The sequence below is a fragment of the Lepus europaeus genome, chromosome X, assembly GCF_033115175.1.
Source record: "Lepus europaeus isolate LE1 chromosome X, mLepTim1.pri, whole genome shotgun sequence".
Lineage (NCBI taxonomy): Eukaryota > Metazoa > Chordata > Mammalia > Lagomorpha > Leporidae > Lepus > Lepus europaeus.
Window position 1 is genome coordinate 125,601,772 of NC_084850.1, and position 72,089 is coordinate 125,673,860.

Genomic DNA, 72,089 nt, shown 5'->3' on the forward strand with positions numbered 1-72,089 from the left:
TAGTTCTAGAAATTCCCCCATTAGTCCATTCTTTGTTTTTAAAAATCCTCTCTCTTAGCCTTCCTAATGCAAAAGCCAACTTGGGAGCTTAGTAGTCAGTACCTTTTTTCCTTTCTTTCTTTCTTTCTTTTTTTTTTTAAGATTTACTCATTTGAAAGAGAGAGAAAGATGTCTTCCATCTGCTGGTTCAATCCCCAATTGGCTGCAAAGGCCAGATCTGCACCCATCAGGAGCCAGGAGCCAGGAGCTTCTTCTGGGTCTCCCACATGGGTGCAGGGGCCCAAGGACTTGGGCCATCTTCTACTGCTTTCCCAGGCCATAGTAGAGAGCTGGATCAGAAGACGAGCTGCCGGGACTAGAACCAGCGCCCATAAGGGATGCTGGCATTATAGGCAGCAGCTTTACCTGCTGTGTAACAGTGCCAGCCCCCAGTACCTTTCTAACACATTAGTATGACTGAGTTTTCTTCCTTCAGAGAGGGCAGAGTCACCCTGAGAGCGGTAGAGGAGAGTCCAAATTGTGACTTAAATATTGATTTAGCTGGAATTTGGATTTTTTCTTTAATCATTTTAATGCTGTTTGTTTGAGGCAACAAGACCTATAGTTGGTTGTGAGTCAGGTTTCTTGAATTTAAGTTTGGTCCCTTCTACTTTGTAGCTAAGCAGCAGCTACTCAAATTCTTTTCCTCTCATGTGTGAGATGGGAATAAAAATGTTTGCCTTATGTCTTTATGCTATGATCATGTGGGATAAAATAAGCTAATATGTTTTGAATACATTGAAATGTTCTATAAAGTTTATCATTGTTAGGAAATGTAAGTTTTATGAGTCCTGATTCAGAATTTCAAATGCTTTACCAAAATTAAATATTAAATATGTACACTGGTAGAGTTTTACTGACTTACCACATGTAGAGATGTGTGCATTCTATTATGTTAAGTACTTATGTATACGATAATAATTGTAATTCTTGCTCATTTTTCTGTTGCTTTCTGTCTTCCTGCAAGAACCTAGAATCTTCACTGTCAGTGCAATCAGTCATGCATCCATCAACTCAAAGGGTTTCCTGCTCGTGAGACTTTAGTATTCCTTGGACATGCTTGATAGTGAAAGCTAATAAAACGAAGGTCTCTGATTATAAGCCATCACTGACACTTCAGACATTTTGGTAATAGACGTGAAAATCCTCCACTGCATCTGTCCGCATTTGCTGCTCTTAAGAACTAAGATGACAGTTCAGTTGGTGATGTTATTATTCCCTGAATTAGGCTAATTCATCATTGGCTTCAAGTCTTAGCTTTTTCCACAAATGCTGAGCTGTCATTTATTTGATCTTAGCCTGTCATAGAATCACTCTCCATTTTTAATTAAAACAAAATTTAGAAGGAAGTAAAATGACAGCATTGTTTCCCCTGGCAATAATAAAATACTGTCGACTGTATATAAAGATATTGCTCTTGAAGCCCCATCAGTTTGACATGCAGTTGATTTATACAAAGTGATAGTATTATCAAAATTATAGAAATGAGAGGATAATCATCCATAATGCACCCAACATTGTAGCTTACATTTTCATATTTTTAGATGTCTTTTCACTTTTTATCTGAATAAATACTTTTAAAATAATTATAGACAGTGTATATCTTCTATTGTATTTTTAATTACCATGATTAATAAGCATTTTGCTGTGGGTATAGTCTTTTAATTATCTTTTAATTTATTGCTTACATAAAATTACTACCTTATATGTAAATAGTCTATTTTTTCATTTGCTTCCATGTTTCCATTTTATAAATTGTACTGTATTGGTACTTTTGAGCACTTCCCTAGCCAAGCAGGGATGATTTGGGTTTATATCATTCAAACAGTCCTATCTAGTTTTTTTTTTTTTTTATAATCAATGATCTGTAACTTCAAGTTGGTTAACTCAATGTAGGGTATAGTTTTGAAGCAGAATTAAATTGATCCTCATTTCATTGATTGATTCCATGACTTTGGCTACAACAGCATTGGTTGAAACTAATTACTCATATTTTTTAAAGTAAAAGATTATTACTTTTGTTGGGGACCAAGAGAGTTAAGGAAATGCCCTTTTAGTTTCATGAAGAATCTTGGCTTTTGTTCTTAAACAAATCCCTTTATCCAAATATTTGCCTTCCTCTTATTTATATATTCTCAGTTAGGAAGAGCCACGTGTTGTTCATCAAAATTGTCACTCCCTGCTTCTTCAAATGATTTATGTTGTCTACATTTTTTGTCACTGCCCTTTCTTCTCCAGTTGCTCATATAACTAAAGGTAAAAAGAATTTCTATCTCTAAGCAAGTCCTGTAAGCTCAGCTTTGTAGTATTTTCATTCTGTAATACCTTCATGAAAACATAATGTCAGGATATTGAGAAATAAACATTATTAAAATCCATGGTATTCCATATTGTGAAATACAGGCTGTTGGTCCTATTATGTATGAATAATATGGTCTTGGTTACATTTCAGTATCTCATTTTTTAAAAAAAGATTTATTTATTTTACTTGAAAGTTAGAGTTATACAGAGAGAGAAGAGGCAGAGAGAGGGAGAGAGGTCTTCCATCTGATGGCTCACTCCCCAATTGGCCACAATGGCCAGAACTGTGCCGATCTGAAGCCAGGAACCAGGAGCTTCTTTCCGGTCTCCCTCGTGGGTGCAGGGGCCCAAGGACTTGGGCCATCTTCCACCACTATCCCAGGCCATAGCAGAGAGCTGGACTGGAAGAGGAGCAGCCAGGTCTTGAACTGGGGTCCATATGGGATGCTGGCGCTTTAGGCCAAGGCATTAATCCACTGTGCCACAGCGCCAACCCCTCATTTTTTGATAGTTCAGGACTTCCCGAGCAACCAAGAGACGAATAATCTTTCCCCACATATGACAATAACTTAAAATAAAACTGATGTCAGTTCTTCACTTTGCATCTCTAAAGTGTGGTACGGATTCTAATTGTTGATCCAAAGAAGTAGAGAACTGTAACATATCTGTGGCCAATATAGGGAGTAGGGAGTTCAGCATGCAGGAGGATCAAGTTTTTCTGAATCAATCAATCAACACTGACGAGATTATTGTTACTAATGTTAGGAGAAAATGACTGCCAAGAGATTATTGTTACCTCAGTTCTTTGTCTCACATGGAAGAATTTCCAAGCGGATGGCAAAGAGATTCAAAAGTACTTACTAGAATCAAGGACCTCCAGCCAGGGTGGCATGAAAGGGGTGCTTCCAAGAGACAAAAAAGCCTGAAAGGGCTGGTGGTAGTGGGAATTTTAAGTACCATTATGAGGCAAATGCTCATCAAAAATTATGAGCTTTTGAACAAGGTATGGAAAAAGATCAAGAATATATTAGCAAATAATAAAATAAAACATTCTCTGTCTACTAAGTATTTTGAAAAAAAGTAAACACACATATGTATACACAGTTTTCCTTCAGTATATGTGAAGAGATTGGTTCTAGAATGCTCCATGGATACTACAATGTGTGGTGGATGCTCAAGTCTCTTATGTAAAATGATGTAGTATTGGTTTATAACATAGGTGTGTTTTCCCATATACTTGAAATCACCTGTGTATTACTTGTAATACCCAATATTGTGTAAACACCAATGCAGTCTGTTGTTAAACTATATTGTTTGGAAAGTGGTGTCAAGAAAAATGTTTAATACAGATGCAGTTTTTTCCTATTTCTGCCCACCATTGGTTGAATCCGTTGTTGCAAAATGCACAGATATGGGCAGCTGATTTTACATATAAACATACACACATATAATCAGACACACACATATATATACACACATATAATCACACACATATAATGTGTTTATATGATGAACATATAATGTGTGTGTTTATATGTGTGTGTATATATGTGTGTGTCTGATTATATATATGTGTATAGCATACAAAATGAATGAGTGACACGTGGCACATAGGCCTTTGACCAGTACTGAGGAGAAAATGATAAGCAGATCACACCTGCTCTGCATGTCCTTCTCTGATATAGAACATGTAGCATGTATGCCTCCTCATGCCAAACAGCTAACAGCGTGTACTTCACACATACAGGGCTCAGAATGTTGATTCAGTGAGTGAGTAAATGAAGAGGGGCTTGAGAGAAGAGTGGATATTTTCCAGGCAGAGAAATGGGGCAAAGGTATTTGAGGAAAAAGTGCCAGCATAAATGAGGTATAGAGACATGAACCAACATGGACTGATGCATGGACCATGTCAGTACTGATGTGGTTAAAGAAAAAAATTTCTGTGACATGGAATGTGTCCTGAAGATTTTCGGGAACCATCGAAGGGAATGAAGTGAGGTGATGAAAGATCCTAAAGCTTGATTTTAATCCCATGGGTCAGAGGGAAGCTAATGTTATACTCTGTGTTTTCGAAACAGTGCTATGATAATAAAATGAGGACATGTTAAAGGTACCTGTTGCCTCTGTCATAACTTTGCTTAAGACCAGTTTTGATTACTGAGCTGAACTGGCCTGTGGTGAAAGGAAATGTGAAACAAAGTCTTTGTTCCCTCTTCACCCACTTTGCTTACAACATTTTGGCATTGATTCCAGTGGTGTTTAGGCTTGTACATCATTGGAGCAAAGAAGTAACTTGGACAAAAATCTGTCCTTCTTAGCCAAATCTTTCTTCCAAAGTATAGAACCTTTTATCCAACTTGCTATTATATATCTGTACTAGGTTGTTTAATAAGCAGTTTAGATGCAACCTGTCCCAAACTGAATTCAGGACCTTCCTTGCCCAAGGTGATTTCTCTTAAGAATCTTTAGATTCTGTTAGTAAATCCTGCCCACACCATCAAGCTGATTGATCCCTAAATCTGAACGTCAGTGTTGAATTCTTTTGATACCTCCTCTCCCTACTTCTAGGACTAGTAAATCCTGAACACTCCTAAACACCTATGGAATGCCATGTGTTTCACTATAGCTCTTTGTATGACTCAATTGTTTGCTGAAGTATTAGTGATCACTTAATGTCTGCTTGGGTATGTGATAAGTTCTATGAAGAAAGGGGCCGCTTCTGTTTATTAACCATGGTATCTCTAGTACCTGGTATTCTGAATGGCACGTAGTAGAATTTACAAAAATAATTATCAGATAATGACCTGCTTTTCTCTAGACTTAATTTTATCTCTTGAATGTGACTTCTGAGGCAAGACAGCTGTCCAAGAAGCTCCAGAGCTCGCATGGGTCATTAAGGTTCTGGTGAAGGATGCCTTGGGTTATTTTATTTTAGTGGAAGTGAGCACTGAGATGTCTCTGACTTCCGGGTTCCTGGATAGATCCTAAACTTTGTCCATGTCAGGATGAGTGGTTTTGGATGTAGCTTTTACAGCCAGTCTGGTAACTGAAGTCTCCATTGCAGACTCAGACATATCTAGTGACTGACTTGTGGACAATATGGCTGCTGGTGGTACACAACATTCTTTTGCCTTTTTTTCTATGCTTAATTTGGTACTTTCCAGTTTGAATTACACAAATGTAATTTCCTTCTTTCCATTTCTTCGTTTTCTTTTCCTGATGCAGGGATTTAAAGCCTCACTTGTTTGAGAGGAAAGATAATGAAGACTATGCTTCTTGCATCTCACACTGCCATAGTCCAAATAAAACATCACAGATTTTCCACCAATAAAATTAAGTACTCATATTTTGGATTTAGTACAAGTGTAGTTAAATGAAAATTTACCCAAAATATGGGCCATATGGACTTCATTCATTCTTTGATCCTATTAGTGCTTCTCTTGAGTCCTTTATCCTCTCTCCTCATCCAACTTGGATTCCGTGGCACACTATTTCTGTAATTGTGTTCCATTGCTATCTGGTACTACCTTGTCCCCTTTATTCTTCTTGCACATACCTGGAAAAAGCCATCTCTGGATAGTCTTTTGTTTGATACTTGTTTATCAATTATTGACAGTTGGTTTTAATAGGGTTCTCCACAGTGCTTGATACCATGCTCAGTTTTTTCTAATCAGCTCCATACCTCACTATCCACAAAAATGATTCCAGCAATTGACCACTCTCAACAATCTTTTGCCCACCATACAATCTTCCTACCTATTTTCAATCTATACCTTGCCTTTGACTGTAGTGGAAAAATGTACATCTAATTCCTTCCCTCATTTTACTATATTTAAACCTTTCTATAAATTTACATTGCTGTTAGCATAAAGGAAAAGTTACCTTAGCATGGTTGTATCAGTTTAGGATTTGTGGGTTATGAGCAACAGAACTTGATTTAGGCTGACTTAAGAAATTGGAAATATATTAGATGAATATTGGATGCCCTCAGAATTGATGGACTGGTTAGATGACATGGGAGCAGAAAGAAAAGAAAGCCATTTGTTTGTATATATGGATAGCAATAAAGTACTGTAGAATTGATTGAAACACTGCAGCTTTTTTCATATTAGGAGCATTCTGCTCTGGATATCACTTTTAATTCGGCAATGAATGTTTTGTACAATTCAGGACACTTTTGAAAATGATGGGGAATGAGAATCCTAAGTGTGCCAGGAAAAGGAATGTAGCCAGGGTTATATCAAGTAAAGTAGAATTTCTGGTCCACCTAATAAATGACTGCAGCCCTAGCAGACATAGTGACCCCAGTCACATGAGAGACCCTGAGTCAGTCATCCAGCTAAGCCATTCTGGAATTCGCGACCTTCAGAAACTTGGCAGTAAGTGCTGCTTTTTGTTGTAAGCCACTAGGGTTCGAGGTAATTTATTATGTAGCAACACGTATCTAATAATTAAAGAAAATCATGAGATTGATGCAAATTTTATTCCCCAGTCAGTTGCTACCTCAGCAAGGGCACAGACTGTGTTCCTTTTAAAAGTTCACCATTTTATCTCCAGAATTTTTGTGAATGAATGAAGTACTGTGATTCGATTGCATCTTAAAAACTAGGCTGTTAAAATTACTAACAGATTCTGTTAGATTACCTACACACAGCTTTCCAGAGATTCGTGAGCCTGAGGCTGTTTGGAAAACAAAATTCGATAACTGTAAAAAGAAAAATCCTAGGTTTCCACCTGCTTAATTATCTCGTTAGAGCCAAACTGTATTGTAAAGAGGGGTATTGTATTTTCAATGACTGAATAAATGAATAAATCATACAGAAGCTGTCATTTGAAAACTATAAAGCATTTGGAAAGCAAAGCGCTGTTACAAACAGGCAGTGTGCTGCGAATAATGCAATTTAAAATAATCTCAGGCGAGGAGTTGGGCCCAGTTAAACCAGACAGTAACCTTCCACTTGCAAAGTCGTTTTCTATGAATGACTTCTACAGCTATGGCTCCTTGATCTTCATGCAAAATTAACTTAACTGTCATCAAAATTTCATGGGCTATAAACTCAACCACTTCAGCTTTGTGTCACCCATATGACACATTGAAGTGTGACCAGAGATGAGAGAATAAACCGTGACAGAAATGAGAAAATGGTGGTGGCAGAACTACGACATAAATGATAAACAAACAGTGTGCATAAAGATAAAAACGAGGCATTTGCAAATTGGCATTTCTAGTGTGGGAGTAGTGGTGAGTGGGAGTAAGGAGAAAAAGAAAAGAGCTTATGAGGTCACTTGCTCAAGACAGGTAAATCTATTAACGAATTGAATCACCATGTTGGTTAGATTCCAGCTGTATTACTTAGGAAAATGCAACATCAAAGTAATTCTTAACAAAGAATAAACACAAATCTCTGAGTTAGACAGAACAACTGAATTCATTAAGGAGATTTTGTCTGGTTTATTTCCATTTGTTACTCAGATGAAACCAAATTTCAAAATGCAAATAACCCTTGGATGACATGTTATAATTGAATGAAATGTTAAATGTTAAAAGGCTTGATTTCATACACCACTGTGCTATCGTATATGATGCTGACTTTGAGTGACTATTCCCTAAAGGGAAACCTAACTATCTGTGCCATTGTATATCTTGCAGAAAATTTCAGTGTTAAACCCCTCAAAAGGCCTTTTTAAACTTTATAACCTATGCTATTGGTGTTGCATGGCCTTAGTTTATGAACAGACATTTATATTAGTCAGAGCCGTACTTAAAAAAACAAAAACAAATTAACTTCTCTCTCCGTTTAAATATCAAAGGGCATTGAGTGCTACAATGAACTTAGAATTTGAAAACCTGGTAGTTTTTTTTTTTTTTTTTCATGCTCATATCTGCAAACTGAAACGACCATCTCTTAATTGTCAAAACTCATGGGTTTCAAAACAAATTGGCAATCTATAATTATGGCATTTCAGAAATAAAACAGTATTTTTTTATTTTTTAAAATAAGTTAATGACTTATTTATTTTTTAGGATTTATTTATTTATTTGAAAGAGTTACAGAGAGAAGGAAAGGCAGAGAGAGAGGTCTTCCATCCACTGGTTCACTCTCCAACTGGACACAACGGCCAGAGTTGCACCCTATCTAAAGCCAGGAGCCAGGAGCTTCCTCTGAGTCTCTCACGCGGGTGCAGGGACCCAAGGATTTGGACCATCTTCTACTGCTCTCCCAGGCCATAGCAGAGAGCTGGATTGGAAATGGACTTGCTGGAACTCCAACTGGCGGCCATATGGGATGCTGGCACTACAGGTGGCGGCTTTACCTGCTATGCCACAGCACAGACTCCAAAAACATTTTATTATTTTAAAATTTATATTTTTATTTATTTGAGAATCAGAGAGATGGAGATAGACAGAGACAGACAAGCCGAGCGCCCATATGCTGGTTCATTCCCCAAATACCCAAAATGGCTAGACCTGGGCCAGGGTGAACCCAGGAGCCTGGGACTCAATCAAAGTCTCAAGTGAGTTGCATAAAGCTAACAACTTGAGGTATAACTTCTGTTTCACAGGATCTGTACAGGAAGCTAGACTCAGTAGCTGCATTTGGGTATTGAACCCAAGAACTTGGATATGGGTTGCAGGCATTTTAACCAGTGTCATAACTATTAGACCAAGTGCCAACCTCTCAAAACAACATTTTAAATGTCATCAAGTTCATATACAAAATGATAGCCTGTCTTTGATGTTGTTATACCTTTAGTTAATAAAAGCAGCAATGAGTAATTTTTAATTTTTTTCTTTAGGAAAAAATCATAAAAACAAAACAATATTTCTCAATATGAAGATTGTAAGCTACTTGACTTACTTGAATATTCATCATGGAATTCTTTGATAGATTCTGGCTGGTATAATCATTGTCTTCATCAGTACCCAACACTTTGCTATAGGTTGTAGAAACATACCTATGTGAGATACTTCAATGTCCTGCTTATTATCTTATGTGTTCATATGAATTCGTTCTAGTGTCAGGTGTTTTTTTTTTCCTACATACCCATGCATCCAGAGATAATTTTTAGGGTCCCCTATGACTATGTTTTGCCTTATAGCTGACCAGTTATTGTACTTTGGGTAGCTTAAGCTTTGAATTTGAACTTCATTTTTTTTTTTCTGATTTTAGAAGAGAGCATTGTAGGTGATTTTTAACTAAAAAAGAGGATGAGAATATGCAGCTGACAAATATTATTGACTTAAACTGAAATTCTAATCTGAAATGGAAAACAGGAGGAGCAGTTGGGTCTGCCTGGAAAGAGCAGGTGGCTACAGGGAAAACATAACAAAATGAGATTGGACATGAGGACAAAGAAGGGCAGGGGAGGAGACTCTTAAGTGAGTACAGGTCACATCAAATGAATTGACTTAATGAGCAAAACACTTTGGGTTTCCAGAGCATTTTGGATTTTGGAATTGTGTACTAGGGATTGTGGATGTCACATGTTTATAGATAGGAAAGTTAAATATTGGGGATCTGAAGTAACTTTCTGGAGAGTAGATAATCCAGCTTCTTTGAAGAGGGGTACATGGTTCATTCAGAGTGGTTATGAAAGGCAAGTTGAACTGTTGACCAATACCATGTAAAGCAACATACTTATCCAATTGCTGTAGTCTCTCCTTTGGTAATTTTTAAAAATGGCATACTAATGAATTCTGATTAAGTGTACAGTTTCTGGAGCTGGTGTGCTTAGGTTTGAATCCCAGTTCTACAATTTAGTTAGCTCTGTGGCCTTCAATAAGTTACTTTATACCTGTTTCCCAGGTTCTGTGAAATGGGGATAAGATTGACAGCAACCTCATAGGATTGTTGTAAGGGTTGAGTGAGTTAATATGAAGTACTTAAAAATTGTCTAGCACATACATACTCACTGTAGTTAATACAGTGTGGACGTTTGGTGCAGTAGTGAAGCCCCAGCTTGGAACATCTTTATCCCAGGTTGGGGTGCTGGGTTTTGAGCCCCGGTTCTGCTTTCTATTCTAGCTTCCTGCTGATGTACACCCTTGACAACAGTTGTGATGGTTCAGGTAATTGATTCCCTGCCATCCACGTGGGAGACCTAGAATTAGTTCCCAGCTTCAGCCTGGGTCTTGTTTTGGCCATTCTTGTCATATGAGGAATGACTTCGCAGATGGGAGATACTCATTCATTCTTTCTGTCTCTGTGCCTGTCTCTGTCTCTCTACTAAGTTAATAAATAAAAATTAAATTAAAGCCCAAGGGGTTGTTAATATGTCATTTCTAGAATTTCATTAAAATGTTTAATTTAGATCTGTGTTTTTAAAAAATCCTTCTCCAGAGTCCTTGGAAGTGAATACACAGTAAACAGATTTACTGCAGGTGACCTTGAAAAATGGATTGAATGTAAACTATTGAATTTTTCTTAGGTTCCAAGTGAGAAAAAGGGAGCATTGCAGGGCACTTTGCCAGTCTCATTAGGGTGTGTTCTGGGGGCTGGAAATTGAAGTACTCTTTTATTAATTTTATAAAGGATCCTGGCATGGAAACCTATGGCTGTGGTTGACTTTGATATTTCTTTCACTCTGAAGACCTGATATTCTCATAGCATTGTAGTTTACCTTCAGCCCTCTCTACCTCTTGTGATGGAATCTCAAGTCTTACAACTGCGACTACATTATTAAATGAGAATGCCAAGTAAAGGAAGGCACACATCAGTCAGGCAACACTGAACTCCCTTGTCAGTTCCATCAAGGAAATGAAACGAAGCCTTTGGCTGTCTCCCAGTGTTCTGCCATTGATTTGTGGTGGTTTCATTATTGTTTTAAATCAGATTCAATCTCTGAGACATCATAAAGATTAAAATATATTAATAGGAATAATCAAGTGGTTAATGTAACTCTTGTGGGAAAATATTTCTGTTGCTTGCTTTTGAATCTAAATGCAGCTTGGAATCTAAATGAATTATTTTTTGTCTTTCAACCTCATACTTCCTTCTCATTGCCCCATAGGCAGACATTTAAAAGCCCTTTATGGTAAAATGTGTATTGTTGTTTTGCAAGTGTGTATTGTAATTTACATTAACATTTACCTATAAAATCTCATTCATTGCTTTTTGCCCAAGCAGCACAAATTTAGGAACCATTATGTTGTTAAAATATATTCTTTAAAGTACTCATGTTCTAGTCTTAATTGAAGTGACACCTGTTTGATGTAAAGATGTCTGAGAGAGATTTTCTGCCTAAAAATGTTCTTTATATATCCCAAATTATTGACTGCATTTCAAAATATACTTTGAAAGATTAATAAACTTAGTTTAGTAAAGTTTATAACTTGGCCAAAGTTTTCCTCTGAATTTCTAGGTTTTTTATTACGATTCTTCCTAGTACAACTGGTATTATTATGCCTTTAAAGATTACGTCTTGACTATTGTGTCAAATGTTTGAGTCTTTCTCTCTCCGTTTGTTTAATCACTTTTTTTTCCTTCTCATCCCCCAGCCTTACTCTAAAACCTTCTCCCCTGCCCATAGGCAAATATTTGATTGGCTTAGGTGTGCCTTTTATTTCTATGTGCAAAAAAATACTGTTTGTGCACACATTTTTTTAAAAAGATTTATTTAGGGACCGGCGCCGTGGCGCACTAGGTTAATCCTCCACCTGCAGTGTCGGCATCCCATATGGGCGCCAGTTCTAGTCCTAGTTGCTCCTCTTCCAGTCCAGCTCTCTGCTGTGGCCTGGGATAGCAGTGGAGGATGGCCCAAGTGCTTGGGCCCCTGCACCCACATGGGAGACCAGGAGGAGGCTCCTGGCTCCTGGCTTCAGATCAGCGCAGCTCTGGCCATTGCGGCCGTTTAGAGAGTGAACCAATGTCTGTGAATCACTGTCTGTAACTCTACCTGTCAAATAAATAAATAAAAAATCTAAAAAAATTATTTATTTTACTATAAAGTCAGAGTTGCACAGAGAGAGAAGGAGAGGTGGAGAGAGAGAGAGAGAGAGAGAGAGAGAGAGAGAGAGAGAGAGAGAGAATGTGTGAGTGAGTCTTCCATCTGCTGGTTCACATCCCTGTTGGCCTTAATGGCTATGCCTATCTGAAGCCAGGAGCCAGTAGCTTCTTCTGGGTCTCCCACATGGATGCAGGGGCCCAAGGACTTGGGCCATCTTCTACTGCTTTCCCAGGCCATAGCAGAGAGCTGGATTGGAAGTAGAACAGCCAGGACTCAAACTGGCACCCATATGGGATGCCAGCACTGCATGAGGCGGCTTTACCTGCTACTGCACCATGCCAACCCCACACAGATTTTCAATAAAAATATTTATAGTATTGTGCTGTGGATCTTACTGTGTTTTCCAGCCTTGTAATTTTTATATTCTATTCATGTTTCTACCTGTATACCTATCCTGTTGTTTCAAATTGCTGCATAATAACCCATAGTATATATCCATCACATTTTTCTTCCTGTTCCTCTGGTGATAAAACATATTATCTCCATCTCCCCACTACCTGAGAGAATATTGTGATAAACATCCTTGTACTTGTCCCCTTACAGATTGTAAGAAAGAATTTCAAAGATATTTATCCAGGAATGAAAGTGTTGAATCAAATGGGGTAGACACAATTTGTTTGAGCACTTTCAGATTGCCTTACAGAATATCTGCACCCGTCTCTGTGATATTTTAACCACATGCCCCCCAGTGCTTAGCATTATCTGACTGTGGCAGATTGCATTTTCCAAAGATGGCTACAATCTCCCATTCTACGTGCTCTTCTAGAATCTTACCAGTCAGCATCAAGAAGGGGAGTGAAAGTATTTCTCTTGAATGTGGATAGTCTTTTGTAACTGATTAGCCAAAGGAACACGGCAAGAGTAACTGTTTAACTTTGGAGGCCATATCGTAACAGGTGATTCAGCTTCCATCTTGCTTGTCGGAATGGTTGCCCTGAATCCCCGAGCCACCATGTAAGTGGTCTCATGGCTGTGAGGCCACTATACTGTGAGTAATCTACAACTAGCTCATATGAATGGGCTACCAAGGATATGGCTACATGAGGAGACAGAGATGCCTCGTGTACCTCAGCTTCTCTGGCTTCAAATATCTTCTAAACTTTACAGCCAAGCCCTTTCTCAGTCTCTCCTCCATGTGGAACATGAGAAATAACAAGATGGTTCCTGCTGTTTTAAGCAACTTTGATTTGTGGAAAGTTGTTGTATAACAATAGTTAACAGGAATACTAGCTTTCTAATTTTTGCTAATCTGTTACAAGTGTGACATTAAGGTGATACATTTCTCTGGTTACTAATAAGTTTGAGCATCTCTCTCAATATGCTAGACTTTGTTGTTGAGTTAATTGCCTGTTGGTTTCCCTTACCTGTTTTGGGGCACTCCTTGTCATGTTGCTATTCTTTTCATATTCCTGATATTAATTCCCTGCAATTTGAGATGTTACAGATGACTTTTCCTCTTCTGTCTTCTGTCTGTTGATTTTACCATGGAGTAAAATTCTTAATTTTGATTTAACACTCTTGAGTGCTTTATAGATTATGCTTTTTGGAATTCATTTAAATCCTTGCCCATCCCAAGGTTAGGAGGCTATTTGCTTCCAGTGTCTTTTCTTAGCTCCTAGTTGATTTATCCTGTTTAGTTTTTTGATCTACTTGGAGTTCATCTTTGGCAAGATGTTATATAGGAATTAATTTTTTTTCAAAAGGATTTTTCACCACTGTATACTCAATGGTTTGTCCTTTGATTTGTGTGTGGCACCAGCTTTCTTGTATCTTAGGGACATAGGTCAGTTATGACTCACTCTCCGGCTCCACCAATTTCTTTATTCACTCTCGAACCAGGACCATTTTGTTTTCTTTCATTATGACTTTGAAAATGTCTTATATCTGGTAGAGTAACTCTTTATGCTTTGATCATCTTTTGCAAATTGATTTAGCTATCTGTAGACCTTTAGGCTGCTGGGCACATTTTAGAAGAGATTTATCAAGTTAACTAAAATTAATCCAGCTACAGTCTTTATTGGTATTGCTTTGAATTTGTGGATCAATTTGGGGAAAATTGAAATATTTTTTCAGAGTCTGTTATATCCTAGAATTAACATTTTCTATAGTAGTCCCTTGTATTTTTAATAGTTAATTTCCAGAAATTTCATAAAATTTGGCACTCTGATTAATTGTATCTTCTGTGTGAATATATCTTCTAGTTGCTTGTTCTTTATATAGAATAATGTTACTGGTTTTTAAAGTTGACAAATTGAGTAACCTTGCTAAACTCTTACTGATTTTGAATTTGTGATGTGGGTAGATTTTTTTATGGGGTGATCATATCATATAATGATAGCTCTAACTATTCCATTTATAAGAGGATATCACATTAATTTCATTTTTACATTCTATGTGTCTGAAATACATTTGAAGAAGAATCATAGTGCTACAATGCTTAATGATGTTCAGACTAGAGTTTTCCTGAATTAAAAATACCACATGATGGAAATGCTTCCCACCTATTTTTCAGGAATATAAGAAAAATTCGATATTTTGAGATTTTCTCAATTGTGGCTTGTGAAAATTTAAAATAGAATTGGAAACTTTCCCAACATGATATTTAATTTCAGCAAATGCTGCTAGAGGACATAAAAAGATAGAAACTCTCCACATTTAATTTTCTAGAAGTGAGTGAAGGGTTGAAGTATGCAGTTAATTATTTAACTAAAGTTTAAAGAAAGCTGTAGATTGTCACCTGAGTAAGGAAGAGTGCTGAGACTTTGGGATGTTTTAGGATGGTTTTGAGGCCTTTTTCATAAGGTATTTAGGTTTTAAGAATCCTCATTCTTTATTACACGTTCCTTTGGATTACCATGAAGGTGATAGGGAATCAGATAATAAATCTTTCTAATATTTTTTGCTTAATTTCCTAGATGACATTTATTGAAATTCTTAACATTCCTTTCATGGCCACAAACATACTGTGAATTAATAACCTCTCATTAGGGACTCAGAATTTGGCTAAAGTTCATCTGAAATTTTGAGGATTCTGTCAGACAATTCGGAGAGTTTACTGATCTTAACTTCCAGACTGTAGTAGACATAGTTAGAAACCAAAAATAGCCACCCAAATGATTGAGCTTGAATTAGGTATGAAAGATAATCATTCAATTGAAATCATCTCTGTGTTCCTATACCAAGTATGTTGTGATAGTATGTGTTATTATTGTCAAGAATACGCGTACAGAGAAGGCAAATGAGATTAGAATCTCTCAGTTACATTTAACAATGTAGGTTGAAATCCTGTGCAAATAGACAATAGTGTTTGAAAGTATGAACTGTGAATGTAAAATACAGACAAAATAAATAGCTCAGAAGAATTGTCTTCATAGTTAGTTAATCCTGAATGTTGTACTGCATGATCTAACAAGTTTAAACTCCAGTCTATTCAATCCTATACTAATGGAAGACAGGGAAGAGGGTAGGAATGAAGAAGGGGGTAAGAAGGAGAGAAGTGTAAGATTCAGTGATATCAAATGTAAGGCTTGCTCTTGAAACTCTCTCTTACTCTGATTGTTGAAGTGTTACATGTGATACATGTGAGCTTCCTTCTGAGAAGTGTGTGCATTCCACTGCATGGAGATCTTGGCAAGGGCCCCCTCACTCTTCCCTCCCCTAGTGTATTGTTAGTTTATTGAGTGTTAGTAATAGTAGTTTGTCCCTTAAAAACATGTAGGTATACCATATATTTAAAAAATCTCAGAGCATATTTTATGAACTTGGAAACAATCTTTAAAAATATTTCAAATGATTTCAATGAATTTTTTTTCAATGAATGTCTGTTTACCTTCCAATATTTACCTTAGAATTAGTTGGCAGTAACAACCTGTTTATGTTGAGGAAAAATTTAGTGAAAATTTTTGCATAATTGGAGAATGAGATTTAAAAATAGCAATCATGGCTTAATCAGCATAGCCAACAATGCAATTCTTTGATTTGGAGCCATATGTTTTTATAAGATGGATTTAATTTTCTGTTATGCAACCATCAAAACCAAATGTCTTGGGGCAGATTCTGTGGCACAGTCGATTAAACCACTGCTTGTGATGCTCACATCCCATAATGCTGTGCTGGGTCAAGCCCTGCCTACTCCACTTCCAATCCAGTTTTGTGCTCCTGCATTCAAGGAGGCCCCAGATGATGGCTCAATGTCTGATCCCCAGCTATGTATTGGGGACACTTGGATGGAGTCCTAGGCATTTGGGGGAATAAACCAGTAGTTGGAAGATCTCTTTGTCTCTCTCTGTCTCTCTCTCCCTCTGTCTCTCTCCCTCTACACCTTTCAAGTAGATGAAAAATAAAAATATGCATATATTTAAAAACCCAAATGCCTACCAACTGGCTTAGAATCATAAGCTGTTAAACTATGTTTTTTAAAAAAGATTTATTTTATTTATTTGAAAGTCAGAGTTAGAGATCTTGAATCTGCTGATGGCTCCTCAAAGGGCTGCAACAGCCAGGTCTGGACTGGACTGGAGCCAGGAGCCAGAAGCTTCTTCAGAGTCTGTCACGTCAGTATAGGGGCCTAAGAACTTGGGCCATCTCCTGCTGCTTTTCCAGGCACATTAGCAAGGAGTTGGATTGGAAGTAGAGTAGCCAGAACTCAAACTGGCACAAATATGGGATGCTGGCATTGCAGGCAGTGGCTTTACCTACCGTGCCACAACACTGGCCCCATAAGCTGCAGTTTTTTTTTTTTTTTTGACAGGCAGAGTGGACAGTGAGAGAGCGAGAGACAGAGAGAAAGGTTTTCCTTTGCCGTTGGTTCACCCTCCAATGGTCTCTGCGGCCGGTGTGCTGCGGCCGGCGCACTGTGCTGATCCGATGGCAGGAGCCAGGTGCTTCTCCTGGTCTCCCATGGGGTGCAGGGCCCAAGCACTTGGGCCATCCTCCACTGCACTCCCTGGCCACAGCAGAGAGCTGGCCTGGAAGAGGGGCAACCGGGACAGAATCCGGCGCCCCGACCGGGACTAGAACCCGGTGTGCTGGCGCCGCAAGGCGGAGGATTAGCCAATTGTGCTGCGGCGCCGGCTAAGCTGCAGTTTTAAGTAACACTGATATTTACTGAAAATGATAAACATTTTTCAATCACATTGCTCACTAAAATGTAACAATAATGAAAAAGCTGAATAAAATTATCAAAAAGTAAAATATAAAAATTCGAACTATTTTAAATCTTATGGTTTACGATATTGGATAAGTTGTATGTTCACAATGTGTTTATGTGGCATTATGCAGATACCAGAAACAAATACATGTGCATATTTTGGGGGTATGTGCTAATTTTTGATTGATTTTATGAAAATGTAAGCTTCATGATGAAAAGAATTTTTGTTCCATGGACAAATTGCTCGTCAATCAAATCTAATCTACTTCCTGTTTTTGTAAATAACATTTTATTGTAACATAGCCGTACTCATTCACTTGTGTACTGTCTGTGGCTGCTTTTCATGTTGTTAGGGCAGAGTTGAGTAGGTGTGACAGGGACCAAGTAGCCTCAAAGGCAAAAATACTTATTATCTGGTCCTATACAAAAAAAGTGTATTGACCCCTAGCCTGGAATCATGCCTGATATATAGTATGCAGTCAATAAGTTATCTATTCAACATGTGAATGAATAAGTGGTATGCATGATCACAAAAGATTGGCGACCATAGCTTAAGAGCAGGGATGTATTCCAATTCAGCACACAAGAATTCCCTCTTCCACTTTACTGAGATACAGTTGAGAATTAAAAATTGTATATATTTGAGGTAACCAATTTGATATATGTATATCTTGTGAAATAGTCATCACTACTAAGCTAATTAACATATCCATTACCTTTTTTTATAGTGAGAACAGTTAAGTTCTATCCTCTTAGCAAATTTCTCTTTTTTTTTTAGAAAGGTGTGAATCTTTTCTTTTTAAAGATTTATTTATTTATTTGACAGGAAGAGTTACAGAAGCAGAGAAAGAGAGGTCTTCCATCTGCTGGTTCACTCCCCAAATGGCTACAACAGCTGGAACTGTGCCAATCCAGAGCCAGGAGCTTTTTCCAGATCTCCCACATGGGTGCAGGGGCCCAAGCATTGGCTTTCCCAGGCCATAGCTAGAGCTGGATCGGAAGTGGAGCAGCTAGGACTCTAACTGGCACCCATATGGGATGTCAGCACTGCAGGCATTGGCTTTACCAGCTTAGCCATAGTGCGGGTCCCTCTCTTAGCAAATTTCAATATAATATTGTTAAGCATAGTCAAATCACTGTACATTAGATCTCCAGGATTTATTTTTCTTGCAAAAGGCTTTTACCCCTTTACCAATGTTTCCCCATCTCCCCCTTCCCCATACCCTGATAACCACCATTCTATTATCTGTTTCTGTATATTTGAGGTTTTTATTTCCATGTATAAGTGACATCTTGCAATATTTGTCTTTCTGCATTTGGCATGTTTTCACTTAGCATGATATATTTCATATTCATCCATGTTGTTGCAAATTGCAGTTTCCTGCTTTTTTTCAGGTTAATAATATTCTAGGAGCAGTATGTATGTGTGTTTGTATCTCATGTTTTCTTTACCCATTCATCGTTTGGAAGACATTTAAATTGTTGCCACATCTTGACTATTATGAATACTGCTGAAGTGAACATGGGAGTACAAGTATCTCATTGAGATACTATTTTTCTTTCCTTTGGATATATCCTCAGATGTGGGATTGCTGGATCACAAGATAGTTCTGTTTGAAGTTTTTGGAGGAGCCTCCATACTATTTTCTGTAATGGCTGTACCAATTTTATATTTTAAACCAGCAGGGTATAAATGTTCTCTTTTCCCTACAACCTTACCAACACCTGTTATGATTCTTCTTTTTTGTGATGAATTTTAAAGGTGTGAAGTGATGCATCACTGTAGTTTTGATTTGCATTTCCCTGATGGCTAGTGATGTTAAGCATCTTTTCATATACAATTAGTCAATTGTATGTCTTTTTAAGTTTTTTTGTTTGTTTGGGAGACAGAGAAGGACAGCTACAAGACATAGACAAAAAGAGATCTCCCATCGACTGCTTTATTCTCCAAATATCTGCGAAGGTTTTATCTGGGCCAGGCTGGAACTGGAGCCCTGTGTGCTGCAGCCACCATCCCCCAGGGTGAGCAAGTAGCTGAGCTTTGGAGTTGAATCAGGGCTTGAACCCAGATACTCTGATATCTTAATTTAGGCTAAATATCTATTGAAGTCCTTCGCCCATTTTTAAGATGAGGGCTTTTTTTTTTTTCCTAATGAGTTATATTAGTTTCTTATGTATTGTGGGTAGCAACCTTTCATTGGATGCATTGTTTGCAGTTATTTTCTCCTGTTGTAAAGGGTACTTTTTTCACTGATGATTTTCTTTACTGTAGATAAGCCCTTCAGCTTAATACAATCCCATTTGTTTCTTTTAGTTCTTTTAAGATTTATTTATTTGAAAGAGTTAGAGAGTAAAGAGTAGAGAGTAGAGAGAGAGAGAGAGGTTTTTCATCTGCTGGTTCACTACCCAGTTGGCCACAAAGGCCAGAACTGCGCTGATCTGAAGCCAGGAACCAGGAGCTTCTTCCAGCTCTGGCCCCTGTTTTAGTTCTTATTGCCTGTGCTTTTGATATCATAAACCCCTCTCCCTCTCCCAAAAATCATTGCTTACACCAATGCCAAGAATTTTCCCATTAGGTTTCTTTTTTTAAAACACCAAGGCAACTAAATAGGGAAAGAAAATGATTTTCTTTTTTCTTTCTAAAAGTCACTTATTTATTTGACAGTCAGGGCCGGCGCCGTGGCTCAACAGGCTAATCCTCCGCCTAGCGGCACCGGCACACCGGGTTCTAGTCCCGGTCGGGGCGCCGGATTCTGTCCCGGTTGCTCCTCTTCCAGGTCAGCTCTCTGCTATGGCCCAGGAGTGCAGTGGAGGATGGCCCAAGTGCTTGGGCCCTGCACCCCATGGGAGACCAGGAGAAGCACCTGGCTCCTGGCTTTGGATCAGCGCAGTGCGCCGGCTGCAGCACGCTGGCCGCGGCGGCCGTTGGAGGGTGAACCAACGGCAAAGGAAGACCTTTCTCTCTGTCTCTCGCTCTCTCACTGTCCACTCTGCCTGTCAAAAAAAAAAAAAAAGAAGAAGAAGAAGTCAGAGTTACACAGAAAGAGGAGAGGCAGACACACACACACACACACATACACACACCTTCCATCTGCTGGTTCACTCCCCAATTGGCTGCAATGGCTAGAGCTGTGCCTTTCTAAAGCAAGGAATCAGGAGCTTCTTCCAGGTCTTCCACGTGGGTGCAAGGGCCCAAGGACTTGGGCCATCTTCTACTGCTTCTCCAGGCCATGGTAGAGTGCTGGATCGGAAGTGGAGCAGGCAGATCTTGAACCAGCGCCCATATGGGATGCCAACACTGCAGGTGGCGACTTTCCCCGCTATGCCACAGCGCTGGCCCTCCATTAGGTTTCTGCTAGTAGTTTTGAGCTTATAAGTCTTATATTTAAGTTTTAACCCATTGCATCATATGTTTGCATCATATACATTTTCTCAATACTGTGTCATTGACACCCTTGGTGAAGATCAGTTAATCATAGATTTGTGGATTTTTTTTTATGTCATTATTGTACTGTTTCAATACTTTTTATTTTGAAGTCAAGGAGTGTGTTGCTTCTAGCTTTGATCTTATTGGTCAAGACTTTGGGGAGGGAGCAGAATTTTGAGACTTGTGGTTTCATACGTGTTTTAGGATTTCTTTTTCTGTTTCTGTAAGAATGTCAATGAAATAATAAAATTTTAATAGGAAGTTCTTTTGACTGCATAGATCACATTTGGTAATAAGGACTTGTTTTTTAAAAAAGGATTTATTTCTTTGAAAGGCAGAGTGAGGGAGAGAGGGGTAGAGGGAGAGAGAGATCCTCCAACCACTGGCTTACTCCCCAAATGCTTGCAAATAGTCTGAACTGGGCCAAGCCACAGTCAACATCTGGGAACTCCAACAGGATATCCCAAATGGTTGTCAGGGACCCAAGTATTGGACTATTAACTACTGCAGGAAGCTGTGTTGTAAGGCGAGGAGTTGGGACTCAAAGCAACACTGAAATATGGGATGCTGGTATAGCAAGTGACAGCTTAACCCACTGTGCCACCTTGCTGGTCCCAAGGATATTTTAACAATATTAATTACTCCAATCCTTGAACATGAAACATATTTCCATTTATCTCTGTCTTTGAAATTTTTTGTTATCAATGTCTTACAAACCCTCTGTCATTTATTTGAAAATACATTTTGATTTTCTTTGAAAGACACTTGGGAGTCTTTTGCTTATTTGGTTAAGTGTATTCCTAACTATTTTGTTCTTTCTGTTGACATTTTTAATGGGTTGTTTGCTTGACTTCTTTTTAAGGTTTATTTATTTATTTGAGAGTTACAGTTACAGATAGAGGGAGACAGAGAGAGAGGTCTTCCATTTACTAGTTCACTCCCCAAATGGCTGCAAAGGCCAGAGCTGGGCCTAGCCAAAACAAGGAACCAGGAGATTATTCTAGGTCTCCCACATGCGTGTGGCGGCCCAATCACTTGGGCCGACTTGCACTGCTTTTCCAGGCCATTAGCAGAGAGCTAGATTGGAAGAGGAATGGCCGGGACACAAAGCAGCACCCATATGGGATGCTGGTGCCACAGGCAGAGGCTTAACCTACTACCACAGTGCTGGCCCTTGATTTCCTTTTTGACTGTTCACTGTTTATGGGGCTGGTGTGGCACAGCAGGTTAAGCCACTACCTGCAGTGTAGGCATCCCATATATGTGCTGTTGTGAAATCTGGCTGCTCCATTTCCTATCCAGCTCCCTGTTAATATGCCTGGGAAAGAAGCGCAACCATGGCCCAAGTAGTTGGGTCCTGCCACTCATGTGGGAGACCTGGATGAAGATCTTGGCTCAGTCTGGCCCAGCCCTGGCTGTATTTGGGGAGTGAATCAGCAGACTGAAGATCTTTCTCCTTCTTACTTGTTTCTTCTTCTCTCTATGTAACTCTGCCTTTCAAATAAAGAAACAAATCTTTTTTTTTTTAAAGATAGTTTGGCGTTGTGTATAGAAACATCATTTTTTTGTATGTTACTTTTGTATCCTGTAATTTTACTAAATTGGTTTAGTTTTTTGGTTAGTGTTTATTGTTTAGAATATAAAGTATGATCGTGTCTGACTAGGACTTGCTGTTCTTTGTTAAAAAGACCTGGTGAGAACAGGTGCTCTTGCCTTGTAGCAGATGTTTTTTCCATTGACTATGATGATATCTGCCGGCTTTTCATATGTAGCCTTTCTTTTTTTTTTAAGATTTATTTATTTATTTGAAAGTTACACAGAGAGATGCCCTGGTTCACTCCCTAATTGGCTGCAACAGCCGGAGCTGCACTGATCTGAAGCCAGGAGCCTCGAGTCCCTTCCAGGTCTCCCATGCGGGTGCAGGGTCCCAAGAACTTGGGGCAACTTCTGCTGCTTTCCCAGGCCACAGCAGAGAGCTGGATCAAAAGTGGAGCAGCCAGGACTTCACACGGCACTGCAGGTGGTGGCTCCACCCACTATGCCACAGCGCCAGCCCCATCATATATAGCCTTGCACATATATCATTGTGTTGATGTAAATTCCTTAAATACCTGTTCTGCTAAGAATTTTGATTATGAATGGATGGTGAACTTTCATAAGTACATGCAAATGCTTTTTATCAGATAATATGATCATTTTAATATGCTGTTGAATTTGGTTTACTGGTATTTTATTGAGTTTTTTTTCTGATTCTTTTTTTAAAACTTTTATTTAGTAATATAAATTTCCAAAGTATAGTTTATGGATTACAATGGCTTTTTCCCCCCATAACTTCCCTCCCACCCGTACCCCTCCCATCTTTTTTTAAAACTATTTTCAGGGACATGGGCCTGTAGTTTTGTTTTGTTTTCATGTCTTTATCTAGTTTTGGTATCAGGGTGATCTTGGCCTCATAGACTGTGTTACTTTAACGGATGAGTCCCTATCCAAGGGGTTTTTAGAGAGTTAGCGGAAAATGCATATCATGACAAATACCCTATGCCTGGATTTCAAAATTATTTGTGCCAAATTAAACTTATCTTTTAATTCCATTTTCTACAACTTTTTGAAGTATCCCCAATTTACATATAACTGTACATCTTCCTGTTGAATTGACTCTTCAGTCATTATGTGGTAACCTTTTTTTTTTTTGGTCTGTACAGATAGTTTGACTTAAAATGTGTGATTTGTCTGATATAAGCATTAGCCAGTTCTTTGTTTTGTTTATCATTTTCATCACATATCTTTGCATTCCTTCTTTAAGCCAATGTGTATCCTTGAATCTACAATGAGGCTTTCAGAGATAACATGTTGATGGATCTTGTTCTTTAATCTATTCAGATATTTTCTGACTATTGGTTAGTGAGTTTAAATTCATTTACTCATACTTATGGTGTCTCATAGATCATAGAGCTTTTTCATTCTTTTTTCTTTTGTTCCTCTGATAATTTCAAAAGAACTGTCTTTGAGTTTACTGACCCTCTTTTCTGCTTGATCAAGTCTGCTATTTAAACTCTTGATTGAACTTTTTAATTCTCACTTTTTATTCCTGTGTCCCAGATTTTATTTGACTGTTATTTTTATGGTTCCTAGCTCTTTGCTTAACTTCTATTTTTATTCACATATTGTTTTTCTGATTCCATTCAGCTATCTATCTGCATTTACATGTATCCCATTGGGTTCTGTAAGATATTTTTATTTTGAAAATAAATGTCGGCCGAAACTCATCCCTCCATTTGTTTCAGGTTGGTTTTACTCGAAAAATGCTATGGTTCTTTGTTGGTGTCATGTTTCATTGGTACTTTTGTGTGCATTTCTCGTAGCCTCCTATCAATGATGCCTGCTTATTCTGAGTGAGCTGTCACCTCCTCCAGAAATTAAGGAATGGTTTTGCTGGGGAACTGCACGTGTGTGTGTGTGTGTGTGTCTGTGGTAGAGGCATGTGAATGTGCTAGCTCAGTGGAGGGCAGGGATTCCGGCTATGGGGAGGGCATAACAACACAGACTCCATGAACCTCCAGTAGCAGAGGTTAGCATTGGCAGCTACCGTGCTGTTCTTAGGTGTCACGACTACAAGTGTCAGCAGTGACGAGAACTATAGGGGTCCTTGATGGTGGAGACCGACGGGATCCCCTGCTCTCATTTATCCCATTGGGGAGGGAAGTCGTAGCTCAGGGAATCCTTTTTGCACTGAATCCGGCATGTAGCCATGCAGTGATGCCAGTGTTTGATATGGACACACATGGCCTGTGAGGATTTTGTGCCCATTATCTTGCATGAATGTGATGAGGTTGTACATCACATTTAATGCTTCTGCCCTTTTGTTGGTTATGTTGTAGAATAGCTTTCAAGTCCTAGTTTGACTTTCTAAAAAGGTAGCAAAGTACTTACATTCTGTTTTACTAGAGTATTAACTTCCTTTGAAGGAATAAAGGATAAAGTTGATAGTGACTCTTATACAAACTTCTTTCTAGAGGTGATGATCAAGCCAATAACTTGGAAGCTTTGGTACTGACCATTTCAAATAGAAATCAGCAATAAATAACCCTGTATCCTTATACCGATACTAATACAAACCATGAATTTCACCACTGTGTAGAGATACTTTGTGGCACGATGGGAAACTGAAGTCTTGGTGGGAACTCCCTTGGGTGTTGCAGAACTTGGCTTTTGAAGCATCAGGTTTCATCCTGTCTTGACTTTGACTCATTGGAAACATACAGACCATATCTATGGAACATGGCTACACAGGATTGCTCTGAATTTCTCCTGTGTCAAAGAACTGATTAACTCATGAAAGATCCCATTCTACCATTCACAGCTCTGGTTGTTAGTATTTTCTCTCTTGGATTGACCAAAGTCATAATCATAATTTCACTGTCTCTGTTTAAAAGTTCAAACTAGCAGCATGCAATAGATATTTTTATTTTTTTCCCCTTGAGACAGTTGTAGACAATTTTGTTCGTATTTTTTAAACTTTTATTTAATAAATATAAATTTCCAAAGTACAGTTTATACATTACAATGGCTTTCCCTCCATAACTTCCCTCCCACCTGCACCCCTCCCCTCTCCCGCTCCCTCTCCCATTCCATTCACATCAAATTCATTTTCAATTATCTTTATATACAGAAGATCAATTTAGTATATATTAAGTAAAGATTTCAACAGTTTGTACCCACACAGAAACACAAAGTGAAAAATACTGTTTGAGTACTAGTTATAGCATTAAATCACGATGTACAGCACATTAAGGACAGAGATCCTACATGAGGAGTAAGTGCACAGTGACTCCTGTTGTTGACTTAGCAAATTGACACTCTTGTTTATGGCGTCAGTAATCATCCTAGGCTCTTGTCATGAGTTTCCAAGGCTATGGAGGCCTTTTGAGTTTGCCGACTCCAATCTTATTTAGACAAGGTCATAGTCAAAGTGGAAGTTCTCTCTCTTCAGAAAAAGGTACCTCCTTCTTTGATGACCTGTTTTTTTCCACTGGGATCTCACTTGCAAAGATCTTTCATTTAGGTGGTTTTTTTTTTTTCCAGGGTGTCTTGGCTTTCCATGCCTGAAATACTCTCATTGGCTCTTCAGCCATATCCCAATGCCTTAAGGGCTGATTCTGAGGCCAGAGTGCTGTTTAGGACATCTGCCATTCTATGAGTCTGCTGTTTCCCACTTCCCATGTTGGATCATTCTCCTTAATTCTATCAGTTAGTATTAGCAGATACTAGTCTTGTTTATGTGATCTCTTTGACTCTTAGACCTATCAGTGTGATCAATTGTGAGCTGAAATTGATCACTTGGACTAGTGAGATGGCATTGGTACATGCTGTTCGTATTTTTTGAGATGGATTTTAAGAAAGAAAAAGCATTGTTATTGTCATTATATTCCAAATTGTAGTATAAAATACACATTTGAAAATAAATTGTGGGATGTTCAAATCAGTAACTAGCATTTGAGACCTTTTGTGTTCAAAGCAAAATTTGTAATCTTTCCCCTTCCATCTTTCAAATTAAAAAATTTGCCTTAGGCATCTGAAATCTATGTTTTGTAGAATGTTTGACATTATAATTTTGAGATTAGGATAAGAAATATGACTAGACATTAGGTTAAAAAAGCCCTATACTATTTTTTCCATATTTAATGTCCTAGAAAATAAAGTAAACATCATTAACATACACAACCCCTTGAATTTTTGGACAGTGAGTATTAATATCACCTGACCATAAACCTGATAGAGAACAAAGCAGCAGAGAACAGTCTACAGAAAATCATTACTTTCTTTGTAAATTAACTTTGAAAACATCAGTTGTGGGATGTTTTTACTTTCTTACATATATTGCCCATATTTTTAACTTGTACATTTTCTAAATATTGTCCAATGGTCATATTTATATAATCAGAAAAAAAGGCTGTTGTTGTTTTAAGTCTAAAAAGATTTAGAGAACCCTTGCAAGCTTACCCATTCTGAAACAAAATGGCCAAAATATTAAAAGATAATAAAAGGGATATTTAACTACTCTGGTGAATTGATGTTACTAAACAAAAACAATCACCTCTATTGTCCATCCTACTTATGAGAACATATTAATAAATAAGTAGATGGGAAAATAGAAAATCACTTATTTCCAAACCACTTGTCAGGAGAAAAAGTGTTAGATGAGAAAAGTATGGAGAAAAATCAATTTAAATTAGAAAATTTTTTCTTTAAAAGTAAAGAGAAAACATACCTTTCTAAGAATATCAGTTATAACCAATATTTTTGAATTTTGTATATTTGATTTTGACATGCTCATCTTTCTCATATTTAGATATGGAATTAGATCTCTTTCAAATTAGAAATGACCAATGAACTTCTTAAGTTTTCAAACCTTCCTTGTCACAGGATGCACTAAACTTTAGGTGTCTCTCACTCCATTAAAGTTTTATAGGGAACTACTGGCTACTACTTTATTTCCTCTAATAGGATGTCACATCATTGAAAGTGCTTATCCTACCAAGTTTTTTGTTATAGATTTTAAGATAAAATTTCATTAAAATGATTTAATCTCTTTGCATGCTTCATAGAGTATGCATGTTGTAATAGCACCGTAAGATGCGCTGAGAACAGGAAATGCAATTTAAGATCAGAGGGCTCTGTGGGTAATGATTGGCATAGAGAACTACTGCTTTCCAGAGAAGGCTGGAGGACCAGACATTAGATGCAAGGGACCAGGGACCGTAATGAACGCTTGTCGGATTGGAGCTACCATTGGTTTTGAGGGGTTAAGGAGATGGAGCATGTCACAAATGTGAGAAGTAAGTCTTCAGAATGGTCTTGAAGTGGATCATGATTTTTCCCCAAACATGGATCACATGGTACTAGAGATTTACAAGTTGTTTTTAGGGGAACTCTAGCATGGGTATGAAATAACACTGAATTACATGGTAAGGCAATCCGCTTACTGCTTTCTTTGAACCCATCTAATTACTACAAGGAGATACTCACTATTTCATGTCAGTGAATATTTACAATTTGTCTTATATTTGCTAACTTCCTGTTTATGTAAGAGAAATTTGCATGAGGAGTTTTCAGAAGGCCAGATTATGTCATTAAAGCTGAAATCAGTTTTACTCTCAGTGTAACTATTTCTGAGGTTAGTTTCAGTGTGTGGCAATTGCTATTGGATTTCCTTTTTTCCCCTACTTGTTATTAGACTATAACATAAATATATCATTGGTAAGTGTGCATGATTCTCAAAAGTTTTTAACAGGTAGCCAGATCTAGAAATGGAACATTCCCTGGATTCTGGACATCATCTTCTAGTCAACCCCCTGCCCCATCCCAAGGTTACCACCATCCTGACTTCTAACACCATGCTTCATTTTGCCTATTTTTGAAATTTATTTAAAATAGAATTGTGTCAGAGTAGGTGCTCCTTCTTGTCTAGTGTATTTTATTCAGTATTATGTTTCTGAAATTCATCCACATTGTTGCAGGTCTGGCTTGTGGATATTCTGTTTCCTTTGTGGCTTTATTTGCCCAAAAAGGTAAAATTGAAAGTGCCCATATCTGTGCCCCTCCTTCAGTTCCACAAAGGGAAAAATCAGCTTGAACAATTCATCTGACAGCCAGAACATTAAGGATGCTTCAGGACAGTTTTACACAGGCAGCTGTGAAGGTAGGGGGAAGGAGGTCAAAGAGGAAGGACTCCAGACAATGTCCTTTAAGACAGGCCTTTTGGGGCTGACACTGCAGGGTAAAGCCACCACTTGGCAGTGCCAGCATCCCTAATGGATGCTTGTTCAAGACCTGGCTGCTCCACTTCCAATGCAGCTCTCTGCTATGGCCTGGGAAAGCAGTAGAAGATGGCCCAAGTCCTTGGCTCCTGCACCCATGTGGGAGACCCGGAAGAAGCTCCTGGCTCCTGGCTTTGGATCCGTGCAGCTTCAGCCAATGCGGCCATCTGGGGATGAACCAGTGGATGGAAGACCTCCCCCTCCCCGCCCCTTCTGTGTAACTCTGACTTTCAAATAAATAAATAAATCTTTTAAAAAAAGACAGGTCTTTTGGGGTTTGATGACTGTGTCAATGGCAAAGGAAGGAGAATCTGTGCGTTTCCAGTCGTACGTGTGACTATGTGGTAAGATTATGTGCCTGCTGAGGGCTGTGCTTTATTCCCATCATTTGTTTCAAATAATCTGGGAGTGGGAAAAGGGAAATATGAGGGTACTTCAAAGAGTTGTAGAAAAATGAAATTAAAGGAGTTGATTGTGAAAAAAAATTTGAAATCCTTCCATAGTTTTTTCGAAAGTTTCACTGCACTTTTTGAGGAGTATGCGGGATTTCAAACCAAAGTAAGCTTATCTTATTAAACTTTATTTTGAAAGGTGGGGTTGGGGGGCAGAGGCAGTGTGAGGTTTCCCATCTCGTTTACTCCCCCAAATGCCTGCATCTACCATGTGGTTGGATGCTGTGTCCACATGACAGGGTGTCAGGTTGACCTGAAAGAGGATGGCTTCACATAGATTAAGGAATTAGATTAAGGATTAGAAATGTTAAAGTGGGGAAAACAGGGAACACTCTGCTGCCAAAGGTGGAGGCAAAAGCAGGGGCCCAGATGTCCGGTTACTCCAAGTGTTTATTATCAATGGTGATGTGATGAAGTAATCATAAAAAATGGGCAGTTTCATGAACACAGGATTTCATGATTAAGGCGTTTAAACGTAGTGAAATGGGGAATAGTGGGGAGCTTCAGTGTTTGCAGGAGGGACTTTTTTTTTTTCCTTTGCCATTGACAGAACTCACCTTTGCAGTCTGGCCAAGGATGCCTTCAGCAGAGTCCAAGCCTTGCAGTGGTCTCTGAAATCTAAGTGTTTAACAGAATTCAGGCCATGTGGTTGTCTCTGACAGCTGGCCAGGACACAGATGCCTAAGCCGCCACATTAGCAGGAAGCTGGAATCAGGGAAGAGCTGAGACTTGAACCCAGGCCCTCTGATGTGGGTTACCAGTCTCTCAAGCAGGTCTTACATTCTAAGGCAGATAACTGCACCAAGTTTATCTTTTAATTATATTTTCCACAGACTTTTTGACATTGTCTTGTACATATATTTCACATTCATTGATATGGGAGGAAAGGGAGGAAATGTGAATGAGGAGGTAAGAAGATTGGAGAGAAGTGGATTCTTCTTGCCATACATTATTTTTTGAGGTCTAGCCTGCAGCTGTCTCTAAGCCCTTAGACTTGAGATGGTCCCTCTGGGTTTCCAGAGAGATTGCTGTGTATTCTGCTATAGGTTCCATGTAAGACCTTTTATTCTCTTGATTGCTCCTGGGGAGAGGTTTCCAGGAATTTATCACATTATTATATTAATCCTGAAGGAAGGTGGTATTACTTCTTCGCAGACTAATTCCTGTGGTACTAACTTTTTTGTTTCTACTTTGTAAATCTGCCTGCCTCAGTGTGGTTCTCCTTCTATATTTGAAGCACCACTAACAAAAATCCCAGCCACATTCTGAAAGAATCTCACCTCAAATTATTCTGAACTGCATGATAATAAAAACAAGCCAAGTAATTTTTTAACCAGTTCTTACTCTGTGCTCCAATCTTTTCTCTATTATTTAAGAGGAAATACTATCTGACACTTTGTGTTGTTATAGAAACGAATTATCCTAAAAACTCAACTTGGTATACAATATTAATTTTTACTCTCAGTTCTCATTATGTCATTTATAATTTAGCCCATGCCTCCTTTTAATGAAATTCCAAATATTAAAGAGATTACGAAGGCTATTTGGAGGGCAACATTTCTTCACTTTACGTATTTAACATTCAGAATATATTGAGCACTTACTATGTTCCAGGGCCTGTGCTAGGTGAGAGAAGATATATTATTCCTGAAATGAGAATATCAAGTGTAATTTTAAAACTTAACCTGAAAGGAGAAGGAGGTGGAACACGAGTTTCAGTTCTGTCATTTACCTACTACTACTTGCTCCAGCCGGAAACAAGCTTAGGGAGAGCGCCTCCTCAGCTGCAGTGGCTGGTCATCAATGCCATGGGACTGCAGGTAGGTCTGGGAATGACAGGCTTTTGACAGCCAGTATTTCCTTTTTGGTGGGACATAGATAGGAAGAAGATTCTGGCACTGGCTAAGGTACTGGATTATAAGACCCAAAGGTCCTTTTAAGTTGAGGATGTTGTGATAACAGTGAATGCCAGTCCTCTGAGGGGCAGATAGCTAATTTGTGATATGCTCTAGTAGGGTTCTATAGCATGTCATCATTTATACGGAGTTTGTACCAACATTTGAGTGTCAGAGTAATTGTAGGAGAAGCACATATAACAATCATCCCCTTTTTGCAGTTGAGGGGAGATAGGCCTACCCTGTTCTCATTAGTCATTGACATAATTTATGAGTTCCTTATGTTGTTTCTGGTTATTCTGCTTCAATGGCCTAGTTCTAAAAGGGCTAAGTGTTGAGTTTGGAATAGCTTGGGGTTCAGGGCTTTTGTACCCCCAGAATGGAGAGACAGAAAAGGGAGATGGAGACTGACCTCAACAGAGACAGGTTGCTTTATTGGAAGCAAAGAGGTTGGCGAGAGTCCGTTTTTCCAGAGATGGCGGGGCCAGACACATCTAGAACTCAGGCTTTTATCTGGTTGAGGAGGGAATTTGCCACTATAGGGCAGAGGGGAGGGGGTAGAAGGCAGCTGGCAGGCTGAGGAGGTGGCTGTTTGAAGCCTCAGGCAATTTCCCTTATCTGATTCCTAACTGCCCAGTGCAGCTTATCTGCTTTGCCATTTGCATTGCAAGGGCTTGAGAAGGGTCTGGTTAGGCAGCAAGAATCTTGACACCAGGAAGGAAATGGGGTGTGGGAGAGGAGGAGGAAGAGGAGAGGGAGTCAGGGAAAGTTGGGACAAGTCCTTTACTGAGTCTCATAATAGTCTCTGAGTTAAAATTTTAGAAGAAGCAAGAAAACTAGAAAGTATCTATGTACTTTGGATACAAAATAAGGCTTCTATAGAAGTCTTTGAGCCTTAGAAGACTTAAGTTGTGAAACTGCATGCAACTGATGGGAATTTTTAGTACTTTTGATTCCATCTCATAGAACATTCTGAACAATACCCATTACTCAGTAGACAGCAATTTCCTAGCTGATAAAGGATTCATTTTGTAGACTTTATACAAGGTTACTTAAAAGTTCATCAAAAAATGGAATTAAAAGCTAAGTTTATTTTGTTTCTTTTTAAAGATTTATTTATTTATTTGAAAGTTGGAGTTATACAGAGAGGGGAGAGGCAGAAAGAGAGAGAGAGGTCTTCCATCTGCTGGTTCACTCCCCAGTTGGCCGCAACGGCCTGAGCTGCACTGATCCGAAGCCAGGAGCTTCCTCTGGGTCTCCCACATGAGTGCAGGGGCCCAAGGACCTGGGCCATCCTCCACTGCTTTCCCAGGCCGCAGCAGAGAGCTGGATTGGAAGTGGAGCAGCCGGGCCTTGAACTGGTGTCCATTCGGGATGCCGGTGCTTCAGGCCAGGGTGTTAACCCACTGCGCCACAGCACTGGCCCCACTAAGTTGATTTTGATGTGAAAATTTTTTGAAATTCATGCTCAGCTTTTAATTCATAATATGTATTGTCAATGAAATTTTGGAACATTCCTCATACTTTCTGGTAGGTCCAATGCTTAACAGATGATTCTTGCAATTAATTGTATATGTGGAAGTACTATTTTTATTAGTGCTGTTCAATAAAAAGTGGGTCAGAATTCACTTAGTGAACTCTCTCAAACTCTACCTCTAACAAGATTTGGTTGAAATCTGTGAACATTTTCTTTTCTTTAAGATTTATTTATTTATTCATTTGAAAGTCAGAGTTACACAAAGAGAGGAGAGACAGACAGAGAGAGAAGTCTTCCATCTGATGGTTCACTCCCCAGTTGGCTGCAACTGGCCGGAGCTGCACCCATCAGAAACCAGGAGCCAGGAGCTTCTTCCGGGTCTCCCACACGGGGGCAGGGGCCCAAGGACTTGGGCCATCTTCTACTGCTTTCCCAGTCCATAGCAGAGAGCTGGATTGGAAGAGGAGCAGCTGGAACTCGAACCGGTGCTCATATGGGATGCCAGCGCTTCAGGCCAGGATGTTAACCCTCTGTGCCACAGCACCAGCCCCCAAAATCCGTGAACATTTTCACAAGAAAGACTTAAATGATCATTATTTTGTTTGAAAATGGAAGAGTGAGCCAAAAACCAATCTCCAGGTATAGTTTATTAAGGAAATATCTTAGAGTCAAGAAAAATGCCAGAGGTTGAGTGATGGAGTTTAAATAGAAACTTAGTTAAGTAAATAAGTTTTATCAAAAGAAAACCAGTTAGGTTAGATACATGGACTAAAGTAGCTACAGCAGCATATTTTACAAAGCAAGTCAGGATGACAGATTGAAGGGTTTGATAGAGTTGATGTTTCGTATCTTTGAAACTGATGTTCTTGTAGTTAACCTCTGTTAAGTAACAATAGTTCTTTGTTCCTGATGTATGAGAGAATTTTAGGGAAGTAAAGATGTATTCTTTTCATGTGCTAATTCCTGTAGCAGGTCTTTATTTGAATGCGCTGCAGTGGATTTAATGTGGTGGGTAATATTTTTAGGGCATAATGATACTGGAATTGCCTTTTAATTTGATTTTAGTAGTGAGAATTATGATTATATTTTGAATCAGATTCTGAGGTTTAAATTTGTGGATTAATTTTTTAGTAATATACTCTTCCTAAGAAGACAAATCTACTGAATGAAAATTCTTTAAGAAAATACAGTATGTTTCCAATTCTATACCCTTTTGTGAGCAACATTAATTCTAAAGCCTACATTGGACAGAAATCTAGATGAATCACTGTTCACTTTTTTTTTTCATCTGTAATTCGTTGAAAATGTGCCTAGCTTTAACTGCTCAGCTGAGAATACTCTGATGAAAAGCAAAACACGAAAGCCTATAATTAGCTATTTATATTTTTCTTCTCCTTTGCAGTAATGTCCTTTAAATTTTTCCTGGTTTGAAACTGGCAAAATTACCCGGAATAATGGGTAAGACTTGGAATGTCAGAGTTAAGAACAGTGAAAATAATTGAGGCACAACCATTCAGGACTGTTTTGTATTCAGATTTAGTGTCTATTATATAACAAGAATTGTGAGGAACACACTGCCCTCTTGGCTTCTCTGAGACAGTGGGACCTCGGAGTTGAGGAGAGCAGGTAGTTACTTGACTGAATACGCGGGCACTGAGGTACTGTGGACCTGGCATAGGCTCTGAGGAGGCAGTTAAGGTTCACATTTGTCATTGCCATTTACTAGTTGAATGACCCTGAACACTGACTTCTCAAAGAAGACCCTGAGAGAAGAATTTGAGTATATTCCATTTTTCTATTGCTAATTAACAAACCACTCCAAAGCTTTTTAAATATCTTAAAGCAGTGATACTATTTTTTTTTGTTTTGCTCATAAATATGCTATTTAGGCATGGCTCAGTGGGAGCAGCTTATCTCTGCTCTACTTGGCTTCTAGCTGGGGGCTGGAGTCATCTGAAGACATACTCCTGTCTGGCATTAATGCTGGGTACTGACTACGACCTTCTCTGGGGCTGTTGACTGGGAGCATCTACATCTGGCCTTTCTGTGTAGCTGTTGGACTTCCTTGCACTAGAATAGCTGATTCCAAGAGTGAGCTTCTCAGAAATGGCTGGTAGCCACCTGCAGTTCCTGCTATGAACTAGCCTCGGCAGCGCCATTCCATGTCTTGTGCCATAATCATCTGTCAGCCCCGATTCAGAAGGAAGGAACAGATACTCAACGTCTCGAGGAAGAGTATGGATGCCCCATTGTAGGAAAAACACGTGAGAGGGGATGTATTGGTGCAGCTCCCTTTGGAAAGTATGCGTTACTGCAGGGTAGGAGTAGTTTATTTGGGAGATGATCCCAGGAAGTCTGGCAAGGTTGTGGATAGGTGAAACGAAGGAGAGTCATGTAAGCACATGTTAGTGAGCAGGTGACCATTGTTGAGTGACTGGGTCTCAGTCCCACCAGGAACCTTTGAAAGTCTGTGTGGAACACAGTGGGATTGTCTCACTGAAGAATGGAAGGAAAGGTATTTGGTGACCACCTCCTATCTTACAGTGGGTAAGGGTTGCTCTTGGAGTGTTTACTTTGTGGCTTTTCCAGCCTGCTTTGCAGAGAGTTGAGATAACTCTTGCAGCCAGAAAAAATCCTGGGAGTTAGTGACACAGTCTCTGGCTGAAGGAAGCTTTGGTATGTACAGACACTATCCACAGTGCTGTGATTTCTGAGGGAGGCTAAGTGCTAAGGGATGAGGCATCAGCAACATAGACCACTGGCACGCTTCCTAGGCCCCGCAAAATCACATCTCATTGCGGGCTTTATTTTGTGACGTGTATCATAAAATTTGGAGGCAACCAATAGTTACCATTCCTACTAGAGTTTTCATATATTTAGCTTCTTGGAAAAATAACACTAATTATCAGAGGGCCTAGTTCTTGTTTGTAGTATGGCTTCTTTATAGCCATAAAATTATGGAAATTTATTAAAAACTGGACTTCCCTTTTCCACAAATAATATAAATCCTGTTAATTATGAGCAAAAATATTTAGGAATATAGTGAATGTAAATGCTTTACAACAAAATTCATGCACTGGAACTCCGTCACCCATGTGTTAGTATTGAGAAGTGGTGCCTTAGTGGGTGATTAGTGCCTGTTTAAGAGATGTGAGCTACCTGCTTCCCTCTTTTGCTCCTTTTCCTTTCTACCATATGAAGACACAACATTCATCTCCTCAGGATGCAGTAACGAGGCAAAATTTTGGAATAAGAATCAAAGTCCTCACCAGACACTGACCCTTCTTGTACCTTGATCTTGGACTTCTAGTCTCCAGACCTCTAAAAAAAATTGCTGTTGGTTATGGATGACCCAGTATCAGATATATTATTACAGCAGCACAAATGGGCAAAGACAGTCAGATAGAGCAATGTTCTTGGTTGCTGCCTGATGACATCTATGTAATCCTTTCTAAATCACTTAGTCTCTTGGAGTTTGTCTCCTCATCTGGCAAATGGGTAAAATGATGGTGACATTCACAGGGCTATGTGAACAGTGTATCAGATAGAATGACACTGCTCTGCTCAGGCAACATATAAAAATATACATTCACTCAGTAAATATCAGTTGTATGAATAACTGTAATATGTATCTAGTAGCTAGCATTTATAAACTACTTGTGACTTTTTATGTTCCTATTCAATTAGATGGCCAGTGTGCTTGCTTTTTACATTTAAGTGTACCAGATTTATCTTTATGCATATGACATCTTAGAGCTGAAGTTTAAAAGATGTATTTCTTTATTAGAGGGAGAGAGAGTGAGGGCAGTGTATACCAGAACTGGGTTCAGGTCTCTAAGGTGGGTAGCAGGAACCTAACTACTTGAGCTGTGACTGCTGCCTCACATGGTGTGTATCAGAAGGAAGCTGGGGTCAGGAGTTGGAGGAAGTTACAGAACCCAGGCACTGCAAAATGGGGTGTGGCTATCTTCACTGCTATGTCAATCATCCAGCACAGAGCTAAAAGTGTAACAGGTGTTTATTTATTTTGAAAGACATAATGTCAAAGGGGGAAAGATACACACACACACACACACAGAATATCTTTCATATACTGGTTCACTCACCAAATGGCTAAAACAGCCAGGGCTGGACCACTCCAAAGCCAGGATCCAAGAACTCCATCCAGGTCTCCCACAAGGGTGGCCGGGGCCCAAGCACTTGGGCTGCCGTCTGCTGCCCTCCCCGCCCCCCCCCAGCTGCATTAGCAAGAACCTGGATTGGAAGTGGAGAGTTGGGCTGCAAACTGGCACTCAAACATGACTTAACTCAGTGTGCCACAATGTTGCTGTCAGGGCTGGAGGGTTTAAATAAGGAGATATGTATGCTTAGTGACTTAAAAATTTTGATAGACTATCTGATAGCTGTAACAGTACGAGCAGACAAGAAAGAACAAGGCGGCCTTTGTTGCTGCCACTGTTAAGGCTTTTCAGGCCTCTGTGTGTTGTGTGTGTGTGTGTGTGTTTAGGTGTGTATGCATGTGCATATGCAATATTGGGTGTTAGAGGTAGAATGGAATAAGGTCAGGCAGAAGTAAAAAAAATTTCAGAGTAGAGGTGACAGGTGCACTGCACGCATGTGCAGGATTACAACTTCAGTCCTATTCTCCATCTATAATGGAAGAAAGTCATGGGGTTTTAAGCATGAAAGAGGCAAATAGGTTCATTAGCCTTGAGGCAATACCCACAGCTCCTACCCAGAAAAAAATTTGTGTTTTCATTTTCAGAAATTTATCACAGTGTACATGTGATTACTGTTAACATAGTTGTGCCAATTTATGTGTGCTTTTGTGTAATTTTAACCTCCCACAGAATTTTTCTTTGAAAACAGAAATGTGTGATACTCTTCAAAGTCTCATCCATGCTTGTACTTTGGACTCTTGCAAACTCAATTATGAAGTAACTTTTCCAAACTCTAGGGTCTTTAAATTACAAGCTCTTATCATTTATTAAGGCAATTTCACTTCTACTTCTGTTATTTGAGAAGACATAAAATTTAAGCATTTGTTTAAAATAAAGAAGCCACCCTTTTTCTTTCTTTTCCCACTGTTCCTGTGGTATAGTGTTTTCTACTCTTCTAAGGATTCCCAGGGCCCAGGTGCATCATGGAGAATGAGAGGCTGTTTGTCTTCTCTCATGATTTCGTGGGTCAGGAATTCAGGCAGGGCTCTTCTCTGTGGCTGTTCTGTTTCTCATGTTGTTGATTGGTGTAATTCCATGATATTCATCTACCAGACAGTCTGGTCTGGAGGGTTCAAGACAACTGCATGACTCATGCCTAGAAACTTGGCAGGGATGGCTGCAAACATGGACTCAGGTCACTTTATCTCTTCATTTGCCATGCATCTACATGTGATCTCTACATCACAGTAGTCAGATCTTTCCGATGGTAGTTCAGGGTGCCAGGAGGCAAAAGCTCCCAGGCCTTTTAAATGTTCTTCCCCAAACTGGCACAGTGTATCTTCCACCATTTTAATTGTTCGTAAAAATGAGCAGGTTCCTGCCAGATTCAAGGGCTGGGAAAATGGACCCCAGCCTTCAACAGGAAGAATATAAAGTAATTTTCATTCATCTTCACTGTAGTGGAAGATAACAAAACTTACCAAAGCATTATCCTTCTTAATCCCAAGCGTGTATTGTTCAGTCTCAAAAGAAAGATCGCAGAGGGATCTGTAATTGGAGAAGTACACCATGTCATGCCTTACAACACGGTCTGAAGCCAACATTCCAGGACTTAAATCCTTGTTCTGCCACATTCTCTCTGTGGGGCTATCAGTGAGTTGAATAAGCTTTCCATGCTTGAATTTCTTCATTTGGAAAATGGACTGATAGTCCCTGCCTCACAGAGTTGAGAGGCTCACGTGAAGTAACACATAAGACAATTTAGGAACGATGCCTGGAACGTGGTGAGGGTTCTGGGAAGGAAGGAGTTCAGCAGCTGTTCTGCAATTCCTTTCTCCCTCCTTACTCGGGAAACATTTATGAGAAGACAGGAAGGCAGGTGACCTGGCCTGATATCCTTGTAAACGTGCTAATACGTGATCTCCTGGTGAATAGAATAATGGTGGTCACAGGGAGCAAAATTGATCTCTGCAGACTGTTCTTTGGCAGATTTTTTCTGATTTATGATTGTTTATGAAAAACACATCTGGGGTCTATGTATTTGTGAAGCATGACCCCCTAAAAAATGTCATCTAAACTGCTGACCCATTTGGCTGTAAGCTGATATGTTTTGTACTCTAGAATACTCTCTGCTTTATGCACACTGGACTTGGAAAACTCATCTTCGGAGGCCAGGGAGTGCATGTCTGATGTGAGAAAGAAGGTACTGGGAAGCCTGTGTTTGATGTCCTGAGCCTCTCTGTCTACTTTATCTATGCCTCCTGCATTCTTATGTCCTTGAAATGATGAGGAAAGCACATTACCGGGTAGCATCTTTGACTCAGGGGAGTCTGATTTGGTAATCAGCTCCTTCACATTAACTTCTGATCAATAAATGCTAATTAAATGTTATTGAGGTAGCATGCTATTTTAGTCTTTGGATTTTTCCCCCATGGGAAAATAAGGGAAGAGGAACATTCTTAAATATTTTTCTGAATTTTAAAATTTTAATTAAATTACTGGAGGCCCTAGAGAATCATATTTATTTGAAAGCATGTCACGTTCTTCTTTTGTGGGTATCTGTAGTGTCTTAGATCATTCATTTACTATATTGGTGATGTACTTTTGTTTGATTTTGACCTAGTTGGTGTATTTTGTTTTGTTTGTTTTTTAATGTCTCCAGAGGCATTAGTTTGCCTTTTATTTTTATCTTTTTAAAAAAAGATTTGTATATTTTATTTGAGAGTCAGAGCTGCGCAGAGATAGAGAGAGAGGAGAGGCAGAGAGAGGTCTTCCATCCACTGGTTCACTCCCCAATTGGCCACAATGGCCAGAGCTGCGCCAATCTGAGGCCAGGAGTCAGGAGCTTCCTCTGGTCTCCCATGTGGATGCAGGGGCCCAACGATTTGGGCTATCCTCTAGTGCTTTCCCAGGCCATACTGGAGAGGTGGATTGGAAATGGAACAGCCGGGAGTCTAACCGGCGCCCATATGTGATGCTGGCACTGCAGGCAGTGGCCTTACCTGCTACGCCACAGCAAAAAAACAGCCCCTAGTTGGCGTATTTTGAGTGATTCAGAAAGGCTAGTTGTGACGTTAAGTAATTGATTTCTATGATTTTTTTCAATCACATAATTGTATATTATTTTAGCCAAAATTCTGAAGTAAGGTTTGGAGTTTGAATATGTATAAGTGTGGTTCAAATGTTGTCCATGTTGATAATTCCAAATGGTTTGCAATCCAAATATAAGTTCGCCATGGTTTGTAATTTGCATTCAAGTTTCTGTATGGGTAAACCAGAGGTCTAAAACTGCACTCTTGAAACAAACATCTACTGATTAAATCAGCCCAGTAGGAAAGCTCCAGCTGCTCCAGATAGGCGGTTTGCAGAATACTTCTACACCCATTTGCAAAGTGACTATGTGAGGGAGGTAGGGAACCCACCCGTGTTCCCTATTGCATTTGTCTCTCTTTTCTTACGACTTTGACTTACTGAGTGCTGAGGGCCTCACAGAAGATGTATGAGATAGTTCAACTTTTTCTCTGACACTACTTTATATTTGAAAAAAGTAATTGTATAAGGAAGATGCCTTAAATCCTTTCTTATGCTTGAACAGTACCCCCTGGACAAGTGACAGAAATTGAGCGTGGGTAGAATCGGCACAGTGACAGTGCTGCAGAGTTGTGCAAAGAATATTTGATTTCAAAAACAAAGCCAAGATTCACTGGGGTTAAATAGAGGCAAAAAATAAATCCTGTCCTGAAGATCTTGAAACAAATTATGGAAATATTGCACTGCAGTTTCACATATAACAAAGAAAAGTACTTTACAAAAGGTATTTTAAAGGTCTATTGAGTTTGACACACCCAGTGACATTAAGACTTGCAGTGGAAAGAAAGTATTATTGTCTTTTTATGAATGAGAAGCCATTGTTTAGAGAGAGTGATACACTCTCATGCGCTCACATGGTAGTGAATGGCACAATCTAAATCCATTGTACTGTTAAACTGTGTGTGTCAACTAAAAGTCACCATATCATTAGGAGAATACTTCAAGATGTTCATGGAAAAATGGAATTTAAAAAGATAACTGTATTTTGGTGCAAGAATTTTTGAAATCTAGTTTTTTCATTTTTGGACCAAAATCAATTTTTCTTGATTCCATCATCCATGAACTTTTTGAAATACCCCTCGTTTGTTGAATGATCGAGTGAATTCAAGTGAACCAACTTTTACTGAAATACAGTGCTAGGTTTTTTGAGGAGCAAAAAAATGATTGAGATGCTCTTTCTGTCTTTAAAGATCTTCTAAGTTTGAAGAGAAAAGAAATGACATTCATTCAAATAACCTCAATCAAAAGCAGAATTGGTGAAGTACTGTATTATACAAGTGACTTGATTTATTCCATTTTTTAAATAATATAAATTAGAAGCATTATGTATCTTTATGATATCCATTTGGATGTAGGAAAAATGGAACAATTTGTACTCTATTCTCACTGATGCCAACTCATCACAGAAGAGTGGTGGTTTATGTCTAAAAATGAGTGGGGCTAAAGCTTAGTTCATGGTCCATTCAAAGTAGTTCTGGTCCAGTATGATGAGTAACTTCCCATTGAAATCTCGTGTAAATATTTAGAGAAAAAATTGGACTAGCTGATTCTAGATTCTCTTATCTTTGTATGAGGAGTGGGTGCTTGAACTAAGTGTGGCTTTGAAATGCAAGTTTGCCCTTACTATGTAAATCAGTTCTCAGTTGTTTTTCCCAGTACACACAAAGCTTGACTGCAAGGTCCAAGGAGCATGCACAGTCTTTTCCAGCTGTCTTGGCAACTTTAGTTCCTGCAGAAGCCAATAGGATACGTTCTGGCTTTGCTTGGAATATTAAAAAAAAAAAAATCAACAGCAGAACTAAACTTATGGATGTTAATTAAGATAATGGGACAGAGAATTTTATGTGAAAGAGCCTTGGATATAATGATGTGATATCTTATTTGACGCAGTTTACTTTTATAAATTAGGAACTTATTCATGAATTTGAAAGCTTTACTATAGAATAAAGTCTAGATAGCACACTACCACTACAAAGAAAATACTCTTACAATCATTATGAAATATAGCGATGGCACTGTTATTTAATGCTATAACTAGTACTGCAACAGTATTTTTTCACTTTGTGTTGCTATGTGGGGGCAAACTGTTGAAATCTTTACTTAATATATACTAAACTGATCTTCTGTATATAAAGAGAATTTAAAATGAATCTTGATGTGAATGGAAGGGGAGAGGGAGCAGGAGAGGGGAGGGTTGCGGGTGGGAGGGAAGTTATGGGGGGGGGAAGCCATTGTAATCCATAAGCTGTACTTTGGAAATTTCTATTCATTAAATAAAAGTTAAAAAAAAACAAAAACAAAATAAAACAAAACAAAAAAGAATAGAAAATAGAAACATATAAAGGCAAATAATAGAATTACATGAAATATTTTTTTTCCTTTAATGTAATGAAGCTTGATGGTGGCAGTGCATGGGGTCAAGTATGTTGGATTCACCTGTTCTTTCTATTGTTCCCTTTATCATCATCTGAGTTCTTGGCTTCTATCCATGAAAGATGGCTGCTACAACTTCACTCTTCACTGCCAAGCTCAGAGCATCTGGAAAAGTGAAAGATGCATGATATCACTTGAATCAGACCCCTTTTGTGTCATAGAACTCTCACCTAGAGACTTCTTCCATTTCACTGGCTACACATCTGTGTGGTAGATTGAGAATTGCAGGTTTCTTCATATTCCTCCCCCCCCTCCACTTCTCCAGCCAGCACCCTCTTTCTTCCTTTATATTCTGCTACCTTCCACAAGCCAAGGTTTCTGTTATGAGGAAGAAGAGTAAATACGCAGGAGGCACCTAACAATCTCTGCTACCAATAGACTTTCATTCAGTAAATTTTGGCTTATTCTAAATATTAGTGAATTAAAAAGTTTAGAAATGATAAGAAAGGCTTTATATTGACTCCACTGAGACAGAAGATATATTCTACTGATATATTTTAGAGTGGAAATGATTAGTAACTTTGCTTTTGCCTTTTTACCAGTGTTGTCACATTTTATTATTACTATACTTCAAGGATATTTTCCAAGCCCTCTGACTATTGCCTTCCACAAAATGTATTTCTTAGCTGTGTATAATTCTTTGTTGTCCACAAAAGATATTTACATCAGCTGTATAATTTTTTCCCTCAACAACCCTGATATCCGGGAGCTGGTAGGACAGGTTATCTCAGTTATACAGCTGAGAAAACCAAGTCTGAGAGTGTTTCAGTGACTTGTTCAAAGTCATCCAGCTCGTAAGTAGCAAACCTAAGATATGAAACAAATAATTCCATCCCTGTAAGACCACCGCTCTCTACATTACACAAAATTATGGTTCATCTTAAACACGTTTTGCAGGTAGCCTGGCCCAGTTGATTTCCTTGTGTCTCTGTAGTGTAATCATTCATTGCCGAGTTCCCTCTGCATACCTGCTGTCTACATTGTTGTCTATAACACCATTTCATAGCCTTGTGTGACCCTACTGAAGGCTGTAGTTAACTAACACTGAGAATGGGATTCTGAGGTACAGCCAACTTGGAGAATTGATTGTTCTCTCAAGAATCCTGGGATATTTCTCTCAAAAATCCCTGGGGGTATTTACGTATTTTTGAAGTTGATAGTGAAAGGACCAAATAAGGACGAGGCATGGCTAAAAATTATACTTGTGTTATATGTCTGAGGTCGAACTTGATCAGGAAAATCACTGGATGGACTAATTACTCCTATCACTATCACTTTCTCTTGGCTTGTTAAATGGAGAAAATGAATGTGTGTGTGTATTTATTTGAAAGTCAGAGTTAAACACATACACACACACAGAAATAACTCCCATCTGCTGGTTCACCGCCTAAATGGCAGCAATGGCTGGGGCTGGGCCATGCTGAAGCCATTAATCACCTGCTTCTTCTGATCTCCCATGTGGATACAGGGGCCCAAGCACTTGGGCCATCCTCTGCTGCTTTCCAGGAACATTAGCAGGGTGCTGGATCAGACGTGAAGCAGCTGGGTCTTGAACCAGTGCCCATATAGGATGCCAACATCACAGGCAGTGGCTTTACCTGCTACACCACACCACTGGCCTCTGTATATTCTTAAAGATTTTTTTTTATTTGAAAGGTAGAATAACTAAATACCTATCTCTCCCCTCATTCAAATAAATGAATGAATTTAAAAAGAGAAAGGCAGAGTTACAGAGAGAGGGAGAGATAGGAAGACAGATAGAGCTTCAGTGCTTCCGCTTACTCCCTAAATGGCCACAATAGCCAGGGCTGGGCCAGGGTGAATACAGGATCTGGGAACTCCATCTGGGCTCCAACATGAGTGGCAGTGACACAATTATTTGGTCCATCATCTGCTGCTTTCCCAAGCACAGTGAAAGGGAGCTGGATTGGGAGCAGAGGAGCCAGAACTCAAACTGGCATTCCCGAAAGGGATGCTGGCCTCAAAGGCAGTGGCTTAACCCACTGTACCATTACACTGGCCATGAAGAGAATATAGTTTAAAGGTTTTCTCTAAGGTTGGTAGATTATGGCTATTTGCTCAGAACAACAGAAAACTATTCAAAAAGATAGAAATAAAGTCAATCTTTTCAAGTTTGCTTAAGTCTGTCTTCTAACTCCCTAAATCTTGTGTTTGTTATATTGGCCTTAAGTACTGTTAAGGGAAATCAGTGGCAGAGAAATTATTATTACCTTCGTTCTTTGTCTCACATGGAAGAAGAATTTCCAAGTTGATGGCAGAGAGATTTACAAAGATTTATTAGTGTCAAAGACCTCCAGCCAGAGTGGCTGGAGGGGGGATTCCAAGAGAGGAAAAAACTCCAAAAGGCCCCGTAGCATTCTGTTTTTTTTTTTCTTTTTGACAGGCAGAGTGGACAGTGAGAGAGAGAGAGACAGAGAGAAAGGTCTTCCTTTTTGCCGTTGGTTCACCCTCCAATGGCCGCCGCGGCCGGCGCACTGCGCTGATCCGAAGCCAGGAACCAGGTGCTTCTCCTGGTCTCCCATGTGGGTGCAGGGCCCAAGCACTTGGGCCATCCTTTACTGCACTCCTGGGCCATAGCAGAGAGCTGGCCTGGAAGAGGGACAACAGGGACAGAATCCGGCACCCCAACCCGGACTAGAACCCGGTGTGCTGGCGCCGCAGGCGGAGAATTAGCCTATTGAGCCGCAGCGCCAGCCACATTCTGGTTTTTAAGTACAATCTTGGGGACCCAACTGTCAATCAACAAGGTGGAGATAAACTCAACAAAAGACCTGATTTACAGTTCTCTACCCTGTCTGGCTCCCTTATGATTAAAAAAATCATCCATAAGGGTGGGGGAGAAATCCCCACTCCCTTGCTATTCTCATGGTAAATTTGTAAATTTGGAGATTTCTAGAAAAGCAAGACAGTTTGATCTGCTCAAGATAACAGAGATTCCTAAGAAAGCAGGGCACTTTCATCTGCTAAAATGAACCTTTTGGGGGGAGCAGGCACCTGCTATTCCATATTTCTGCCAGGGGACCATCCTGACTGCCTATTACCCATTTCACTCCTCACAATGCCACTTCATAAATGAAGAAAAAGTACATGAATTGAGCACAGGTTTGCATCTGTGCTCCTGTCACTGGCAATCAGAAATTAACTGTCTTGAGAGGTCAGGGACTGAGAGATTATGAAAGACTACTCCTAGTTAGGAAAATAAGCAATCAGTAGAAAATCTTCCCCAGATTCACATTCGACTTGTGAGTAGTAGTCTTTGCATCCATTTCTTAGGACTTCTTGGTGTGAACTGGTGTGCTTTTCCTGGAATATTAAATGACATTTATGAAGTGCAGCTTCCTTCTGGGCATGGAGTAGAATGTGGCTATGAATGCTGTTTGTTTCTAATGAAATCTCACAGACCCAGAATCTTTAAAAACAACACCTGAGATAAACAGGACATACTGTTGTGTCACATGGTTCTTTCCAAACTACCTTGCATAGTGTGGTAGCTGTAGGGTGGGAGGGTTAAGGATTGACAGGTTTCAAATAGAGGATCGACATTTAAATGGCAGCAAGTAATCTTTTCTGATAGAATGAAAATGATACCAGTTGATGAATTACAGATATGTGAATAAAATTAATGTGGTGATAAGGCATTTTGCTGGATCACACTTTTACATTGGAGTCCAAATTACTTCTGTGAAGCTAAGCAACTTTCAGAAGTGCAGAAATGTGCGAACCCCAAACTTGCTGCCCATTCACAGTGTAGACTATGTAGATGTTGTAACCTTGACTGATGGAGCATAAATCTTATATAACTGTATGTAGTAGTTCTTCCTACTTATACTCTACAAGCTCTATGAAACGCAAAACAAAACAAAACAAAACAAACACTTTGATTGAAATCTCATATATTGGCTGGTGCCGCGGCTCACTAGGCTAATCCTCTGCCTTCAGCCCCGGCACCCCAGGTTCTAGTCCCGGATGGGGCGCCGGATTCTGTCCTGGTTGCTCCTCTTCTAGTCCAGCTCTCTGCTGTGGCCCGGGAGTGCAGTGGAGGATGGCCCAGGTCCTTGGGCCCCGCACCCGCATGGGAGACCAGGAAGAAGCACCTGGCTCCTGGCTTCAGATCAGTGCAGTGTGGTAGCGGCCATTGGAGGGTGAACCAACGGAAGGAAGACCTTTCTTTCTGTCTCTCTCTCACTGTCTAACCTCTGCCTGTCATAAAAAGGAAATCTCATACATTGCTGTTATTCTAATTACCTATGTTTTCTAACAAGAGATAGTTCAACAAAAATTAGTGTGAAAAATTATGACAACTTTAGTTCTTTTTTTCCTTGAATTTCTATATACAGTTACTAGGAATAAAAAAAAAAACAAGAAAAGGAACTCTAATAATTTGAAGTGTTTTTTTTTTACCATTTTAATTTATGCATTTATCCTAACATTTTTCTTAACAATAATTAAAAATGGAAACCATTTAGGTATTAGCTGGAGGGTTGGGTGAAGTACATTGAAAGATAGATCTTGCCACATTTACACTAATGTCTTTGAATTAATGTGTACTCAAGAAGTGATACATGTGGATAAAAGGAATTGTTGCTCCCTTGTATCAATACAACAACAAACAATGACCGAATGTATTTTGTGGTTCCTCTTCTGTGTGTTCATATATTTTTTAAATCAACAGTAACACAATGATTCCATTCAAGGAAAAAATGCATTCTTATAACTTCTAGTACTTAGCACAATGCTTTCCAAGAATACTTAAATTGTTTTATTTTTATCTAAGTAATAACTAGAAATATATTTATAAATCCACACATCAAAATTTTCTAAGACATGTCATATTGCCAGAAATTTAGTAAATGGAATGGTCCATTATCCCTTCCTTTAATACTGTTTTTCCTTGGCACCTTAATGTGATATTAGTTTGATTGTGTGAATTCTGGAAAAATATTCCACTTGAAATTTTATTTGTAATAACATTCATTCAAAGTGACTCAACTATCACTTTCATTGAGTAAGTTATACAAAAATCTGAATCAAGGTGGATTTTAATCTATAATTGTAATTATGGTATTGAATAGAAATGAGTCTCTTAGTAGTTATTATTTTCTATCTCATAATGGCTATTTTGAGTATTTTTAGGACACAGAAGACCCTTTTATTCATTAGGTTACATGACTTGGAATTTAAAATTCACTTTATTTACTTGTCCTATAAATATAATAAAGAATAAAACATGCATTTAATGAGAAAGCACCTCTACTGTTTAAGAGTCTAGAGAAGGAAGGAAAGATCAAGGGGGATAAACATGCTGTCCACAGTTTGGTAGGCTGCAAGAAACCTGCAAAGGGATTTTGTCTTCTCTCAAGCCCTTTCCCACTTCTTTGTTTAGAGTGTGATAATTGCTTATTGCTGTTTGCCATACCACCTATGGATCCCTGCTGAGATGGCTACAGATGGAGCAGGCCGGCTTCTACCAAAGCGAGTCATGGAAACCCCCAAGAGGGAGGCTAAGGTATCATTTTCCGGGACAGAAAGGTCACTACTCTCCTTATTTACTCTTCCCCAGCAGGCTGCTCTGCAGGTCACCTGGCAAATGCACTTCTCCTCTTTAGAACCAGTCTGAATGTACTCACAAATGATACTCTAAAAATGGCATGCCACACATAATTGCCTGTGTCAGTTGCCGATCGATTTTGTGGGGGACCAGTCAGCTTCTTTCATTAGGGTGCAGAGTAAATGCTACCAAGGTTACTGGTTGATTTCCCCTCTGTGGATACACATTGGATTACCATGAGGCCTGGATTGTCAAACTGGAGGACAAGTGCCAATAGAAGATACAAGACAATATAGCAACAAAACACAGCATCTAGGACATTTTGACAAGTGGCCAGAACATAATAAAGAACCTGGAAAATTAAATTCAAGGAGGGGATATGTTTCTAGCTACTTTGATTAATTTCATCTCATGCATATCCAAAGCCAGCAGAATGGGAGCTAGCAGGGCAGTCCCCTGCAGTTCCTATAGTATTAGTATAAGTATCACAACAGACATGAAGGCAGATGTCTAGTTATCATAAGTGGGATGTGATAATATTAGTCTGTTTTCTTTTGCTATAAAAACACCTGGGGCTTGGTAATATAAAAAATAGTTATTTATCTCACTGTTGTGGAGGCTGAAAATCCAAGATTGCATGGTTCTTGTGGTTTGGCCTTTGGTGAGGGCCTTGAGCTGCATCAGAAAATGACAAATGGAAGCATTATGGGAGTGTGTGTGAGAGCAAGAGCAGTCACTTGGTGAGAACAGAAGAAAGAGGGCTTCAGGGGCTAGGCTTGCTCTCTTAGTGTAACAACTTATTTTCTTAACCAGTGTCCTGCTAAAAACTACATTAACCCCTTCTGAAGGTGACAACACCAGTGACAGAACTACCTTCGACTAGGTTCCATCTTTTAAAGGTCCTACTTCTTCCTAATAGTGCCACACTGGGGAAAAATCTTCCAGCACAAGAATATCTAATAGATAGACTCAAACTGTATCAAAACCATAGCTTATGTTACTGTGCAGGTTGAGACAAGGTGAAGCAAAGGGATACAGACATGGTCCCAGTATTGAAACTGCCACAACACATTTTGCATCTAGGACCTGGGGGATGGTTTGGCCTTCATGTAGAAATCAACAGACATTAACTGAAAAGGGGGCAGGGCCATGGCTGATGGGAGTTAGGCTGGGCCAAACAGACTGTGGTCCATGGAGCTGCAAATGGGTATCCTTAAGCCTAAGGGAGACGGATAGGGTGGGTGTGGTTCAGAGCTTATCAAATGTAAGAATGTAACAGATTGCCTTAAACACAAAATTCTGGGCCCTACTTTCAGAGTTTCAATTCAGTGGATCTAGTGGTAGGAAATTGGCACTTCTAATATGTTTCCAGTTTATACTAATGCCCATGCATTGATACCTACTAGTGTAGATTCCTGACATTTCTTGTTTATTCGAAAAGCAACAGAAGGCTCCATCCTGGCTTCTGGTTCAAGAAGGCAGGCCAGACCCATGTATTTCTCTCCTTTCTTTCCTAAGAAGACAATGAAGTGATAATAAAAGAGTGAACCCAAATGTCGCAGAGAATCTCAAATTTCTAGAAGAATGAAATGTATTCCATCCAATAAAGAAGGCGTGTATGCCTGTTGATAGAAAAAACAAAGGGAGAAACAGCAAGCTAGAAAATGGAGGAGGAATCTACCCCTGGGGAGAGTGAGATAGTTACAGGCACAATGGGAGTTGGAAGAATACTTAAAAGTGGGTGAAATGTTACTTGAAGAATGATTGTTCCAATTAACTTGCTATAATCTAACACCTTACCTTCAAAATACTTGGGCTGCCAAAGGATAAGTCACTCAGCATTTTGCTATCAAAGAAAAAGGAAAAAGTATGAACAAACCACGTAAACTTAAAAAAAATTTTGATTTAATGAAAATGAGCAAACTGCCTATGAAGAAATAGGACTACTGCAGATGCTGGTGATACGGGCAATGGGCTAATTTTTCATCCAGATTCTTATTGCCCACAGAGGTAGAAATGCTAAGTGGAGACTGGTATTGTGTGCAAACAAGAACAGTTTATTTGGCAGTGTAGGAACAAACACACATTGATGTATAAGCGTGGGCCACCCTACACAGAGAAGTATACAACTTGAGTGGGCCAAAGAGTCGCCCACAACTAGAGAGGAAAAGGAAACTGAGTGCTGTACCTGCCAGAGGGAAAAGCTGTCCAAGAATAGAAAGGAGAATGGAAACGCTCCTTTCCCTGGTCCTGCAAAAAGTCAAGAACTGCAAAAGATGATTGTAGATCCTTTAAGCTAAATTTATAACAGAAAATAGCCATCTTCTCTGCTTCTCCTTTTATAGCATCTGCATGCAGGCCCCGGATGTAACAGATGCTTTATGGGAAGGCAGACATTTTGATTGACAAGTAGGGGGTGCCCAGCAGCTGCTTGTGACTTCAGGCTCTGCAGACCTAACTAGCTGTGTACCTATCCAGCCCCACAGACCTAACTAGCCGCTTGCCTATCTAGCTCTGCAAATATAACTGGTTGCCTATTTATCCTACATCATTAGTATCTTCATTTTATAGTTAGAAGGCCTTAGAAAAGGAAGTATGCCACATAACAGCCATATTTATATACAAAAGTCTTTATCCAAAGTGAATTCTAGTGGGATAAGATCTAAAAGTAGCCTAGCTATTTATTTTAATTTTGGAAGCTTCACCAAAGACTGAGAGATTCGTGACAAAACCAGCAACTAATATGTAAGATGAGATCAGCTGACCCTATAAGACAAAAAGTTCTGGAAACAGAATCACACAAATCTGTAGTTAATATCCTCAAAATGATAAGATAATGAATATAGCACAAAGGCAGGCAACAATATAAAGCAAAAGAACAAGAAAGCATTCTTGGATTACAAGTATGATTTCCAGTATATAGTTTTAAATTGATGCTTTTAAAAAATACAACATCTAGGATAAATCTCAGAATGGACCATCTGTTAAAAAATGAGAGAAATGATAAGCAATACAAATGATGCTTTTTAAAAAAGATTTATTTATTTGAAAGTTAGAGATAAAGTGAAGGAAAGGCATAGAGAGAGAGGTCTTCCATCTGCTGGTTTACTTCCCAGTTGGCTGCAATGGCCAGAGCTGTGCCGATCTGAAGCCAGGAGCCAGGTGCTTCTTCTGGGTCTCCCATGTGGGTGCAGGGGCCCAAGGACTTGGGCCATCTTCTACTGCTTTCCCAGGCCATAGCAGAGAGCTGGATGGGAAGTGGAGCAGCTGGAACTGCATCTAACCAACAGAGTTCTAGAGAGAGAATGGAAAATCGAAGGGGAAAAATAAAGATACAGATATGCTTCCTAAATCTGAAAAAAAATGGTCATTATCTTGAAGGGATCTAATGAATATCGGGTAATTGAATAGAGAAAGACATAAATTGGACACTTTATAAAATTTTATGACATGGCAGATAAAAAAATATACTCAAAGCTTTGCTGCTATGGACAGGAGTTGACCTGCAGAAAAAGTGTGAGATTTCTCTTTAGCAATCTGAAAGATAAGAGATAGTAGAGAAGTGAATAAAAGGGAAAATTAGTTTGAATTTAGAAGACTATACCTTGAAAACAAGACTGAAATTTAATACTGCCATAAATTGGAAGAAGTATAGAGTAAGGTAAATTTAATAAGAAGCTGGGAAGATAATCACCACGAAAATTTAAATTATTATAAGTAGTTTCTGAAGAGTGGGACTAATGTATATATGTGTGACTGAGGGTAGGAAGAATTGTTTTCATAAATTCTTTAGATCTTTTGCAGTTAAATATATGTATTATCCAAAATTAAGCAGGAGTAAACAAAATCCAAAAGTCTTTTTCCACTGAAAGTGGACTGTATCTGTAAAAAAGCATGCATGATGAATGCATAATTTTTATTATGAATTCTTCCATTAAGGATACATGGGGTGAAAAAACTCCCTGTCCTTTCAAAATATCTTAAGAAATACAATGCAGAACTAGCTATTTTTATCAGCCATTATAGTATTTCCCCCAGCTCTGTTAAACCCATTTGCTTGTAGTGGTATAGGAAATCAAGTCTCAAAGAGAGAGGCTATCTTTTCATCCCATAATAAGTGGGCTCAAGTCTTAGTATAATTTTGAGCACTCATAAAAGATGCAAATAAATACATAAAAATATCCCAATATTGAATGACAGTACTGTGAATAAACCACAGATCAGTAAATTAACTTTGAAAGGTACAACAGGGACTGGCATTGTGGCATAATAGGTTAACAGCTTCCTGTGATGCCAGCATCCCATAAGGGGTGTAGGTTCAAGCTCTAGCTACTCCACTTCCAATACAACTCCCTACTAACGCTCCAGGGTAAGCAGTGGCAGATAACCAAGAACTTGGGTCCCTGCTACCCATGTAGGAAACCTGGATGAAATTTTTGGCTTTGGCTTGGCTCAGCCCTAGCCTTGGCCATTGTTTCTGTTGGGGAGTGAGCCAGTGGATGAGATCTCTCTCTAGCTATCTCATTCTCTCCCTTTGTCTCTGTAATTCTGCCTTTCAAATAAAATAAATGAATATTAGGAAAAAAAAACAGTAATGAAAAAAATGGAAGACAACACAAAAAGCCAGAAAAGCCTTCAATGTTCATGAATGGGAAGAATTAAAATTAACAAAAATCTGTACTCCCCAAAGCTATTGATCGGTTGAACACAATCCTCATCAAAATACTAATGATATTATTCACACAACTAGAAAAAAGCCCTAAATTCATATGGAAACATGTGACACCATGAATAGCCAAAGCAATCTTATGCAATAAAAACAAAGAAGCATTACAATACCACATTTTGAGATGTGCTACATGGGTATTCTAACCAAAATAGCATGGTGCTGGCATAAAAATAGACACATAGACAATGGCACAGAATAAAAACCCCAAGAATAAATTCAACCATCTATAAGCAACTTATCTTTGATAAATTTTCCTTTCCTGCAAAAAGGACAGTTGATTTAGTTAATGATATTGGGAAAATGGATTTCCACATGTAGAAGTTTGAAACAAGGCCCGTATCTTACACCCTATACAAAAATCAAATCATAATGGTTCAAAGATCTATATTTAAGATGTGAGTCTATTAAGCTACTAGAGGAAAACAAGGGGAAAATACTCCAAGGCAGCAGTCTAGGCAATGACATTTTGGATAAGACCCCAAAATGTGAGTTAATGAAAGCAAAAGTAGACGAATGGAATCATATCATGCTAAGAAGCTTCTGTACAGCAGATGAATCGAGGTCAAGAGACAACTGAGGGGCCCTAGCTGTGGTGCAGCGGGTTGACGCCCTGGAATGAAGCACCGGTATCTCATATGGGCGCTGGTTGGAGGCCCAGCTGCTCCACTTCACATCCAGCTCTCTGCTATGGCCTGGGAAAGCAGTAGAAGATGGCCTAAGTCCTTGGGCCCCTGCACCCACATGGGAGACCCTGGAAAAAGCACCTGGCTCCTGGCTTCGGATCGGCACAGCTCCGGCCATTGTGGCCAATTGGGGAGTGAACTATCAGATGGAAGACCTCTCTCTCTCTCTCTTTCTCTCTTTCTCTCTCACTGCCTCTCCTTCTCTCTCTGTGTAACTCTGACTTTCAAATAAATAAATCTTAAAAAAAAGAGAGAAAACTGAAAGAATGGGAGAAAATATTTGCAAAGTATGCATCTTATAAAGGGTTAATTCCAGCATAAATCAGAAGATGGAGGAATTCAACAACAAAACAAGAATCCAGTTAAGAAATGGGCAAAGGATATGAATAGACATTTTTCAGATGAAATACAAATGGCCAAAATACACATGAAAAAATGCTCAGGATTACTAGCCACCAGGGAAATACAAAAATAAAAAGCACAATGAGGTTTAATATCATTCCAGTTAGAAGGACTATTATCCAAAAGTCAAAAAATAACAAATGCTTGTAAGGTTGTGGAGAAAAGGGTATTATAATACACTGTTGGTGGGAATGCACAATTGTTATGGAAAACAGTATGGAGATTCTTCAAAAAGGCTAAAAATGGAACTACAATGTGACCCAGCTATGCCAGTTCTGGGAATATATCCAAAAAAATGAAGTAAGCATATGAAAGAGATACCTGCACTCCCATTTTATTGTAACCGCATTCACAGTAGCAAATATATGGAATCAACCTAGATATCCATCAGGTGATGACTAGATTAAGAAAATGTCACACACACACATGCACACACACACAGTGGAATGTTACTCAGCCATTTAAAAAAAAAGAAAAGAAATCTTTACATTTGCAACAGAATGGATGGACCCAGGAATCTTTATGCTAGGTGAAATAAGCCAGACACAGAAAGACAAATATCACATGTTTTCTCTTATAAGTTTATATACAGAGTACAAAAATGTATGGGTATTATATTATTTGGTATATAAATACTGTGTTCACTTAATTATATACCCTTCTTTATGATCATTGCCATAAACCTCATGTAATATTAATATCCTTGTTTTCAAGAAAAACTAGCATGTGTATACATATGAAATGAATATGGCAAACTATTAAAAACTTTTAAATATGTTTTTACAAAGATACACCTGTATGCTGTTATTTTTAAAGTGCTATACAATGAACTGTAAATAGCCTTTTACGTTTAATGAACTAGAGGGGATGTTAATAAATTTTTAAAAAAATTTTTGTACAAATTTAATAATGAATGTTAGTGAAATAAAACAGAAAGTCAAGATCTCTGAGGTGAAGAGGAAAATGAAATTCTTCAGAATAAAGGAGACATCCCCTGAGGAAGATTTAAAAATGATATTCAGGAATATGATAGATTTTCCCATGAAGCAAGTGTCTTCTTTCCTACTGAAAAGAAAACTGTAGAAAATACTCAAGATTTAGGAAGAAGCTGTAGGTATTGTTGGCAAAATATAATAGATACCAGTTGAGCCTCTTTCGATGTTTGGATGATATTCCCAACAATAATTAAGATTGCCTGGGAATAAATTGGTAATTTTCAGTTTGGGTTTGGGTTTTCCAGAGAAATTTTGTGTGTGTGTGTGTGTGTGTGTGTGTGTGTGAGAGAGAGAGAGAGAGAGAGAGAGAGAGAGGAGAAGAGAAAGAGAGAAAGAAAGATAATGAATGGAACAGGTATTATATAAGGAACTGGATCTTGCAAATACAGATGCTGACAAATCCCACAGTCGAGGAAAAGGGAAAATGTTGGCAAAGTTATGACCAAATGCCAGCAGGCAGGAGAGGAGACTCAGAAACAGCTGATGTTTCAGTTTGAGTCTGAAGGTAGGAAAAGAATGGTTGTCCATACTCAAAGCAGCCACACTGCAGGATTTCTCTCTTAGTCTTTTTGTTCTATTCAGGTCTTCAATTGATTGGTTAAAGCCTACTCATGTTAATGAAATTCTAAACAAGACAAGCATTGGAAAAAACAATTGATATTACTATTAGGAAATACTGGAAGTAACTGAATGAACATGCATATAACAAGTCTTCATAAAAATATTTTATGAAACAAAGTTTCATACAAATGTTAGTGGCATATAATGATATTAGAAAAGTATATCAAATTATCTTGTGGCTAAGCATAAGGATTTTGAAGTCTTTCACAGAAACAGATGAATATAAAAGAACACGTCAATAACAACATGAAAAATGAACAGAGTGATAGAATGATATAAAATCAATATAACATTAAATGTAAGAAAGGTCAACAGCTATATTAAAATACAAAATAAAAACAAGACACAAAAGACTAAGGTGCATTTGTGCACAAAAATAACTGATCAGCTAAGGTCTATTTATTTCAGAATACAAGGCTGAGTGTTGCTATTTTAGTATTAAAGTAAATTATCACATTAGAAGATAAATTAAGCAACCAAAATGAAACTTGAATTCATCTCTAACAGCTATTAAACTGCAAGCATCTAAAATATAAGACAAAATACCTGTCTCCAATATGGGTGGAATTCTGATTATCATCTAAAACTAAAAAGTACAGGTGCAAAATGAGAAGGAAAAAGAAGAAAACTCTTAGAAAGTAGAATGATTTATTTTGAAGTTTACATAATTTTTCAATAGAGAATTACATATGTGGACACAAAGGCACTGAAAAAAATTACATTTTCTAATGAGTAAAACTTTTCAGTTGTAAAATAGGGTACCTGCATGAAAACAAAGCAGTCTCCTGATAATTCCAGGACCAGAGAGGAAATGTGGTAAATAATAGCAATAACAAATAAGAACATCAAAGTTGTCTTTCAGCTAAAGGACTAGAATGACATAAATTCCTTTCTTGTTGAATATACATAGTGAAATGAATTTAGACTAAAACAGAAAAAATCAAGTAAAAAAGAAAAGGGAAAGCTTATGTTGAAAGAGAGGGAATAAGAAAAATTGAGAGGATTGATAACCAGTGGATAATTCATGGCCAAAATTATGGACTCAATTAAAATATACATTCATAAGATCACAAATGTGAGAAGTATAAAAATTGTGTGAGGCTAGTATTATATAATGCATTGCAACTGAAATCGGAGAAGACCCCCTAAAATTTACACTGAAATGTGGCCCCTTAAAGTTCCATAGAAATGCTATCTGGGGTGCCTTACGATTTCACCACGGGCTTATTACTAAATCCCCAATACTAATAAGCCCAAGAGGGTTCTTGCCTACTATTTAGAGAAGAATTCTAAATACCGGCACAGATAAACGAGGCAGCATGGTACGTTTTAAGCTTTTATTTAGTGAGAAAGATATCATAGGAGAGTGAGAGCTTTATTTAAGAGAGAGAGGTAATTAGGGGTTCATACCGAGCACCAGGAACCAGCCAAGTGGATGAGCATCTATGCCAGGAAGCCTAGAGCACATGGCCCGAAGGCCATGCACCCTGGAGGTGCGGGGCTACAGCAAAGCCCCTTCCTAGCAAGAGGCCAGGGGACAAGGGCAGGCCGGGCCAACCGTGGTCTGGCTTTTAACCCACTTCCAAAGGGGAGTGGTTAATTAACCTGATTGGCTGGGGGCCACCCAGGTGTGGCCAGGTAGGGGAATGAGGCCACACAGGGGCATGGCAAAGGCATCAGGTAGGGACATGAGGCCACACAGGGCGTGGCGAAGGCGTGGTCTTCCAGTTCACAAATCTGATCAATTTTAACCTGTATGCCTGCTTACTTCACAACCAATATCCATAGAAAAAGGTTGAAGAGTTTGTCAAATCTACCCTTAAGACATCAACCAGGTTCATACAGTATGCAGATAAGTTCTACCAAATCATTAAGTGATGTGTAATTTCTTTTTTATGTTGTTCATGAGATAAAAACGACAATAAAACCATTTGCTGAAGCTTGAATCAAAACAACATGGGGACTAGGAAAGGGGAGATGTTGAATTCAGTTCATATACTGTGCTTAAAAACTCTGCTGGAACCCTGTTTTCAAATGTCTTGCAGGCTGTTGTTGAATTCATTCATTTATATGTGAACTATTTTTTGAAAGCATCTTTATATTAGGAGCTGAATACAAAATAGTTTGTGTCCTCAAAAATAATACCGTGTAATAAAAGAGGCAAGCAATGGATAATTTAGGTATCAATTTAGTGTTACATTGACAACACTAAAAATGCTGTTTTTTTATTCGGGTTTTTGGCTTGTGGTGAGTAGTGGGAAAAACTTGCAGAATTATATCAGGCTACAGGAATTCATCTGGCTTTAGAAATAGTCTTGGCATCTGTTAAACATTAGTCTAATGTGTAATGCTTTAAAGAGCTGCAGAGAATGAGTCTATTAGAAATACCCAAATTAGCCTATCTGCTTGAGAACAAAGGGAGTATTATAGTTGCTCTGTTTCCCCAACATTCACTGGTCTCTGGCTATTGGGTATGGGGTCTGGGGTGGGATCTAACTCTGGGGAGAGGTGACTGTCACAGAAAAGAAATGTCAGGAATTCTTGTCTTAGTTTAGATTGTCCCAAATCAGACCATGAGACATAACATGCCACATGCAGGGGTATGTTTAGGAGGAGAATAATAAGGACTAACTAGGAGTGATAAAAGTTAGCCCAGGAAATTCACTTATTTCCAGGATCACTCATTTGTATATCTTGCTAGCCTTTCAGCATTTCAACTGCACAACAGGTAGTCTTTTTGTGAGGCAATCCCCAAAAGTATTGTGAGAAACTGAGGAAAGGTAAAAGGGAAAGGAGGCAAATCAACAAACTGTGGAGCCTATCAAGATTTGAGATCAGACTCTGGTGAGAGGGGAAGCTGGCAGAGGGAGTCCTAGAGAGACTAGCCGATAAATGACTCAGAACTGATGGTTCTTTTCAGGGCTGAGCGTGCTGGGATATTAATCCATTAACTTTCATCTGTTGGGGTTAGTCAGGTGGTGGTACCTACGCTACACTTTTGGGCTGCCTCATGAATGGACCCAGCAGTCTCCTCTATCCGGGGAATAACAAAGAGAGAGCAATTTATATAGGAACTCACCTACAGAAACCTCCAAGGCAGGTCCTGGGGCTATGGAATGGATACTGACAGCTTCTACCTGTAAAATAACTCCAGCAGGACTCCTATTCCATTATGGAATCACTTCAATAAATAGAAATCATGCCAGAATCTCTGTTTGATGGATGATGAAGATATTGACGATGATGGGATGGAGTTTGGGGGAAGCTACAGTTCAGTGAGTATGCAGGCCACAAGCAATCATTGTAGGCACACTTCATACCTGACTTAAGACACAAAGACAAATTTCATGTTCCAGCTTTAAAGGGTCTGAAGAAGGCCAAGGCTCATAATTGATTTTTCTTTGTATTATCAGTATCGGGTCAGTGCCTGATACATGCCCAGGTAATGTGTGTGTAGAACTGAGTTGGTTACTGTGGTCTTGGTTAGCAATAATATAGAGTTAAATATCTGCAGAGAGGGGTAGAGAGGAACCCAGGTGACATGTTATAGTTATGATAAGATATAATACAGAAATGTCAGAATCCGGTGCAATAGATCTTTCCCAGTGCTGTGGTTAACAAAGGATACCCAGAAGAAGCTTGTGCAAATACCACATTTATGCTTGCGATGCTCCAAATCCATAAACTGCATCTTTGTAATCTGCATTCCATGCCAGCATATGTTTGCAATAGGAATAATGAGAACTAACAGTGAGTGATAAAAGGTAGCCCAAGAAATTCACTTATTGTCAGGAGCACTTTTTTTTTTTTTTAAATCTTTTTAGCCTTTTAGCCAGAAGGACCTAGGTGATGAACTTCGATTCCCCTTTAAACTCATCAGTCTGCAAAGTGAAGAGTTAGTTACAATAAGCAATCCAAACAGAGCAGTTCTACCCTGAGGGAAGAACTCCTTAGATAAATCCTGGGAGAGTTTATCTTCTAGATAGTAAATTTTATCAGTATATTTATAAAGAGACCTGGCTGAAATCAAAACCAATTCAAATATTCCCCAAGGTGAAAAGAACCAAGTTACAGACCCTCTGCTAACCATTTTTGTCTCTACTCTGGATCCAAAGTTCTTAAATACAATTTTTATATACAGAATATGTCATTACATTATCATTCTCCATTTTGACATCCAGAGAAAATGAAGCTTGATGAAAGCAAAGACTTCATCTGTTTTGATCACTGCTGCATCTTGTCCAGTGTTAACATATTTCAGCAAACATTGTTGAATGAATATGTTGTTAAACCCAGATGTTCTTTATGGCTTATCATTATAGTTTATCACAAATTAAATATCATGTAACTATGAGAAAAAGTCATAAAAGAAACTGTCATGTAAGCTAAAATTCAAATATACATAGCTTGTATTTAAAACTAAAAAGACGTGGGAAACAATGGAATTACTCCTTTTAATTAGAGAAATCTTTGGGATTGCCATTGAAACCCTCATTAGATACAACATTAGAAATGTGGGCAGAAGACTTGCAAACAGAAGAAAAACTAAAGGTACATCTATAAAAGGGAAATTTTTCTTTACAATGTTGTCAAAGATGTGTGCTTAGACAACCCAGGATATTAAAGAAATTATGAAGGAGTAATTCACAGGAAAGTCACAGGCTATAAAGTGAATGCACTCATAGTCATCTCATACTAATACATTAATGACAGACATACTGATGATACAATAAATACAGATCTATTTATAATAACTTCAATGTAATTTTAGTGTTAATATTCAATATATGTAGAATATATTGTAGAATACAGTGGAACTCCATGGGAGAATGAAGGAAAACATGTAGGAGTAAGGTGATATGTCATAAGTATAGTGGAGATGGAATCTTTTTCTAATATCTTCATAGACTAATTCATAACTTTTGAGAGTAATAATAGTACTTTTCACCTGGAAGAATGAATGAATAGTAATACTAAAAGTTTAAGAAAATAAAGATGCTATGATGGTTCATTGTCTCGCCAGATTTAATAAATACATTCAGGCACTAAAATGTATTTTAAACGGGCAATTTAAAGAACAGACTATTGGGTTAGATATAAACTTATTACATGGCAGAGTAGAATCGAGTTTCCTGAAAAATATTCAAATTACTATGTTTTTTGGGGTTAGGTAATGGAAAGATTCCAGATTGGGATAAGAATCATGGTTCTTTCATGCATTGATATAACATTGGGTGTTTTACTTGATTTTTTTTCTGAGTCAAATAAGTTTCTTCATTTATAAAATGTGTGATTTCTTATCTGGCACAAACAGCAATTGATATTATGATATTTTAGTTTGTACTTAGTAAACTGCATTTTTATATATGTATCTGAATTGGGTAAAAAATTAGAAGCAAATTAATTATGGGAGAAAGAACACAAATTTTATATAATTGTAGAATGCAGTATGGAAACCAAACCTTAAACTCTCACTGAAATACATTACAATTGCAGTGAAGAGTTAATATAAAAGAACATAAAAATGGTAGCAACTGTCATAACATATTGCTACGTTGTACAGAGAGAGGATACATTCATGACTATTAAAGAAATTGAGATTTTGAATCTAGATAAAATTAAATGCAGAAAAGTTATTTCATTCAAAATGTAATATAGCAGATATAAAAGTGGAGAAGCAGAGCAGAGTGGGTTAGTTTAACATGTGCCCATAATACTTGCTAAATTCTCTTTTAAGTCTAATATGTATATTTAATTATATTTCTTATAAACAACATATTATCTGTCTTATACTTTATAAATTTGTGTTTCACATACATATTCATTTTACTATGATATACTATATGATATATAATACATGACATAGTATTATATGTACACTAATATATATTATATGTATTATATATCATCTGTTGCACATATAATATGCACTGTGTATATGTGATATACAATATATCATGCATATATAATATATGTATCAGATCTATATTATGGGTCATGCATGTAATATATATTAGTGCATATATCATGTGACATATGACACATTATATATATGACATATACTATAATATAAAATGATATATGTGTAATATTTAGTTATATGCAATGTATAATAAAGTTATATATGCAACATACAATAAAACATGTAAAATATTTATATGTAATATATAAAAACTATACTACATCATATATATCATGTGTTACATGCAAATGTATAACAGTGATATAAAATGTAATGCATTTTTGTATAATGTATATATCTTTTTTATATAATTATACTATATATGATATATAACATTGTAATATGTATTATATATACAACAATACATGCAACGTATAATATATACTACATATATAATTGTACATAATATGTATTAGGGTAGTATATATAATATATGTGGTCTTCAGAAACTTCATGGAAAATGTGTATCATGAAAAACTATGCATGGATTTTAGAACTTTTTAAAATTTTTTTTAATTTTTAATTAATTAATTAATTAATTTATTTTTTGACAGGCAGAGTGGACAGTAGAGGGAGACAGAGAGAAAGGTCTTCCTTTTTGCCGTTGGTTCACCCTCCAATGGCCGCCGCGGTAGGCGTGCTGCGGCCGGCACACCGCGCTGTTCCGATGGCAGGAGCCAGGTGCTTCTCCTGGTCTCCCATGGGGTGCAGGGCCCAAGGACTTGGGCCATCCTCCACTGCACTCCCTGGCCACAGCAGAGAGCTGGCCTGGAAGAGGGGCAACCGGGACAGGATCGGTGCCCCGACTGGGACTAGAACCTGGTGTGCTGGCGCCGCAAGGCGGAGGATTAGCCTAGTGAGCCACAGCGCCGGCCGGATTTTAGAACTTTTTACACCAATAGTACCTTTTAATTCCACTTCCACGAAGCTTTTAGAGTACTCTCTAACATTCATAGAATTCTTCCCTTGCTGATCAATGGATATGAATAGGTAATTTACACATGAAGAAATCGTTTCATATAAAATACTCAGCCTTATTAGTAGTTATAATGCAAATTGAAATAGTTCAGGAACATCATACACATTAAACTAATACTAACAAGGGAAAATGTTAATACAGACATGTTAGTAGAGTGCTGAAAAGAATCCTGCATTTAAATGGTAGTAAGATGCACATTTCTTAATGTTTGAGTTTCTTGGAAATTGGGTTGCTTATAGCATTTAAAAATTATTTATGTAAAAGTGCCAATCTTAGTGTATTTGATACATATAGTTTTAAGAACATAATGATACTTCCTACCCTCCCTCATCAAGCCACCATTGAGTTGACAGCCTTTCCAACTTTCTAAGTGGTAGAAATTAATGGTGTACCTTCAATGTGATTCAGTATAGTGAGCATTACTACTTGTATTTTATATTGATTTAACTTTTTTGGGAGCAGCTTGGCAATCTGTTTGACTTGGCAAACACACTATTAGGAACATATTCAAATAAAAACTTTCCAATTAAAAAAAGAACAAAATTATATGTTTTGGAAGAACAATACCTGTGGTACATCAACACCATGAATGATGCACAAGCATTGTAACAAGAATGTAGATGTTGACCCATGGAAATGTATTTATTAATCATTCAAACTAAGAAAGAATATAAACCTTAGGCAAACATTAGTTAAAACTTCTAAAAGTGGTTTATATGTATGAGCAGTAATTTCATAGAAATAAAATGTAATGTTCCTAACAAGTTTTTTCTGGTAAGTTAGTTGAGTTTATAAAAATGCCTTTTCACCAGATAGCTCTAGGGAAGCAAGGCTATTTATTTTAATACTTCCATGGAGATACTTATTTTTTAACTTAGAAAAAAGTATTATTTAAATCTCTCTTTCTCTATTCAATTTAGAAACTAATATAGAAACAAATTTCAAAACTTTAAACATGTCACAAAATGCTGTGTTCCAACAACATAACTGAAAACTGTATATTTCTATGCTTTACATTGGGAAGAAATCTGAAATCTTACTTTCATCAAATAATTGAAGTTGAGGGTTTTTTGCTTTCCAATTTAGCTAGAACTAAAGCCTTGTTTCCTAACCAATGAGCTAGGACTGAAAGCCCTGTTTATGCCTCTCAACTCTATTATGGAGGAAGAGTTTTGTTGCTATGACCTAAAAGCCTGGTGGATTCTCCAGAATTATCCCTCATGATCATGTCTTTGTCTGAAGTGCCACGTGTGAAATACAATTTGGCTAGAGCAACTCTGACAAATTCTGATACCAGATTGTTTTATGTAATCAGTGTATTTGTTATCTTTAGAAGCCTGTTATTGAAGTGGACATGTTGTCTGTAGACAGTTCATAATGAGATGAATTCATTTGCCCACATTAGGTGCGTAGTTTTCAGAAGTTAGATTTTACAGTCACTCTATGATTAGAGCAAGAGATTAAATTGTGATTTAGTCAGCAATGCTGAGGTTTTTTTTTAACTTTTATTTAATGAATATAAATTTCCAGTATACAGCTTATGGATTACAATGGCTTCCCCTTCCCATAATTTCCCTCCCACCCGCAACCCTCCCCTCTCCCGCTCCCTCTCCCTTTCCATTCACATCAAGATTCATTTTCAATTCTATTTATATACAGAAGATCAATTTAGTATAAATACTTCAACAGTTTGCACCCACATAGAAACACAAAGTGAAACATACTGTTTGAGTACTAGTTATAGCATTAAATCAAAATGTACAGTACATTAAGGACAGAGATCCCACATCAGGAGCAAGCGCACAGTGGCTCCTGTTGTTGACCCAACAAATTGACACTCTAGTTTATGGCGCCAGTAACCACCCTAGGCTGTCGTCATGAGTTGCCAAGGCTATGGAAGCCTTCCAAGTTTGCCGACTCTGATCATATTTAGACAAGGTCATAAAAGACAGGTTGAGGATAGTAACCAATGATCCTAAGAGTGGCCTTAACCAGGTCTGAACAATTATACAGCATTAAGTGGGGAAGAGGACCATCAGTACACACAGGTTGGGAGTAGAGCCATTGGTGGTAGAGTAGAGGTTATGATTACAAAGGAATGAGGCCCAAGTGGACTAGACAGGGTCTAGAACAAAGGACAGAGTCATTATTAGAGGAGCTAAGAAAGGTGCTGTCTAAGCTACAAGTAATTTTTCTGATTGAGAGGCAAATAGAACCTGATAGAAGGGGCTTGATAATAATCTGGTGGGCTTTAGGCCTTGTAAGTTAAGAGGCCCAGACCTATCTATCTCTTCACATGGGGTATATCCTAAGGGAGGTGTGAACCTCCTATGGGAAGGCACTCTGTTGACTTTCATTAGTTGGCTGGCCTGGGAGGAGAGCTGGCCAGGTAAAGGCAGGGGGCATCTCTAACAAGAAATTTACAGTTCTGCCTGCAATGTTGCTGACCCTACTTGGCTGTCCCCTCAACTGCAGTGGTCACTTTGGAAGTTGGGCTGAGTGAAGGGCTTTTCAGCTTGGAGCCAATAAGATCTGTGGCTCTGGCCTGGGCATCCTTCGATTCCAGGGCAGGTTCATTTCCAGTGATCCAACTCTTGGCAGAGCTGCCAGGGCTCTTCACAAGCTGACTTCTGCTGAAGCCCAGGCTTACCACATTGAAAGCCACTGCAGTGGACTGGCCTGTTGGGTCTCCTTGAGGGCAGATCACTGTACAGATCAGCCATTAATAGGCCTGCCATCCATTGCTTCTGATGCCTAGCTTTCTTTTCCTCCTGGTTTGTGTTCAAGCAGACCAGAGGATGCAAGTCAAGGGAGTGCCCGTGTCCCATCTCTAATCTTTGGTGGCCTGAACTACAAGTCTATAGTCACAGGCATGTTCTGTAGTAGTTTTTCTAAGGTAGACAATGCCCATGAGGAAAATTATATTCTCACTTTAAAACTTTCTTTCCCTTTGGTCTGAAAGGGAGGTTTTTTTTTTTTTTTTTTTTACTTACTGTATACTTCGCTGATGGCGATGTGAATCTAGCTATGAGATTATTAGTTAAGTTCTTATTTTTGCTATGCTATTACAGAAAAATGTTAGCCATCTCTTATAAGGTCTAAAGATTAAATTGTGCATCCTACAGATTCCTTCATAATAGAATTAGTTCCCTACCTTGAAGAGAATAGAGAAGTGAAAGAACAAGTTGGGCTTAGAATAGAGAAATGAGGGAGCAAGTCCTAGATCACTTGCTGACAATACCAATATTACATGAATACTTACCAAACCGTTTCAACGCTTAGATAAGAACTTAATAAAACATTTACCGGAAGGTCCAATGCCTTCTATACATTTTAAGAATCATGTATTTGAAAACACCTCTTAAATATCTAACATGGTGTAGTTTGTTTAACCAGTAAACTTAAGCACAACCATATAAAATGTTTTTAATGCACATACATGAACACCTCAGAGAGTGAACCTGGTAATATTTAGTATGTGTTAAAAATCAGCTAAATTTAGCTCTTTGATAAGTAGTTCTCTTTGAAGAATATGCTTCCAGTGGCAGGGTTGGGCCACCCTGAAAAATATTTTTGTATTTCCTTAGTGCGTTGTGCTGTTGTGACTGGGGTTGAGGGAAATGCCTATGACTGACTGCAAATACCTGTCTCCCATCCGTTCATCCATTTGTCCTTTCTGTATTTGCTGCATCTGCATTTGCTGGACCTCTTCTCTTTCTAGGCCCTGAGCTAGCCATGAGCAAGACATGGTCTTGCTGTTGAGGAGCTCACAGTCAATGGGTGATGTCAGTAAACGCAATGGAAATGTTTATGGAGGCAAGAATCAACTGTAGGGCACACATAGAAAAGGGAGCAAAATCGGACAGTCTCTAACAGGATCCTGTGGTATAAAACACAAGGACAGTATCTTCTGTAGAGACCAACTCTCCTTATCCTTCCACCAATTTGGTAGCACTTGGACTTCTTTGTCCTCTTGAAATGATATCTACATTTTTCTCTTGGATCCAAATTGGATTGCATCTCTTTCTGAAGCTTTTTCTGTGTGAGCATTCTTGCGTGAAGCTGGTGCTATGTTGCTGCCCCTGGCACAGAGTGCTTGGTGGTTAGGAACTGTTTCTTATTTGTGTTTCCTATAGCACTCAATGCTCAAATGACAAATATTGACATTTATTGATGGTCCAAGTCCTGTTTGGCCAAGGTGTCTGTTTCTACTGGAAATCAGGGACCTTCTTTCTTTGAGGTTATTAGATATTGTGTATGGAGGATCATGAAGAAGTCACTATATTTTCTCATTCAGAGACAAAAAAAATTGACAAAGTCTGCTGCTGAGTCAGAACATCACAAATTGAGTTTACTTTATGCAATTTAGTCTGCCTAGGTTTCACTTGTAAGAATGTTTCAGTGCTCATCTTTTCTCGGGAAATTGACTCAACAGCTGAAGGAGATGTTTTACATGTCACTTCTGATGAAGTGCTTCCCAGTTCCTAATTGCTTAATGAATGTGTGGAATAAATGAAAGTTTTGTATCTTGTTGAAGAAACTATGAAAAGATTGTAAAGAATATGAGGGTACTTTTAAAAGTTCATGGAATGTGGAATTAAAAGATAAGGTGATTTTCCTGCAGTCCTTTTTGAAATCCATGCATAATTTCTCTTATTACCCAGTTCCCTGAACTTTTAAAGACCTCGTATATATGGTTTCACATGTTAATATGTAAGTTTCATATTTGCTTTCCAGTCAATAGGTTTTCTTAGTTGTGTGCATTCATGTATTAGGCATGCGTTGAGGGAAGTTGGTACAGCATTTATTTTTCCCTGGGTATGTGAAGGACAAATGACTCACATTGAGTCTCCTGCCTTGGTACAGAATTCCATTTACTCCTTCGATGACAGCACAAGAAAAGCTTTTTCTTGCTCTGGCATTGCCTAAGAATGTGAGTCTCAGGCAATTTCACTCTTGGGAAAATTGTGACTGTGACAACTCTGTAACAGGAGATGCCTCTGCTTTTGGTTCTCTGCAAATAATGATGACAACTGTAGTGTATTAGTTAAAGTGATGCCAGCTGCTGAAAGAGAAACCTTAACATAATAACAATATATTTCTCACTCACACTGTTCCTCAGTGGTGGCAGTTATACTCTTTGTGATGATTTGCGCGCCTGGACTTCTTCCATCTTGTGGCCCCATAGTCATCTGTGCTTAGGTTCAAAGGGCACACAGCAGAGGGAGTGAGGCATGAGGAACCAAGCATGGAATGAGTCAAGCTTAGATGTGGCATGTATCTATTCTGTCCATGTTTTATCGGATAAAATTTCATCATGGTAACACCTGCGAGGATAGCTGTGAAGTAACAGTCTAGCTGGATGTCTACGAAAAGAAATGGATATGGTGGTCACCCAGTTGTTTCTTGTACACGTGGCAGCACAAGTTTACTGTTCAAGTAAGGAAGAAGCATAAACTCTTCAACCTTTGCCAAGAGAACGTAAATTTAGATCTGTAACTCATGGCCTAACCAGATTACTCTCTTATATTAGACAATCATGTGATTGTGTGACAATGGTTAAAGTTTGTCACCTGTGGGAAAGTAGCAGGAGAGACAATCACAACTATGTTGAAAGTATGGTTTCTAGGACACGGAGATTCATTGAAATAGGCGTATCTGGTAACAGTGTATTTGAGAAGCAATTGTCCCCAGCATGGAGATAAAGGGTAGTCCTCTGTTAACTGATAGAGAGGCACGACTTCTTCAGTACAGCTGTTGCTTTAGCTTCTTTCCTCACTGTCTTTGAATTATCTCACTGCTGATTGGGACCCTTTTAAATTTTAATGTCTTGTGTTTTTTTTAAAATTAACTTAGATTTATTTGTCTCTTTATTGTCTTATAAACATGGTGTCTTACTTTGTGTATATGGGGAAGAAATCAACACATCATACCTTAGGGATGAAAGAATACAACCACTAGGATCTTTGAAAGGCCCTGAAGTAAATACTAATGTATTTTAAAGTTGGATGATGTTAAATGAGGGGGAAATTGCTGTATAGGCCATTGGCCAGGGCTTTTCAATTTGATTAATACCTCACATTATTTTTGTGAAACAATCATTACGTATAGGCCTGATGTAATGGGATTTTGCTTTCTAGAAGAATGATCATGTAATTCCCATGTTCAACACAAAGTTTCATAAAACCTAGATCACTGTTTATTGCCTCATGTCAAAGCCTTGTTGTGCATTCTGCTTTTCGTTTTTGGAATTTATTTTGCCTTCACAAGACAAACTTCAGAATGGTTTTTCTATGAAATAAAATAGTAGCTACATTGCAGTTTGTAGATTTATGTATTTATTTGATAGGCAGAGAGAGAGAGAGAGAGAGTGAGAGAGAGAGACTTTCCATCTGCTGGTTCACTCCCCAAGTGTCCAGGTCAGGTCTGGGCCAGTCTGAAGCTAGGAGCCAGGAGCTTCATCTGGGTCTCCAATGTGCGTGGCAGGGGCCCAAGCACTTGGGCCTTCTTCTGCTTTTCTCAGGCCATTAGCTGGGAGCTGGATGGGAAGTAGAGGAGCTGGGACACGAACCAGTGCCTATAGGGGATGCCAGTGCTGCAAGCAGTGGTTTAACCCACTGTGCTACAGTGCTAGCCCCTTATTTGCTTGTTTGTTTTTTAAACAAAACATGGAAGAAATTAAATTCTTGGGTTACCTGATTGCAGGGTCCCTTTTGGGTTCCTGAACTCTGAGGAGAACATGAATACCCAGAAATGGCAGGTGATCTGGGAAGGAGGGCTGGAGGGAGGGATAATGTAAGACTTGTCATGGCCTCACTGCTTTCGCCACTGGACTAATAGGAAGTGGCTTTTTTTATTCTTTCAGATTTGGGCCCAGAAAGGATGAGAGAATACTGTGATCCTAGTCATTTTCCTTATTGATTATATTTACTCAGTAAGCGGGCAGTTTCAGAATATCTCTTGCTCAAAAATATTCCAAGAAATCCTTAGAGTGGAAGATCTAGGAGGATTAACCAGATTGATTAATAATGCTTATTCAAAATTTTGAATTTAGAGTTCCTGAATCATGTAATCTGTCAGATTTTGGATGATGTGTTGGCTTGGTTCTTTTAAATTAACGATGCACATATCTATCCAGAAAGCACCAACCAGCAGGGAGAAAAACAGAGTACAGAGTAAAGACAGATGGAGAATGTGGAACGCAGACTATCTGAAAAGTATTTTACTTCCTATCCTGGTAGTTTCCTTTCTAGGCTTGGCCGAGCTGCTATGCTGCATTTACTTAAGCAGCTAGCCAACAGATGAGAGTTGATATGGAAGGGAGGGGTAATTTGAAGGAACAGAACTGATCAACGTATCTGCAATATCATTGGCAGATAAGACAAGGAAACCTGATACTAATTGCTGCTGAAGGTGTGGGGAATCTTTTGTATGAATACCTTCAGTAAAGTCTTGTTCATTGCTGATGGGAATACAAAATCGGACAGCCATTCTGGGAGACAGTTTTGTGGTTTCTCGTAAAGCTGAACATAGTGTTAACATACAATCCAGCAATTGTATTTACTTAGAGCTATCAAAGAAATGATCATTTTTCTAATTTTATTTAGAAGGTATCAGGAGCTAGTGTGTTATGTTGCAGTGGGCTAAGCCTCTGCATGTGATGTCTGCATCCTGTCAAAGCACCAGCTTGCTGGTTCAAGTCCTGGCTAATCCACTTCTCATCCAACTCCCTGCTAATGCTGCTAGGAACGCAGTGGAAGATGGCCCAAGTGCTTGGGCCCCTGCACTCATGTGGGAGACCCAGAAGAAGCTCTTGGCTCCTGACTTCAACCTGACCCAGCCCTGGCCATTGTAGGCATTTGGGGAGTGAACTAGTGGATGGAAGACCCTTCCTATATTCCCTCCTTCCCTCTCTGTCTCTCCTGTCTCTTACTGTAAGTCTGCCTTTCAAATATAAATAGATAATTTTTTTAGAAAAAGGAGTTATCAATTTGTATTCAGTTGAGTATATACCCAACTGATTTGAACTTATGTTCCTACCAAAAAATAGCATGTGAATGCTGATAGGGAATTTACAGTCTCCTGAAACTGACAGCAATCATGATGTCCTCCAACAGGTGAATGAATAAACAATCTGTGGCATCTCCATACAAAAGGAATACTGCTCAGTATTAAAAAAGCAATGAGCTGGAAGCAGATGTTGTGATGCAGTTGGGTAAGCCATTGCTTGGGACACCACATAGCATGGTGCAGTGCCTGAGCTAGAGTCCTGCCTCTGCTTTCCATTTAGCTTGCTGTTAATACATCTGGAAAGCCTCAGATAGTAGCCTGAGTACTGATTCCAATGGGAGACGGGAATGAAATTCCTGGCTCTTAGCTTCAGTGTGGCCCAGCCCTGGCTACTGTGGGCAATTTGGGAAATGAACCCATGGGTAGAAGAGCCCTCTTTCTGTCTCTTCTCTCCACCCCACCTCCTGTCACTCTGCCTGTGAAATGAATAAATAAGTGTGTGTGTGTGTGTGTGTAACAATTTTAAAAAGGCATGGGCTTCATGACATGTAAAATAATGAATGAATAATAAATGGATATTTTACAAAGTGAAAGAAGCGAGTGTGAAAAGGCTACCTACTGCATGATTTCATCAATGAGATATTTTGCAAAAGGTAAAACTGTAAAAATGATACATAGATTTGTGGTTGCCAAGGGAATGGAGGAAGCTTGAATAGGTGAACCATAAGGAACTTTTTAGAGTGATTAATGCATGACGATATGCATTTGGAAAAGTTCACAGAACTTCGCAGCACAAAGGGAGAACACTAATGTATACCAACTTAAAGAGTTATTTGGGAGGTCTAGCTACCCAGGATGGAATGCAGGACTACAGCAAACATCACAGCTAGGCTACTAATGTAGGAAGCAACCTGATTGAAGGGAACAAGGAACAAAGGCTTTATATAAAGAACTTTGGAAATTAGTAAAGACTTGAAAGGCAGAAAAATGGCTGGCTTTGGGGTTCAGCTGCAGCCTGTGATGCTGGCATACCAAATGGGTGCCAGTTCAAGTCCTCACTGCTGTACTCCTGAGCCAGCCCCATGCTAATATGCCTGTGAATGCAGCTGAAGATGATCCAAGTGTTTTGGCCCTACCTCCCAAGTGGGAAATCCAGAGGAAGCTCCTGGCTTCAGCGCAGCCCATCCCTGGCTGTTGTGGTGATTTGAGGAGTGAACCAGCAGATGAGAGAGAGGGAGGGGCATCTCTCTCTCCCTTTCTTTCCGTAACTCTACCTTTGACAGAAATAAAATAAGTCTTAAAGACAACAAAATCTTAAGCTCTGTACTGTAGTGGATAATGTTGTTTCTGTGTGAGTACTGATGAGTAATTCTGATACTGACACATCACGGAACTGAACAATTCAGTAAATGGAACACAAATGTAGGGAGCCAGATTTCTCACTGTTGGGGTGTGTGTGTGGTGACACATGAGTAAGCAGTGAGGGTAAAATGATTTATGTGGTAGTGGATTAGATTTAGAATTATCAGCATGAACTCAGATTTAGTCCAATAGTGAAATATTGATAGGTATGTATGCAGATTACTCTCCATACACATATTACCATTGTTAGCTAAAAGGGCCTAAGAAGCCATAACAGTCTGGTAAAAATGAGCACATCTGATGTCCAGTTCTTGCTTTATAATTCCATTCTTCAGTAATGGAATCAGGGTTCCTTGGAGAACTGATTCTAGGGCTGGGATAGGGAACACAGAATATGAGCCTGGAACATCTTGTAGTACCAGAAAGTAAAGGAGTACTAAAAAACAACAACAGAAAGAAAATCAAAGAGCAATGCTGGAAAGATGTCATAAAGACACAGAAACAGACTGAAAGAGCTTCCAGTAGTCAA